General features: G+C 51.9%; 5 protein-coding genes across 15 annotated transcripts in view; 1 reads left to right on the forward strand and 4 right to left on the reverse strand.

Annotated features, from left to right (window-relative positions):
• Positions 1-796: 796 nt before the first annotated feature.
• HNRNPD (heterogeneous nuclear ribonucleoprotein D) lies at positions 797-10,739 on the reverse strand. Of its 5 annotated transcripts, none has more exons than XR_014584379.1 (9): positions 10,449-10,739; positions 6,952-7,120; positions 5,962-6,123; positions 4,641-4,772; positions 3,618-3,717; positions 3,376-3,522; positions 2,331-2,428; positions 1,952-2,022; positions 797-1,113 (listed from the first exon to the last, which is right to left on the reverse strand). XR_014584379.1 is itself a non-coding variant. In XM_083836029.1 (8 exons), exons 1-7 carry the CDS (start codon positions 10,625-10,627, stop codon positions 2,361-2,363), a joined length of 957 nt encoding a protein of 318 aa, XP_083692155.1. In that variant the 5' UTR covers positions 10,628-10,738; the 3' UTR covers positions 797-1,113; positions 2,331-2,360. The 5 variants fall into 5 exon arrangements, 3 of the variants coding, with proteins under 3 accessions (XP_083692155.1, XP_083692157.1, XP_083692156.1); XR_014584380.1 differs by having other exon boundaries at positions 1,916-2,022; XM_083836029.1 differs by lacking the exon at positions 1,952-2,022 and having other exon boundaries at positions 10,449-10,738.
• A 643-nt stretch (positions 10,740-11,382) lies between these two features.
• Positions 11,383-15,697, reverse strand: HNRNPDL (heterogeneous nuclear ribonucleoprotein D like). 3 transcript variants are annotated; one of them, XR_014584381.1, is made up of 9 exons: positions 15,563-15,697; positions 15,144-15,312; positions 14,904-15,065; positions 14,331-14,462; positions 14,101-14,215; positions 13,140-13,307; positions 12,830-12,927; positions 12,345-12,448; positions 11,383-11,652 (listed from the first exon to the last, which is right to left on the reverse strand). XR_014584381.1 is itself a non-coding variant. In XM_083836035.1 (8 exons), exons 1-7 carry the CDS (start codon positions 15,649-15,651, stop codon positions 12,857-12,859), a joined length of 906 nt encoding a protein of 301 aa, XP_083692161.1. In that variant the 5' UTR covers positions 15,652-15,697; the 3' UTR covers positions 11,383-11,652; positions 12,830-12,856. The 3 variants fall into 3 exon arrangements, 2 of the variants coding, with proteins under 2 accessions (XP_083692161.1, XP_083692162.1); XM_083836035.1 differs by lacking the exon at positions 12,345-12,448; XM_083836036.1 differs by having other exon boundaries at positions 11,383-12,448.
• Positions 15,698-15,704: 7 nt separating this feature from the next.
• On the forward strand, positions 15,705-22,268 carry ENOPH1 (enolase-phosphatase 1; the record flags this gene model as incomplete). Its single annotated transcript, XM_083836028.1, has 6 exons — positions 15,705-15,968; positions 17,793-17,894; positions 17,992-18,194; positions 19,473-19,605; positions 19,922-20,045; positions 20,686-22,268. The coding sequence occupies 6 exons, from the start codon at positions 15,705-15,707 to the stop codon at positions 20,823-20,825; spliced, it is 966 nt and encodes a 321-aa protein (XP_083692154.1). The 3' UTR covers positions 20,826-22,268.
• TMEM150C (transmembrane protein 150C) lies at positions 22,256-36,600 on the reverse strand. Of its 5 annotated transcripts, XM_083836040.1 has the most exons (9): positions 35,210-35,272; positions 33,653-33,860; positions 31,459-31,540; positions 30,391-30,444; positions 30,239-30,271; positions 30,072-30,139; positions 27,355-27,482; positions 24,823-25,000; positions 22,256-24,485 (listed from the first exon to the last, which is right to left on the reverse strand). In XM_083836040.1, exons 3-9 carry the CDS (start codon positions 31,536-31,538, stop codon positions 24,277-24,279), a joined length of 750 nt encoding a protein of 249 aa, XP_083692166.1. In that variant the 5' UTR covers positions 31,539-31,540; positions 33,653-33,860; positions 35,210-35,272; the 3' UTR covers positions 22,256-24,276. The 5 variants fall into 5 exon arrangements, with proteins under 5 accessions (XP_083692166.1, XP_083692165.1, XP_083692163.1 ...); XM_083836039.1 differs by lacking the exons at positions 33,653-33,860; positions 35,210-35,272 and adding an exon at positions 35,956-36,600; XM_083836037.1 differs by lacking the exon at positions 33,653-33,860 and having other exon boundaries at positions 31,459-31,543; positions 35,210-35,929.
• A 1,698-nt stretch (positions 36,601-38,298) lies between these two features.
• Positions 38,299-57,404, reverse strand: part of SCD5 (stearoyl-CoA desaturase 5) — a 19,615-nt gene continuing 509 nt past the window's right edge. Inside the window, exons 1-5 of the mRNA XM_083836018.1 lie at positions 57,211-57,404; positions 46,867-46,997; positions 43,252-43,457; positions 40,439-40,671; positions 38,299-39,981 (exon numbers count right to left, since the gene is read on the reverse strand). The exon at positions 57,211-57,404 is cut by the window's right edge and continues 509 nt beyond it. Of these exons, the coding sequence (XP_083692144.1) occupies positions 39,791-39,981; positions 40,439-40,671; positions 43,252-43,457; positions 46,867-46,997; positions 57,211-57,404 (955 nt within the window). The 3' untranslated portion in view covers positions 38,299-39,790. The remainder of the gene's footprint in view (positions 39,982-40,438; positions 40,672-43,251; positions 43,458-46,866; positions 46,998-57,210) is intronic.

A 57,404-nucleotide genomic window follows, 5' to 3' on the forward strand; every position in this document is an offset into this window, starting at 1 on the left:
CACAGGACTGATCCTCTGCTTTCAGGCACTGAAAATGCAGCACTGGGTCTTTGGCCAGGCTTCACAAACACTGCATGGGGCCTTGCTTTTGGAGCCCCCCAAAAAACATCTCCCAGAGCTCATTTTAGGGATCCTGATGCTTTCCTCCTTTGAAAATGTAGTGCTTAGCCTCCATTTTCAAGCAGGAACAAAGATAGGACTTACTTACTTAGGTGTTTTTTTTGAGTCCCCAAACCATGGCACTAGGCCCTGCTTTTCTGCTGTGAAAACGTGGGACTTAAGTCTCCAGTTTTGGCCCCTAAATGTAGCACTTAGGCTCCATTTCAGAGCCCCAGAAATGTAGCACTTTGTCTCCATTTTCAAGCAGGAAAAAGATAGGACTTAGCTACTTTTCTGAGTGCCGAACCATGGCACTTAAGCCTCCATTTTCCATCAGAGACTGGAGGGCTTAGGCAGTCGGGAAGTTTCAGCAATTCCCCCACCCTCTGGCTTGCAGCTCGCTCTCCAGCCCCAAAAGACAGCGCTGGCTCTCCGTTTCCAAGCTCTGAAAACAAACGACTCAGCCTTGTTTCCAGAGACCCAAAAACCACACGACTCAGCCTGCGCTTTCAGGCCCTGAATACGCACGACTCAGCCTCTGCTCAAGATCCAGAAACACACCTTTGGGGGTGGGGGTGCAATTGAGCCCCCAAAACCACCCAAGGAGCTGGTTGCCAAGACCCACAGCACAGCACCCCCGCCACCCCGGGCTCCGCCGCCGATGCCTTCCCCCCCCGGTACCCCCAATCGGAGCAGGTTCGTACAAAAAGATTTATTAAAAAACCGGCCCGACACCACTACAGCAGGACACTGCCACACGGGGCTTCAACACAGGACTCGCGCTACGGTACAGAGGGAGGGGCGTAAAACAAAGCGATCGGTAAGCATCGTGGTTAAGAAATAAGACGGTGTGAAAGCCATTTTGCCTTAACGAGCACTCAATTAAACTTCAGGGGGACCCCACGGCTTACTTCCCATCATGGACTTGATACAAAAATTAGTCTGAACTGCTATTAGCAGGCAGCATGTGCCGCCCCAAATGACTCTTCCCATGAGAAAATACTGCTGCTGCACCTAGGAGAAAGAAAAGAGAGGAACAAGTCATTCTGTGCCAACTGACAGCGGGCAGAACAGCTTTTTCTTTCTTTTTTATTAACAGAAAACTGCTTTTTTAGATACCCCTATGTCCCACTCTACGTAAATATGGTATATCGACATTAATCGTGTAAATATATGCTTTTTAAAATTAAAGCTGAACAGGAGAGTCCATGAGCTGGAAATCCACATGTGCGCCAATGTTTAAGGCAAGCTTTTCATCGTAAGCTGTGAATTTACTGACAAAACGCTTCTAGTCTCAGATGTTGCGAGACATCTCAGATACCTGTAACCACCACCAAAAGCTACTCTGGTGGACGGACCTTTCCGGCCCAAAAGGTTGCGTTTAGGAATTGTGCCGACCCACTATAGAGTATTATTAGCTTATCCGTTAAGAAAATACAACTAGAAGAAAAGGTTACATCGACTACTATAGTAGGATTGTGCTCAGAAGCTAAGGAGAAGTCGACACAACAGGAATTCAGCTCAAGAACTTCTTGCAATTACTGCTACCATGTCTATAAATGGGAAAAGCAAGCATTAAAATAGATTAATAAAATATAAAATTAAGACTGGAAAATCCAGAGACAAGCTGTATCCTTAGAAGAACAAAGTTAAAATTATTCAGTAAGCTGACGTATTTAACCATTACTGGGCCTGTAAAAAATGCATTAAAATTACATTACATATAGTTTTAAAAGCAAAGAAATAAGTGAAGGCAAAGCTTGAAGTATCCATTTTATTTTATAATGCTGATACAGGATGTTGGAAGAGACCATACCAAACGGCAGCATTCGAGAGCGTGAGCATCTCGTACCCTGTCCGCATTGAGCGGGCCTGTGAGAATCGTGAAGTCAGCGCGACACAGGGCCTGCAATGAAGTTCCCGCTGGCGGGTACAAACAAGGTATAATGTCAGAGTTAGTAGGCAATATTGTTTCGCTGCAATTCCTTAATTTGTACCCATTAGCAGTACTTTACCTGTTAACTTTACTGACTTGTTAATTATAGGGCAAAAGGCAAAAGCTTAAGAGCACCTGTGTTACATATCTTCAAAGTCATTACGTTACATTACGGTAAGCACGTCTGGGTGCTGTGAAATTTTAAAGCATTAATCATTACAATAGCTTACGCAATAGATTTGAAAAATTACTATTAAGTACAAAATCAGGTTGCAGGTACATAGTCAGGACATACCTGTTCAGGGTAAGTTGCGAACGGAATAATTTAGTATGGTTTGTAGCTATTTTGATGACCACCTCGCCGAGATACTTTCCCATAACCACTCTGCTGATCTAAACACAACAGAAAGCCGTCAGATGGGAAGCTCCGGGGGCGGCCGTGTTTCAGGAGGAAACATCAACGCCATCAGCTAAGGCAGCTTTCAGAGCCAGCTTCCCGCACCCCGACACCTCAGCAGCATCAAGCTGCTCACAACGGTTTTCATCCTACCCACAGCTCCAGCCTCCCCAGAACATAACGATTTTACACTCACCCCTTCAAAAGCATGTGGGAGAAAACAAACACATTCACAAAAATGCTAGGCTATTCCCAAATTGTGAGTAGTTATTGGCACGCTAAGGCAGAACAAATTTACCAAGGGATCAGGAGGAAAACACCCCCCAAAAAAAAACTCCCCCCACTATTTTGCAGGAGTGTATAATTGTGCAGCTGCTGGTCCATCCCCAAATTCTGATTACGGCCATATCACCTCTGTGCTAACTACAGTCTTCTGAAGACGGGTAACTTAACGATGTACGACGCAGCCACTGCTGGACTCAAATTTGTGTTCTATTCTCGGCCAAGACAGCCCCTTCGTGAGCCTGAACAGTCTGCAGAGCACGTTTGTAAGGAGACAGCTGAGGCAGGTGTGCTCTCTGACCATCTAAAAGTGAGGTGTGCATTAGGAAGCCGACGGGCACCTTCCCCTGCCACCAGGAGAGGCAATACTCCATCTCCCCGGCACCCCGGAAAGGATGAGGCTTTCCAGGCAGTACCACAGCCTGACTGCACAACGGATGTGCACAAGCACCTGACTTGGTGTGACACAAAAGCTGGGGACACAGGGGCACTGGAAACCAGCACACCAAGGACCTCACACATGAGAGGAATGCCGCTAAGCTAGCTGAAAACCTAAACCAATATGCTTTTAAAGACAGTTTGGTGTTTGTTTGTTTTTTGTATTTGTGTCAGCAATTTTCTTTCCAACAGCAGGGCTTTTCACAAGAAGTTCGGTACTTACTGCTATAGTCACCATATCCGTAGTAGTTGTTGTAACCAGTGTAGTCGTATCCTCCGTAACCTCCGTACCCTTGGCTGTTGTAGCCATAGTTCCCATACCCCTGATTCCAGTAGCTGCTGTATCCCTGGTTCCAGTTTTGACTGGGGCCTGCAACACAGCGTGCCAGAACTCAGAACTGCAGGAGACTTGCTTTCGCTCAAGCAAGCCCCTCGACATCTTATACCACGCCAGTGCAAACTTACCGCCGCCTCTTCCTCGAGCTCTTCCGACAAATCCTCCTCTGCTCCCCCACTGCTGCTGCTGCTGGTACTGTTCCTTTGACATGGCTACTTTTATTTCACACTGGAAAAGGAAAGTTGACATCAGATCCGATTCGCAGCAACAATCTTCACCAAGAATTCCTAAGCTTACGGAACGTTAAGCGGAAAATAAAATTTGGTCACCCCGGTGCTCTTCCTGGGAACAAAATGCAGAGCTTACACTCTTCAACTTGAGCATTGCTGAAAGACACTGACATTGTAAAGACTTTTCAAGTTCCCAACCTTCCTGTCAGTAGAACCAATTCAGAAAAACAACACTTGTTTCATTGTATTTCTTTCTGTTTTAACTTTAGAACAGACCTCTGAGGTATTTATTTGGGAAAAGCAAACTCAGCTCTGAGCTACAAAAGTATCATTGCGTTTTGCTCAGTTCCCAAAGCTTCCACTGCATATCCATCCAACGAGGAAGAGGCCGGCTACGATTTGAGTTTGGGTTACAAGGTTTAATTTTAAACACATTTCTGAAAGGAAGGTAACTTCCAACAGGAAAGCCTAGCTTCCCATTTCAGTTCAGTTCCGGAAGCACTCTAAGATAAATTGGCATTTTGCCTAAACAACAGAGTATTTCCAGATTAAACACTCCAGTGACTTGATTAAAGATCCAGTGACTTGGAAAGCGTGGTTAAACCTCCCGGAGCAGATGAGTGAGGCAGCACCCAGGGCACACCGCCAGACAACCTGGGAGCGTCAGAGCCAACAACCACGCTGCTGCCAGCCCTCTCCCCACAGGGCGTGCAGAACAAAACGTCACGGGAAGACCCCTCAGCTCATAGGCTTTCTGTAACCAATTACTAGCACCTCTAGAAATGCTTCATAGGTTTAGCACAACATGAGAGAAATAAAGCTTATAGGTATTTTCAGACTATTCTTCAAAACCAGCCAGAAATGATCATGTAATTCACTCTACTGTCAGTGTTCAGTTTCTCTAGGAAAAAAGTCACCTACTTTACTAAGCCCAACGTTGTGGTATTTCTTTTCCATTATTTTCTTCACTGGTTCCTCCTCCTTGAAAGTAATGAAGCAAAATCCACGCCTCTTGTTAGTTTTGTTGTCCATGGGGAGCTCTATAGACTCAACCTGGTAGAGAACAGTTGTGTTACATTTTATCCTGCCATTTGCACGACTTGAAAACATTTCTAACAGCTCGTATTTGCCAAATAAAATTATTTCAACTAGAATATGACAGTGTGCTTTCATCGCAGGGCTTTACGTTAGTCGATGCAAATCAGCATCACTACATCCATCATCACTGACATTGTGAACACGATCATCATCACTAGAAATTATGTTCCTAACTGCGTAAGTGACTGCTTTCATCTAACTCATTATCACTTGCCTGCTCAGGAGCTCTAACGGATCATGCTGCACAAGGAGTATTTCACTCGTGCTGGATAAGTACTCTCAATCTGATTTACAGTTATGTCAGTTAGGATAGGGTTAAACTAGGTGTTTCCACCCTTGAGCAGACCTAAATCTTCAAGCTTTGTATGAAGAACGTCTACCTTTGCAAAAGACCATAGTTCTGCTCGTTCATCACGCTACTAAAATTGTTGAACAGGACAAATGATACTGTTCAACACCTAACTGCAAACACAAAGTTCTCCTTGCAAGTGGCACGGGAGGATTTGGCCTAAGGAAATAGTTGTTGTAGCCTCTGGTACAGGCTACCAGGCAGGTATTGGAAAACCCAGCTCCCCGACAGCTGAGCTGTCATGACCTGATGCTGGCAACACCTTACAATAAGTAGAGAAGCTGCTGCCAACTCGCATCACCCTTACCAAGCTCCTACAGGGCAGCTTTTAAGCTCCGAGGTGGTATTTTGTGACAGTCCGCCTGCACCACCAAAATGGGGGACAGAGAGAGAGACAGAATATAGAGTTGCAGAGAATTTCAGAAAACTGCCTGAATCCCTGCCACAGCAGATGAGCTGGCCTGCCTGAAGAGCATCTCAGCCAGCTAACCCAGGCAGCATGCTCCGAAACTGTGCCTCCCACGCCTGCCTCGCTCAAGACATTCAGGCATCCCGCAGATCAGGTCCCAAGTCTCTGATGTGCCCCAGCTCCTCCTTCCAATAACCCCGTCCACATTACCAACCCATGCAAATCCCAGCCTCCACGTGATACCCTTATTGTTAAGATTCTGAGAAGCAAAACACGTGGAATTACACTGGCTGTTAAGCTTACCGTAGCTTCAAACGAGACTGAGTCTGGGGGCTGTTTTTAATTACCGAATTTTTGAAGAGCGAGCAATTTATTTTGCCACGTACCTCACCAAAACCTCCAAAGTATTCCCGTATTTTCTCTTCAGGTGTGTCTGGAGATAAGCCCCCAACAAAAATCTTTTTGACGGGTTCTTTTGTTTTCATGGCTTTAGCTCTTTTAGGATCAATGACCTTCCCATTCAGCTTGTGTTCTTTCTGGTCCATGACCTGTGGAAAATTAAAACAAGACCTTATTCACAGTTCAAGCTAAATGTTTCACGGGAGTTTTGAGCAAGGCTCAGCTAATTCATACTTGAGCTTTGGTAATGCTAGCACTTCAGCGGCAATATTTTTATTCCAATGATTATTTGTTCCACAAACCCAAACAGTTCCTTGATTTTGATTACTGTCCACTGACACAGACGGTTCTACTAAAGCCTTTAAGGAATAACCTGCAGCCACTTATCACCCAAGGAAATACGGACATAACATTTCCCAGAAAGCACTGCACAATCCCCTCCTCCCCTCCTCCCACCTCGTAAAGTAAAGAAGGGTTTTATCTGTGCCTTAGATACCACCAAAGATCAACGAAGGTGACAAATCTTCAGGGTGCTACATCAGCAGCACTTTAGAAAGGCTAACGCCTAATTTTTGCTAGAATAACGCCCAAATGCATCAAAGCCACCGACCCCACTGCAGGGGTCACCCTGCAGCTCTGGAACACGAGGACTTGGCGCACTTTTAGCATCACCACTTCCCTGGCGATAGGCAGCAGGTGTATTATACGTGATAGTTTTGAATTGCACAAGGCCAGTGGGTTGCAGCACGTTCCCCTGCAAGTACCCAAAGGCCTATTCTGGGAGCCGCTGCTGCTCCCGGCCGCTGTGGCACGACTAAGTGTGGGAAAAGAACATTTCCATAAGCAGCATCTTAAATAGGTTGCATCCCAAAATCATCTGTAACAGGTTATGTGCAAATAACTATGTGTGCAGTCACCTGAGTGCTGCACCTTTGCGGACTACAATTTAAGGTGCCGTTTGATCACATTAATACTACCTTATCTACGCTCTCCGATTCTTTAAAGAGTACAAAGCCGAAGCCTCTCGATCGCCCAGTGATGGGGTCTAACTTCAGAGTGCAGTCTACAACTTCGCCAAATTTAGAGAAATAGTCCTTCAGGTCTTTCTTTGTAGTGTCCCAGCTAAGGCCGCCAATGAACATTTTCCTGTTGAGACAAGAAGGTTAGCCCGTTAAGACACTTCACCTAAGATCCCATGCCATCAAGCTGTACGAGCTCAGCTGCCTTACGTTAAGGTGTAGCAGGGCTTTATCAGTGACACCCCAGGCGCGCATAGGAGGCCCCGCACTTTTCGACACGTTGCTGAAACGACCCTGGCCAGAACAGATACAGGCCTGCAGGCATGCAACAGCTCTGCGCAGCCGTCCGCTGCAGTTGTTTACGTCACTACCCCAAGAAGCCGCAAGGAGCGATGTAAAGGTGTACTGCTACCTCCCTGCAACCCCGTCGCTACTGACCCACAGGCTTAACCCACACGGGTCTCTGCGAAGCCCCCCACAGCTGTTTGTGAAGCAGAGGCAGGACCGATACATGTCTAAGGCAGCAGGGGTACCCAGGAGCACTGACACACTCGCCTGGAATGCACGCATGCCAGCACGAGTACACCAAAAAACAAATAAAAAAGCGCAGTCGAGTCCGCTTCCCCATAAAGGTGTAAAAAAGCTAAGTATTGGATGCTCAAAGCTAACTTTTCCTCCCCAAAACATGATATAAACAGCTGGCATAATCCAAACCAATCCCCAGAACAACTTCCCTACAGACTGTTTACAGGAGCCGCGCTGCTGGGAAAACGGGTTCGAAAGGTACCTTTAGTCATGACTTTTAATTACACAAGCACGCTGGAAGCTTGGATTCAAATCATGACCGTCTGGAAACAGCAGTGTGGCACAAAAAATTCAGGCACTGCTGCACCGCTGAAGGAAATGCTTGACGACTTGCATCAACTGAAAATCAAGCCAACGAGCGCAGGAATGCAATGCCCTAGTCATCAGGCACGAGGCTTATGCTCTCATTCAGAGAGGATTTGTTTTGAGATGATCTCTTCTAATGCTGATAAAGAAGATTTTGTGACAGGCTCAGAACTGAAAGGTATGATCCACTGAAATGTGTAAAAACGTGTTCTCCAAAGCTCTGCCGATTTATTTCACAATGACACGCACTGTTTTCAGACAACCTGCGCAAGCACCCAAGCGCGCTTCCATCTCCTGCACGTGCCGCACACACACAGGCATCCCTGCTCCGATCGCGCTGCACTTCCACAGGTCCAGCCCTCTCAAACCCAAGCTGTTCATCTGAACTCACCCCAAGCCTCGTTGAACTGGCTGTGCTCTTACGAAATAAACAGGAAGGTTCAGCTTCTGACAAATGTCTCGAACCTCCAGACGCAGCAGGGCTCAGAAGCTTCATCTGTTTCCACATGAAGTTTTTCCATCTATCAACAGGAGCACCAATCCCCCATACCTTTATTCACCTCTCCCATTAGTTCCAGCTCTCTTTTCTCCAAAAAGCACTGGATGCCCTACCTTGGCGACCTCTTACTGTTTTCGGGAGTGACATGAACAAATGGACCATGCTAGTAAAACGGTAGCCTCCGACCAGCAGGGTTCAGTCATCCAAAGAAAGCCTGGTATCATTAGCAGTCATCCTGTTTGTTGTCGTGTGTTTTTTCTAAGCAGCAAAACACAACACACGCCGAGGATGCAGCATCGTATTTCTGACACATAGGAGATACTGACACTGGAGCAGTTCCTGTAGAACGTACACGGGCTTCATGCCGTACAAAACATCCCTTTTACAGCTGTCAGCAGAACAATTAACACAAACTACAAAACCCTGCTTTCTATCACTACGTTCACGACCCAAACCAGGAGTTTGAAATTCCTGCCCTTCTGAAGGATTTCCCCAGCACCATGCAAAAACTGAATGTGTGACTGCAGTCACGGAGCAGCAAAACCTAATTGCTCCAGCTTTCCACTACAGCAAAAGTTTTTCAGCTCCACTGCAAAACTGAGGCCAAAGCAAGGCTACGACACCAACAGGACCACAAATGACAATTACGAGCCGTGCCACCGTACTGTCAAAACCTAGTGAAACACGCGTCCTTTCCAAACCACGGCTTGGCTGGTTGAAGTCACATCAGTGCACGTTTTTCCAAAATAGGTCACCAGAAGGGCACTGGCCAAGCTTTCAAGCTTCGGACATAGCTAAACTGAGCATACACAGAAGCGGTGGCTGGCTGTGGCCTTTCTCCAGCTGCCTGATCGGGATGTTTCCCAGCAGTTGCCAACTTAGGGATATCTGAGTACAAAGATCGTACCTGGGAAAAACTGAGGGTGCACTCAGTTGCTGAAAATCCTGTCTCTAATTCCTAATGTAAAGGAACCACTATCATACCTCCATCCAGCAACTACTGAGGGCACGCTGTCTTCCCTCTGCCTCCAAGAGCTGTCAAAAACAGTTTCCCATACAGTGTTACCAACAAGTGGCAGGTCAAAAACTATTCTCTCATGGGCTGAAAGACTGAACTCAACTACAAGCCGACATACACTACAGTGTACTCAGTGCCCCGCATCACCACACCACGCAGTGACAACTCCTCGGAGGCTGTGCTGACTCAAAAAAAAGCGTACGTCCTCATGCAACCCTTCGATAGGTAAAGGCAGAACAAATACGAAAATGGTGACAGAATTTAAAGTGAGGTACTTAAGGTAGGAAGAAGTGAGGATAGCGTCTAGGCTCCCATGAGCACTGGGAAAGCACTCAAAACACGTTCCTGTTGCGTCTCCGCACTGTCAGCAACACCCTGGTTTATTACAAAAGGGGAGGCTTCTCTGCAAGTCCTGACAGGACACACACAGCTACTGCTCCTTTATTCAGTTTTTTTTTTTATTTTCTGCCTTGAAAAAACACACTTGCTGCCTGAGTTTCACAGCAGCACGACAGGCACCAGCACGGAGCGGCAGCCCGTCCTGGAACTGGATCTATTCTACATGAACTTCACCTGCTGTAGGAAGGCTGCTCTCTGCCCCCTGCCAAGCACCAGACTTTGGGGAGATGAAAAACCGCATTCGTTCTGCGCTTAAACTCGTCACCTACGGCACGGTCCTGCGCAGGGAGTTTCGTGGGCTCGCTGACAAGAGCCCACCTCGTGGCGCGAGCCAGAAGAGCGATACGCGTTACGGCCCCCCAAGCCCACGGTCCCTTCCCCTCTCTTTAGGGCTGCCGGAGGAGAAATGGCAGAGGGTGGCACGAAGCCTGGCGACGCTGCTCCGGCCATCGCTTCTCCGTCACAGAGCGCCGCGGCAGAGCTCGTACCAGCAGCGCCGCGCCTTAACTTCCCGCAGCAGCAGCAGCAGCAGCATCCTCCGAGGGAACGAGGAAATAAACAAACCCCCCAACTTGGCCGGGGCCGAAGCTCCCCGGCTCGGAGCGGGCCGCCCGGGAGGAGCCACGACCGCGGGGCGCCGCCGCTCACCCCTCGTCCTCCTCGTTCTTGCTGGCGTCGATCTTGGCTCCCTCCGACTCGCCCCCGCCGCCGCCAGCCCCGTCGGCGCCCCCCGCGCCGGCCCCCGGCAGCCCCTCGGGCTGTTCCGGCTGCTCCGCCGGGCCGCCCCCGCCGCCGGCCGCGTCCACGGCGAACTGCTGCTCCGACATGGCGCCGCCGCCGCCCCCGGCTCCGCTTCCCCGCCGCGGCGCCGGCCCCGGTGGCGGCCCCGGCCCGAGCCCTCCGCCCGCCGCCCGCTCGTCTTAATGGCGCCGACGCCGAGCCAGCCTAAAATGGCGGGCGGAAGGGGCGCCGCGCCGCCCCACGTGACGCCATGGCGGCGGCAGGGCCCGGCCCGCCTCAGGCAGCTCCCGGGGAGCGGGAGGAGGCCCCGCGCTGCTCCCTCGGAAACTGTGAGGGGAATTAAGAGCGAAGGAAGCTTAGAAAAGCGTTTACACTACGGGTGGAAGGCAGAGGTACGGCTGGAGGCTGGTTTCTAGACGCAAGAGGTCCCTGCGCGGACAGGGAAGCAGTGCCTTCATCTGTCAGTCCCCTTCCTTCAGTCACATATAGAAGTGCAAAGTTGGTTCTGATCTGGAACGACTGGAGCTTCAACTCTTGCCACCTATTTAAGATAAAGCCTCTCCTCCTGTACAGCCTCCTCCACTGCCACAATAGCCCAGAAGCAGACTCCTTCTTTAAAAGATGTGAGATGGGTACTGCTAGGGACCTAGTCCCCTCCTCTAACGCTAATTAAGTCTACAACCCTTACATTTAAGGCATACTCAAAATAGGGGCTGCACACCCACCTTTGTCTTAAGCCACATCTGCTGTCCAGCACTGCTCTTGCCCTTTTACACAAGGAAGAAAATCAGGTTATACATAACTACATGCACCTCACTCCACAGCCAATGTCAGGACTACATTCACTTCGGGAAGCATTTATTAAGAGAATCCTTTAACATGAAATTATACAAATAAAAGTTTGTATAAACACACGTCCACGTTGTGTCATAACATGAATGGCAAAAAGAAAGTAAAAACCATAAAAGAAAACTAGCCGGCCGCTATATACAGTTGGACACAGTTGTGTCGTACACTAAAAGTCTTTACAAAATAGTCATTTCCTCTCACGAAGACCACCCTCTGCTCGCACACAATGCTCTGCAAGATGGCTTTGCTGCAGCATCTCCACCTAAAAAACCAAGACAAAATGCATGTCAGAACTCCGCAAGGTACTACAAGAATCGTTAAAAGGTCCATTTTCATGAACTGCTTTAAGTCTTCTATATATTCCTTTCGTCACTGTTAAAGATCATATGCATATTTCCTAAGGTAACACAACGTTTTGTTACCTGTCAAAAATTTGTCTTCCCAAATCTAGCCACTTGGCCCATTCAGGAAGCTGTTCCAGAACTACGCATATCCCAATTTTATGGTTAATCAGGTTCTGAACCAGGTTTTCCAATGGAAACACCGCCAAGAAGGGGTTTCCCAATCATGTGCTTATCCGCCTCAGCAACAGCTGCGCAAAGGCAAATCAGATCTCATTTTACTTCCAACAGTCCACGTGCATATGATCTTTAATGTCTTTCCAGATTTAAAAGTTCGTTTTGGTTTGCAGATTTCACTATTAGCTATAAAAAGAAAAAAGCAAGCATTAAATCTTAAACAATGCACACTTAAAATGAGGTTCCACAATTGAAATACAACACTAAACAGAAGACCAAATGATTAAGCTGTAAAGGCATTTATGTACTTTAACTCCTGTAAAAAACCATTTAAGTTAAGACACTTAAATCTCCAAAAAGATTAAAAAAGAAGCCAAAGTCTGAAGTTTTCCACTTTAATCTTTACGCTGGTACATGAAGTTGGAAGAGACCATACCACAGGACAGCGTTTTCTGGTGTATGCCTTGCGCTCTGCCTGCAACGTGCGACCCCAGAGATAGACGTGGTCAGGGTGACACACGGCCTGCAATGAAGTTCCCGCTGGCGGGTACAAACAAGGTATAATGTCAGAGTTAGAAGACAACATTCTTGTTTTCCTTAAGTTGTACCCATTTCAGTACTTTACCTGTTAATACTTCTAATAAGTTTAATTATTCCTCTAGACCACCTGGTACACAACACAAAACAGAAAAACTCTTATGTTTTTCTGAAGTACTAAAGAAGATAAAGTCACATTTTTACAAAGTTAAAGATCTATAGACACGGTAGGCAAAGCTGGTTTTAAAAAAAAGTATTTTAAGTTAACAAAAAAGTTTAATTAAAGAAAAAGTCACGCTACGCAAGATTTTACTCTTCATTTGTCTATTGATCTTTAAATTAGATTAGGCATACTTAGAGTGGACCTCGCACTCATGTACACACCTGTTTCCTCAAGGACTAGGTACTGCTTTAGTATGGCTGGTAGTTGTTTTGGTGATTGCCGCCACCACGGGATGCTTTTCCATACGTGCTTTGTTGACCTGTACATGAAAACAAGGGGGGAAATGCTGTGAAAATTAACATCCTACTCAGTCGTCTCTGGTCCTCCCGTACAGGCCACCACCCCAGAAAGGTCTGCTCTTTTTCAAGCCATGCTGCCTTCAGAGCAAGAGCTGTTGCAGAACAGCATATGAGAGGCTCCCATTTCAAGATCCATGCAATTGTTATCTTGAAGGAGATTTAAACTATTTACCACTGTAATCTGTGTATCCCGGCCCATATCCGTAATTGGGATAGTTGTACCCAGAGTAGTCATATCCTCCATAGCCACTGTAGCTTTGATCACTGTAAGCGCTATTGTAGTTTCCATATCCTTGATCATAATAGTTATTAAATCCTTGATTCCAGTTTTGTCCCTGACCTGAAAACAAACGTACAAGTTGTTAAGTTGGCTAACTTCTCACTCCTCTCATAGGGCACTTTTACTTGCAATTTTTCAGTGCCACAACTATTACTTCCAAGAACCCTCTTGCCTACCAACACAAAAAACTTCCTAAGAAAATTGACTGCTTTCAGTTGGCTACCAGAGATGTGTTTTAAGACACAATCACCCATGAAAACATTAGGAGAAAGAGCACCCAAGTCCTGCTCATAAACAATTCAGCAGAAAACAAAGAAAACAAAATGAAGCCAAACCATGTACAACAGCAGCGCCTACCATAAGCCTTCTCTTTTTAGATCATCAATTAAATGAACAAAGTTATAACACACGAGAGACTTTACTGCATTACTTAGGGCTGCTTGACTTTTGAAACCCGACATGCAACAACCTGTAACAATTGCTGGCTTGTCTCCTCTTTTGAAGGGGTAGCAAAGTGACTGCCCCTTTAACCAGCATGATTTTTCACTGAGGAGGAGACCAACAGTGCATCCCTTCACACAAGAGGAGAACTGCACTTTGCATTGAGCTAGGCTGTGGAAAGTAGGTCTACTAAAAAATATCCTACATCTCACTTGCCCTTCGACTGCTTCAATGCAAGCCAAGATTCTTTAGCTTCCAAAAGCTATTACAACCACCAAAATTGAATCTACCACATTTACTAAGAGGTTTCTTTTTAAACACAAGTTCTGCATGCAACCCAAAAACTGTACATAGCTGCAAACACCTTAATCTTCGGTACATGTACACGAATTCCAATATCCAAAATACTCACCCCGTCCACGCCCCCTTCCACCACCTCGTCCACCAGAAGCATTGCTTTTTCCTCCTTTCTGTTGCTGCTGCTGTTGCCTGTACACCTCTTTGGGCTGTGCTACTTTGATCTCACACTGTTAAGACAGAAAGCCTCATGCTCAGAAAGGATATCAAGACCTTTCTGTCAGCTGCTTTCACGGAAGCCAACAGAGTGCTTATTTCACAAGCTTGCAAAGAGAGCATCCCTACCTTGCCTGAACCAATTTGATGGTATCTGCTTTCTAGTAGCTTCTTGACTGGCTCTTCATCCGTGTACGTAATAAAGCAGAAACCCCTCCTTTCGTTCGTCTTGGTGTCCATGGGAAGCTCAATGTTTTCAATCTGAAATTACAAGTACATATCAATTACGGGTCATCTGCAACCAACTTTTTGTGCTACCAGAGCCATTCATCAGTCCAACACCCATGCTAAAAAGAGCTTTCAAAGGTTATCTCACTAGTTTTAGCGGTAATAACTAGTTGCACTTATAATGGTGGGATTACCTGACCACAGTCAGGACCACCTACTATGGACATTCAGCTGCAGGGTCGTAAGGTTGCACCAGGGGAACTAATACAGCTACAGCTATCGCAGCTATTGACAGCTGCAGTTAGCCTACCACGCCAGTCACAGCTATTGATGAACACAGACTTTTCACAACCACAGAGAGGGATGCTTTCTCATTTTAAGGAGAGACCCTGCTCACTCGCCAAAATTCTTCTGTCTTAAGACAGGGACAACGCTCACTTGAAAGCTTTTTCTTAGCACACTGCTACACCGTACCTCACCAAAAGCACCGAAGTACTCCTTTATCTGTTCTTCCGACGTATCTGGGCTCAGCCCACCAACAAACACCTTTTTCGGCGGCTCCTTCCCCTTGAGGGCTTTTGCTCTCTTGGGGTCTATTAGCTTCCCGTCCAGCTTGTGCTCCTTCAGTTCCAGGACCTGGGGGAAGAAGGCTCTCAGGAGGGGGCGGCGGCCGGGCCCCGACCCGCCGGGCGGCGCCGTGCCCACCCCACGCACCTTCTCCACGCTGGCCGCGTCCTTGAAGAGCACGAACCCGAAGCCGCGGGAGCGCCCGGTCACCGGGTCCGTCTTGATGGTGCAGTCCACGACCTCGCCGAAGCGGGACAGGTACTCGGTCAGGTCCTTCTTGCTGGTGTCCCAGCTCAGGCCGCCGATGAACATCTTCCTGCGGGGCCACGGGGGGGGCGGGGTTAACGGGGCATCCCGCGCCCCCATTGGCTGCCGGGGACGTCGCTCCGCCTGAGCGACACCCGCCGCCCCGCCCCGCACTGCCTCGCCCCCTCCCACCCCCGCCCCGCCCCGCAGGCCACGCCCCCCTCCCCACAACACCGCCCCCCCCCCGCCTGAGGCGGGATGGGGGAGGGCCGGGGGGGGGGGAGCGCTGTGCGAGGCGGCCCCCGCCCCCCCGCCCGTACCCGTCGTCCTGCTGGTTCTTGCTGGCGTTGATCTTGGAGCCCTCGGCGAACTCCTCCGGGCCGCCGCTCATCTCGGTGGCGTCCTCCATGGCGGGGGCTGCTGCGAGGGGGAGGCTCGGCGGAGACCCGCTCGGCGCAGAAAATGGCGGCGGAAGAGAGCCGGGCGCCGCCCGCCCCGCCCTTATATAGCCGCGGCGGCAGCCAATCAGCGCCGCCCGCCGCGCGCCGCCGCACAGCGCCCCCCGGCGGCGCCCGCCCGCATCGCGCCCCCCGCGCTCCACCCCCCCCCCTCCGCGCTCCCTCCCCGCCGCCTCCCGCCGCCATGGGCGTGCTGCCGGTGCCGGCCGGGGTGCGCGCCATCCTGCTGGACGTGGAGGGCACCACCACCCCCATCGCCTTCGTGCAGGTGGCGGCGGGGCGGGGGGGGCCTGCTGGGGGCCGGGGGGGGCTGGGGGCTTTTGGGGGTTCGGGGCGGGGTTGGGGGTTCGGGGGGGTTTGGGGGTTTTAAGGGATTTGGGTGGGTTTTAGCGATTTGGGGAGGTTCGGGTGGTCCGGGGGGTTTTGGGGGTTTTAAGTGGTTTTGGTGGGTTTTAGCGATGTGGGGGGGTTGGGGGGTTTTAAGGGATTTGGGTGGGTTTTAGTGATTTGGGTGGTTTGGGGGGTTTGGGGGTTTTTAATTGATTTTGGTGAGTTTTAGTGGTTTGGGGGGGTTGGGGGGGTTTGGTGGTTTTAAGTGATTTTGGTGGGTTTTAGCGATTTGGGGAGGTTTGGGTGGTCTGGGGGGTTTTGGGGGTTTTAAGGGATTTGGGTGGGTTTTAGCGATTTGGGGAGGTTTGGGTGGTCTGGGGGGTTTTGGGGGTTTTAAGGGATTTGGGTGGGTTTTAGCGATTTGGGGAGGTTTGGGTGGTCTGGGGGGTTTTGGGGGTTTTAAGGGATTTTGGTGGGTTTTAGCAATGTGGGGGGGGTTGGGGGGTTTTAATTGATTTGGGTGGGTTTTAGCGATTTGGGGAGGTTCGGGTGATCCGGGGGGCTTTGGGGGTTTTAAGGGATTTGGGTGGGTTTTAGCGATTTGGGGGGGTTTGGGTGGTCTGGGGGGTTTTGGGGGTTTTAAGGGATTTTGGTGGGTTTTAGCGATGTGGGTGGGTTTGGGGGTTTTTAATTGATTTTGGTGAGTTTTAGTGGTTTGGGGGGGTTGGGGGGTTTTAAGTGATTTGGGTGGGTTTTAGCGATTTGGGGAGGTTCGGGTGATCCGGGGGGTTTTGGGGGTTTTAAGGGATTTTGGTTGATTTTAGCGATTTGGGGAGGTTTGGGTGGTCTTGGGGGTTTTAAGTGGTTTTGGTGGGTTTTAGCGATGTGGGGGGGTTTGGGGGTTTTTAATTGATTTTGGTGGGTTTTAGCGATTTGGGTGGTTTGGGGGTTTTTAATTGATTTTGGTGACTTTTAGTGGTTTGGGGGGGTTTGGGGGGTTTGGGGATTTTAAGTGATTTTGGTGGGTTTTAGCAGTTTGAGGGGGTTTGGTTGATTTGGGGGGGCTTGGTGATACGGGTACTTTTTGACAATTTGGAGCGGTTTAGCGGTTGTGGGTTTCAGCAGTTTGGGTGGGTTTTGGTGAGTTGGGGGGGGTCTTAAATGATTTTGGTGGGTTTTAGCAGTTCGGGGGGATGATTTGGGGGATTTTTTGGTGATGTGGGTGCTTTTTGGTAGTCGGGGGGGTTTCAGCGGTTGTGGATTTTAGCGGTTTGGGTAGATTTTGGTGCTCTGGGTGGTTTGGGGGGGTTTAAGTGATTTCGGTGGGTTTTAGTGGTTTGGGTGGGTTTGGGGGGTTTGGGGGGTTTTAAGTCGTTTTGGAGGATTTTAGCAATTTGGGTGGGTTTGGGTGATTTGGGTGGTTTTTAGCGATGTGAGCGCTTTATAGTGATTTGGGGCGTTTTAGTGGTTGTGGTGGGTTTTCGCAGTTTGGAGGGGTTTGGGCGATCTGTGTGGTTTTGGAGGGTTTTAGCGATTCTGGTGCTCACTAGCGATTTGGGTGGTTGTTAGCAACGTGGGTGGGGGTTGGCGATGTGGGTGCTTTCTGGCTGTCCGGGCGTATTTTCGGAGACTTGGCTGTTCTTTGGCTCCGACCTTACCGGGTTTACCGCCCCGGTGCTGCGGGGCGGCGCCGTGCTCGGCCCTGGTCGCGGCCCCGCCGGGCGGCGGGGGGCTGAGGGCGCGGGTTGCCGTGTGCCCGCAGGAGACCTTGTTCCCCTACGTCAGAGACAACCTGAGGGACTACCTGCGCGCCCACTGGGAGGAGGAGGAGTGCCAGCGGGACGTCGGCCTCCTGAGGAAGCAGGTGGGGCCGCCGCACCGCCTCACGCCTCACCGCGCCCTCGGCGAGGCCCCGGGTCCCCCCCAAAACAAACCCGGCCCCCCTCTTTGCCCCCGCGCAGGCCCAGGAGGACGCCGGCCTGGACGGAGCCGTGCCGATCCCCTTGGAGAGCGGAAGCGGGGACGAGGAGCTGGAGCGGGTGATCCAGGCTGTGGTGGACAACGTGCTCTGGCAGATGGCTCTGGACAGAAAGACCACGGCGCTCAAACAGCTGCAGGGACACATGTGGCGGGCAGCCTACACCACGGGGCACGTGAAAGGAGAGTGAGTAACCCCAAAGCGAAAGCTTTGCCGGCGCAGGGTGCCCCGCTCCCGGGTGCCTATGAGCAGCGTTGCTGTGCCAAGGTCCTGCTACCTGCCCCGGGTATGGACCTAAGCGGGATTAGGGCCCTGTGGCAAGTGCTTTTGCTTCCAGTCGTGGCTTGAGCCAGGCCACTGCTGTCGTGGAACCGGCTGCAGGCGTTTCATTTCCAAACCCGGTCAGGCAGTGAAACACAACCCTGTTGGGCTTAATCTGAGCCCTGAGTTGCAGTTATGTTTTGGAACAAGCCCAGAACGAGCCGGGATGGCAGGAGTAGCAACCTCGGCTGCCTGTGGGTGAGGTCCTTCCAGCTGTTTCCCTCCTGCTTTGTCTCTTACCTGGGCATTTTCTGCCTTTCCACATCTTACTGCCTTCAGGCTCTTCTTTACAGTTCAGCCACAACACAAGGGTGCAGAAGTAGGTACCACTGCATTTAAGGCCAATCTCCTTGTTTATGCCCGGAGATGCTTGGTTAAAACTATGCATTTCAAATTCCTAAGGAAGCAAAATAAACCCTTATGTTCATGAAGTGTTTTCTCAAAGCAAGAGTGAGGAAGGATAGCTCAACCAAAAATGTAAACATCCACCAGAGAAAGCAACACAAAACAGAAAAGCGAGTCAAGAGGGACAGCCATCCTGGGGTTTGTTTTATAAACAGGGAGAATTATCTCAAAGTGGCCCAAAATCGTTGGGTTTAGCTTTGCTGCCTGGCAGCATCCAAGGGGTGAGGTTTGCAGGTGCTGTACAGCAGCCTCAAAAGATTTTCATCTGGTACCAGACACACAATAATAAGTAACCATAAAAAAAGTGAACGAGTTGGTTTTTTTATTTTATTTCTTTAATAGATAACACAGCAAGGCAGTGACCATATGGTTGAGAAATTGGAGAGGAAGGGGCCAGCTGGTTGCCACAAGTCTGCACAGCTCTCCGTCCCACACCCCCTTGTGCATCTGCTGGGAGTCCCAACTCCTCAGGCTTTCGGGTGCTCAGGTCTCCTTTTCAGGACAGCGCCTTTGGGCCTCGGCTCAGGAGGCCACGCAGAGCTGTGCAGTGCTGCTGTTTGGGCTTGGATTAAAGCTAGGTTCCTGGAGGATCACTCCTCCGGCATCTCTCTCCATCCGTCTGCCACATCCAACTCAGAGCCCTTTAAAACGAAGTCCCTTTGGAAACGGTGCCTGGCTCAAGGTGTGTCCCCAGGTGCCTCTGGCTTTGTCCTCACCTCCCGCCCCGTTCTGCTTCAGAGTCTTCGAGGACGTGGTGCCAGCCATCCGGAAGTGGAGGGAAGCCGGCATGAAGGTCTACATCTACTCCTCAGGCAGCGTCGAAGCCCAGAAGCTTCTGTTCGGATACTCTACAGAAGGTGATATCCTAGAGGTAGATAACCTTATCGTCTTCCCTGCAGCTTCTCCGCCTGCAGAGCAGTCCCCTCCCAGGACCGCTCTTGCTGTAACGCTTTGTCAGCCAAGTTTCAGATGGAAAAAAATCTGAAACCTGTGCCATACACATCCCCTCTGCCTGGGACAGTCCCTGCTGTGGCAAGTCCCGCAGAAAAAAAAAGCAGGCTGAGCTGTGAGGCTGAATCTGCCGTCACTACAGCAGGAAGGGAAGGAATCACCGCTCAGCAGCGAGGTTTAGCTCTGCTCTTCGCACAGTGTCCAGCAACTGCCTTTGTTTTCCTCTTGTCTTTCAGCTCTTCGATGGCCACTTTGATACCAAAATAGGGCCCAAGGTAGAAAGCGAGAGCTACAGGAGGATCGCCGCGAGCATAGGATGTGCCACTAACAACATCCTCTTCCTGACCGACGTCCCTCGAGGTAGGTGGCCTGCCAGCCCCTCTGGCTCTCACGGGAGGGAGGCGCTGGCTGGACACGCACTGCCAACTTGTCATAGCACCCCAGAAACACTGCAGACCATCCAGCTGGCCACTGCTATGCTCCTTCCTTAAGCGTTCAGGCTCTCAAACAGCAGCAGGATAGCTGGGTGCGACACCGTGCAATGAGAGAAAATAGGTCAGGTAGAAAACCTGCCCTTGCCCCAGGAAGCAAGGAGAGCCTGTTAAAGCGGAGCATTTGCTGAAGCTGTTGGCGTGCCCCATTTACAAATGGGGTCAGTAGTTTTCTTGGCCCTGCTTGGCTTCCCCTGGGAACAGACAGCGTCTGCTCTCCTGCCACGTGGCGTGCCCAGTGCTTGGTGCTGTCTGCCACTCACGTCGCGCACAGCAGCAGGAAAATGTAGATCCTGGCTCCATCCCCTCGCGTTACGCCACAGCTGTAGTCGCCCACAGGAGGTCAGCCAGGAGCCGCTCGGTCTCCAGAGCCCTGCAGTGCCACGTGCAAACGCGGCTCTGTCAGTCTCAGCCTTCAAGATTACTTTTTTAGGGGCTCTTCATGCCTTAAAGACCCTCATGTGGAGAAGGCACTGAGCACATCTCCACGCTCCCACTCTCTGTTTCAGAAGCGAACGCAGCTGAGGAAGCGGACACTCACGTGGCTGTGGTGATCAGACCTGGCAACGCAGGACTGACGGACGATGAGAAATCCTATTACAGCCTCATCTCATCTTTCACTGAACTTTTCCTGCCTTCCTCCACTTAGGGAAAGCAGTGTGTGCAGAAAAGGCTGTGCTCCAGCTGAATTGTCCTCGTGTAACTTTAGGTGATACTGTCCTTAATCAGAATTTACTATCAAACCCACATCATGTATTGGACCCACGACTAGTGCAGGTATGGATGGAAAGTACGGTGTGGGGTTCCTTGTGCAGGACGTTTTGGCTGCCACAGAGAAAGCCAGCCCTTGGTGCCGGCAAGCTCTTTAGACCAGGAGTGACTTGAATCTTGGCTACACCCACAGCAGGTCCTAGGTACAAAACAGCACGCCTTGTGTCTGGGTGCTGCTTAAAACAGCCAGCCTAGAGACCAAAGCAGAGTGAACAGTAAAAATTACATTCCTTAAAAACTAAATTCTAGCCCCACCTCACGCTGCTGCCGGGTGGTGCTGGGCTACAGGATCCCACCAGCTGAGCCCTGACATCAGCTTGGCTGCGTTTCTGAAGCGTCTCCCTTAGTGCTAACTGGTGAGCTCCTCCTCAGTAGCGGCACCACTCAGCATAGCATGGGTCAGCTCTGAGCAGACCTTGGCAAACAACTGCTGTTGAGGGCCACATCCTGCTGTATTTAAAGAGAATCAAACCCCAGCTCTTTTCACCCACCCTACCTAAAGCGTGCCAATTTATAGCAGTGGTCATGGAGCTTTTCCTCACGTAGCCAATAAAGACACATCTTTGCTTTCATTGTGTTTACTATTCCAGTATTTAGCCTTGCTATCTATCATCAGTGAGCCCAGCACCTAAAGGCAATTGTTTGTTTTTAGTTGTGTTTTAACACTGGGTTTTTTCTGCTTTCGCCGTCCCTGGTCCATTTTGTGGTGGCAGACAAGCCTGTCCTGCAGAGGAAGCAGCGTTACCTCCCTGCCCAGCCCGTGATTTCTGCAGGGACTTGGCGAGAGCCACAGCGAGGTTAAACCGTGCCATGGCAGAGGCACTCTGACACCTTGCTGCTGGCACCTGGTGCACGGGCATCACTTGCTGCTTACTCGTGTCCGTGCGGCTGCGCTGGAGATTGCCCTCATGGCTCTGGCAACCAACTGGCCAGAGCAGACCAGCAACATGTGCGTGCCGCCTCCCCGAGCCCTGCTGCGCATCCACAGCTGGCCCTGCTGAGGCTGCGGCGGGGAGAATGAGCGAGAGAAAAGCACGGTGGGAGGGAACCACCTCATCCCAGCACTGCCCTTCTGAAACTCTCGGTGGCAGCTGTGAGGCAGCTAGTCCGACTGCCTCTCTGGGCTGCGTGAGCTTCCTCTTAGAAAGAGCCTGCTAATTAGCACCGTTACAATCAGTGTGCCTGCATGGCTGAATAGTCCCTGGCTTTGTATAGTGTTAATTTGCATCATGATGGTGTAAACGCCTTCTGTTTTGCCTTTGCCCTCATAAAGCTATGCATGGGATAGGGGACAAAAATAAAACTCACTTTCTCCATAAAAGCACTTTATTGAGTGGTCATGTTTCAGTGTATATCGGTTGTCATTTAGTTGTACTGAAATGTGCTTTTAGAAATACTGTAAGAAATGTACAGAGTTATCACCAAAAACCTGAAGTTCAGTTTGGATTGCATATAGGAAAAGGAAAAACAAACCACAAACATCATCTCATGTTTTCTTTGTTAAAATTATTACAAAATATAAAATGATAAACTGAAAGTAGTAATTGATTTAGGAAAAAAAAACCTACAGTGGGCTATTTACAGTAAAACACACTTAAAGCACTGCTCTGTGCTCCCTCTGCATCCAGTGTGTCGGGGGACGACACGCAGCCTCAGCACCTCCCTCCCTGAATGTGGCTTTTGGCCCAAGAAGGATCAAGGAGGGGGCTGGCTGAACTCTCCCTTTATGCTGGTTTAGACAGAAGTTTTTCTTGACCATTTCTCCTTGCCAGATTGGCCCCTGACCTTTGCAGAGTACTGTACGCCCTCGTGCCCTTTCCGTTTCTGTCAGAAATGCCATGGTACGGTAAGAGTTCCCCTTCAAACGCCTCTTGCCACCATTTTCATTTCTGCTGCTTTTCCTGCAGGGGCAATGAGATGCCCCATGTCAGCTCAGACAGGAGAGCCTGAGGAAAATGGAAAATGTCTCCCATCCATCCCCTGCCTGGCCAATCCAGCAGCCTCCCCAGGCTCAGGGGTTTTCAGACACAGGCTTTGGGCTCCTGCTTTCTCTTTGCCCACAGACCATCTTGGCTGTAGGAAGTTTCTCGTTGTTATATTTCCATCAGCCTTTGAATTCAAGCTCCACCTGGAGGGTACAACAAAGCTACTCTTGCTTTTGGTGACTCAGCTCTGAGAAAAGGTCCAGTTAATTCCACGTCCCCAAGGAGGGAGAAGCTCGCGTGGTTGTGCGGGTTCCATCCAGCACCTGCCATCCCCAGGCCGAGGCCCCCAGCCTCCAGGGCAGCACTGCCCCCAAGTCCTCTCAGGAAAACTGGCCACATGGAGAGGTTTGGATCCCACGCAGGGCTGAAGTTTGACTTCTAAGTGCATAAGGACCAAAAAAAAAAAAAAAACAAAAAACAACCAGCCACCCTCTGCCCCATAAAATCCACTTGCAATGATTCCATTTTCACTGCAGGCTTTTCCCCCCCCTCTGCGAACAACCAAAAAAAAAAAAAAAAGCTTTTAAAATATTACACCATATGTAGTGGATACACTAAACACTTAAAAGAGCAGCCTCTTCCGGGTCATCTTTAGAGCACACAGCCATTCCCATCTCACTTCAGCACCTTGTTTCCGTCAGTCCCCACTGTGGTGTCCGCAACACCACACCTTGCACAGCGCTCCCGTGTGCCCCCTCCTCGGGCCTGGGCACCGCAGTCCTCCCTGCTGCCAGGCACGCCTGGTTGCAGCGTGGTGTCTCCCCAACCCTGCTGTGCCTTCCGCTGCTTTCCAGGATGGAAGAAAGGCCCCACCTGCTCGCCGTAAGTGCCGGTCCCTTTGGGTCGGATTCGCAGTCCAGAAGAAACGGCCACTGTGCTTACGCTACCAGGTTACGCCTGTCAGCTCAGCGGCCAAGAAAACAATGCAGTAAGACATGAAAGGTGCAGCCCAGTGACTCAGGAACCAGTGACATCTGAGGACTCTGCGCCCAGAGAGGTTTGTTTCCTTCATCTCCTTTCCAGGAGCCGTGCCTACCTCGGAAGGGCATTGCGAGGACTGGCCGTTGAACATCTTCAGCATCAAGAGCGCGACAGAGTTGCTGACAAAGTCCCTGGTAGCACTAATCAAACACCTCGTGCTCTCTGGCACCGCGGTTCAGAAAGAGCCCTCTTCCAGCAGGCAGCTGCTTTTGTGTGGCTCTTAATGAGACAGCCACTCTCAGAGCCCTTTGGCAATACGATCATGATTGCACGTGGAAAACAAACTCATCAAAACAAGTGTAAATGAGGTCATGTCGAACCATGGGACCGCGCCTGCCTCCCTCCCCCCTGCCAGAGGACAGGCTACACCTGATCTGTCTGGTACTCAGAGGCTTCCGACAGGCTTTCAGAAAAGCTCAGAAAGTTTTCCTGGTACTCAGAGCAAACGATCTCGAATCTGTAGTGCCTGAACTCCACCGCAAACGTGCCGAAGTAGCACAGGAAGCACATCACCAGGCCCCACTGGATCCTGGCAGCGTGCATGTGGATGCCCTGAGCCATCAGGATGAAATCTGGAAGAGGTAAGTCAAGGAAAACATCCTGGGAAAGCTTGTGGGAGCAGAGATATCAGCCAGGATGGGAGAAAGCCAACAGGAAGATAATAAAATGTTGACCATCAGAGCCACCAGGATGACAGTCGACCCAGCCCATCAGACAAGCAGCACATCCCTGTAAAACAGAGGCGGCAAAACGAACAGATCATAGATTCATGCCTTGAAAACCATCTCAGCAGTGTTCCTAGATGCTCTGAGCTCCTAGGGTGGATGTGAGAAGAACCAGCATTCCCTGCTGCAAGGAGAGTCGGACACCACGATACCCGGCTTGCCACAGAGCAGGACCAAAGGATACAGAGCACCACGCAGAGGGTGATGCTGGCTGACAGGGCGACCCGTGGGATCCCCACTTTCCGTCCCTCATTCTTCAGGTTGATCTTGAGGGTGAGGGCAGACTGGATCCAGCATGCCAGAGTCCCAAAACCGAAGGTCAGCGATGTACCCACGTTGTGGATCTCCTCATCGTTTGAAAGCTAGGAGGAAACAGAACAGTGATTGCCTGGACAAAACAGGAATCATCTGCTAGTTACCTTGGGTTGCTGCCGAGGTGGGACAGAGGAGAGCGAGCACCACTGGGGTGTCAGACAGTGATGCTGTACCACTTCTGGCAGAGGTGGGTGGTGTGAGATAACCAAGATGAGTTGACAGCTGTCACAGTCGAGCAGATCTTCTGCCCAAAACCAGGCACAGTGGAAAACCCAGTCACCCGGCGACCGCCCCTGCAGCCCCCTGACAAGAGCCACCTACGCAAAGCTCAGGACCACGTACTTCCCTGACTTGACGTGACGGCCAGGGCAGGCAAGGACAACGCGCTGGGCTCTTGTTCAGCTCCCTGCAGCAGCAGGGAACTGCGGCCCCCCCATGCCAGCTGCACAGGGCAGCACTGCCTGGTGCGGGGGGGCGGCCACAGCCCTGTCACCTCTGTTGTACTCATGTTTGGGACAGTTTCTCCCACCAAAAGGCTGCCTGGGCATTCCCTCTCCCATCCACCCTCGAGCATTAGGGCTAGAAGCAACAGGAGCCCAGCCCCTCTGGAGTGCAAGTGCTTTTCCGTCCCTCAGCTGCCATCTCTCACGGGGCTTAATAACTGTGCAGTGCTGTAAGAGAAAGGGACAGCCATGCTCCATGAGCAGGTTTGCAAAGAGATCCCTCCAGGATGCAAACACATTCAGAAAGCCCACTATGGATAAGGCTTGGGCCCAACATTTTCCCTCTTCCCTCTGAGGCTCTTCCAGAAAAGAAACCATCAGCCCATAATTCCTCCCTGCAGCCTTGATTCCTATTCTCTGATTTAACCAATTCCCATCAAACAATCCCCAATCTACAAAATAACTAACCAGTCACCCTGCCTCCACTGATTCCTCCCCTCTCCTCCCTACCCTGTTTTTTTTTTTCCCCCCTCCAGAAAGGGCAGGTTCAAATGATGGTAGATGCAAAAATAGGATAGAGCTGTTTTTCCCAAGGCAGCCTGCACTGCATGGGACTTGTAGCCTTCATGTCCCTCTAAAACATCCCATCTGTAATTTTCTAGCAATGTGATTTAACGCCACATTCAGCTCTGCAGTCAGGCAGGGAAAAACACAGACTAAAGTCTCATTACCATATGCTTTCATGGTTTGGCACAAGATCTAAGAAAGAATACAGCTAACAAGAAGTGGATTATCAGTCCAAAAATTTATAATCATGACTGACTCAAAATACCCACTTTTCAAGAATGAGCATTTGCTCTGAGGGGGAGAAAAAAGGAACAAGATGTTGAAACTGCTTCCTTGTGCCTAGTCCCCATAATAAAGACATCCTTCTCACACCTAGATGTGGTTCTTACAAAGGCCTCGCAGTTCCTGTCTGGGAATCTCTCATGAAAAAACAAACCTACAAGTTTTTGGCTTGGGATGTGGAGTTAGCAAGAGGTCCAGAATAACCAAGTGAGCTCACGCCTCATTCAAAAACAAACAAACAAAGACAAAAAAGAGAAAACTGTGGATGACACAACGTTCCAGCAATCGCTCCACAACCCAAACAGCTGCTCACCCCCCACAGAACAAGCATTTTTTCCTGTATTAGCAGGAATGCCATCTCCCTTCCTGCAAAGTCAGTTGAGATTCTCTGCAACCCTGACCATTCCCAGTTCCCGGCAGCTGGGGCCCTGCACTTCCATCCCGGTAAGAGGCAGGGTATCAGGACAGCAGCAGGACAGGGACACCCACGCGACCCACTGGCTCTACCGCCTTGATTTTCGCTGCAGCCCTGACAGACACAGCCTGGTGATGACGGTGGATGCGCAACCCCACCAAGCAGGCCGTGGAGCTGACAGCTTGATTGTTTGCAACGATTGTGTTGCGGAATGGGTGGAGAATTACAGGGACCTCAGCCAGGCCCCCGTCACACCAGGGAGAGAGGCAGCGTTTCTCTGCCGCATCTCTCTCGCGGCCAGTCTGAGGACAAGCAGGAGATGGATTTAACCAACACAGTTTTGGGTGAAGGACGTTAAGCTGCCTGCTAGCTCTGTACAGGCAGCTGTGCATCTGCTAGCACAGATGCAGCTGCAAACTTCCAGCTCCGTCCGATTACCCACGACCATCTGCACCAAACCCCAGGGCTCAGGAGATTCAGAAGGCTCCCTGCACTGGCTCTCAGCAGGTCAAGCATGCGTGAAATACATGAAAAATCACATCCCTTCACCTCCACACATCGCTGTAGCCCCTGTAGGGGCAGGCAGAGGTGGCAGAGCGGGTACAAGGAGCATTGGGGTGCAGCCAGGCATGTGTAACTCAAGGACGCGGGCAAATCCTCTCAGCCTGCAGGAGCTCATGACACAGACCCATACCTGAAAGTTGCCGAGTAAGGTCATCCCAAACGAGGCCAAGCACAACGCCACCAGGCCGCTGACGTTCAGCCACGGGTTCAGCACCTTCGGCTTCAGCTGAATGAAGCGCAGGACAGCGACGACAAGCGCTGAGAAAGAAAGAGAGAAGGCAAGGTGGGTCATTCGGTGTAACGTGCTGCAGCAGCTACCTCGCCGGGGCTCGCAGAGCCTTCAGACTCCTTACACCCAGAGGCAGGGCTCACTGAGCTCTCCTGGAGGAGCAACACCAAACCCCGGCCCTGCGAGAGAACCCACCAGCACCACACCGGTATTTCTGCGGGTTTCAGTATCTCTCGTCCTCCCCTGCAATGAGCAGTAGGCGCCACGAACATCACGAAATCTTTCAAGCGTTACCCAAGCTGACCAAAGCAAGTGGCCCAGAATATTGCACGAATTCTCTGCGAAGATGGGAAGAGCAGCCCACTCCAACTCCCAATTCACCAAAGCGCTGTGATATGTCAGGACACATGATATACAGGATACATGATATATCAGGGGATATGATATAACCCCAGGAGATATTCACATTGTATATTCCTGCCCTCCCCAGGGAACACTGCACGGAACAACACGGAAAGCCAGGCAATCTGCCTTCATCCGGGATTCAAAGTAGACCGCTGCAAAGCAAGGTAGTTGAGAAGGGAAATTTGCTGGTTGCTGCCAAACACCTAACTGCTACGATCAAACAGACGGTATGCAGGTCATGTTGCTGTAAATCGTCTCTGTTTGCAAGTTACACCTACACTATCCACAAAAATACAGTATAAACCAAAACCATGGTTTAGGAAAATAAGCACACTGTAAGTGAAAAATACCCAGCTTTATCCCAACTGCACAAGATGTTGGAATTTAGTGTCTCACCATTGGCTCTGAATCCCTGAATGCAAGAGAGCTTCGCTGCCCACAGAAGTAAGTTTTCTGGCTTTCATCCTCAGCTTATTGCCAGGGACAGACACCCTCTGACTACTTGGGCTCACCTGCAGGAGCTTTTTCTGTTACATCTGCAGGACAAGTCCCTTACAAAACAGGTATCACTCCCCCTGAAACTGCATGAGCTTCTCCTAAAACACTGACAGGAATAACAAAACGGAATTAGAAAGTCACCTTCCTGTTTTACCTGCAAAACCATGTCATTCTGATTTTCCAGTAAAGCCAATGCTTCTAGCAGCAAAGGCTTGGACACAGCCCAAGCCAACAGAGGCACAAGCCAGAGGCAGCTATCAGAAGCACCCAGCGCAACAGAGGAACCCAACCTGCTGCAGCCAGCCTGGCTACATCCAGAAAGCAGAGATGCCGTGACAACAGATTTGCAGTCTAGAAGACCGCCTGCTTTCATTTCTTCTCGCAGCTGTGCAATGGAAGCGCACGGTGCAGCTGGGCTCCAAAAAGTTGTGCGTCTTCTGTTTGCCTGCCCTTCTTCACAGCACCTGCAGAAGCCCGAAGCCTGCCCTCGCGCTCAAGCGACTGCCGTCCTCACACCGACCCAGACCACAGGGATCCACAGGCAGCATCCAGCCAGGTCCTGCCCTTCCATAAAGCCCACGGACCGGTGGGACCCGGTGCAGACCCACAGGGGCTGCCTGGACAAAGCGGCCAGCAGAAAGGGGCGGGCCCTTGCCTGGAGGCGGCGGCGAAGGCAGGCACCTATTCACTGGTGTCAAGCAGCCACCTCCACCTAACTGAGACCCTGGCTTGATGTGGAAAACGAGGTCTGACCTTGAAATGAAACCACGCACAGAAACAAATGGTAAGGATGCATACAGTCCTCCCTGAAGCGATATTTGAAAATAAGCAAGTTCATATCAGGGTTCACGACTGAACTCATCTCACTAGGTTTTACATGATATAAGCCTCATTTTCATTACATCAGACTGAAGTTGTTAAGGCGTCTTGTACATGCACAAGACTGGATTCATCCCAAAGCTCAACTCAACCCAATTTCTCAGGTTTCCGGAAGGAAACATTATGCCTTTCACAGGAAGCAGCGGTGGAAAAAGTGAAACTGGCAGCACCAAAAAGTGTCCCATATAGGGAAAAGGTAAATGCAAGTGCTACTAAAGAACAGCAATTCCAAGTTAAAATAATGACTTATTGGCCCATTTAAGTTTGGGATCATTTCTTCAAAATAAGTAAAAGTGTAAGTAATAAACAGTTTTAAGACCCTAATGCAGGTATCTTTTGCCAGCGTTTGTACATTTCAGGTATTCCTTCTATTCGTGATGTTTCACTCTTACATCTGCTGCTGGAAAAAGCCAGTCAACTTGGATTGTTTCAGTAACGGAATTTGGGAAGAGGTGGGGTGGGGAGACTCCGGCCCAGGCAATATTTTGCACAGTCAGTTTCTGCACTTCCCAGTATTCCCGTGCCATTATCTCACATGTGTAGCAAATACCAGAAATCCAACACACAGTGAGAAACAGTCACAACTGATTCAAGGCTGAGACAATTAAAAATATGAGGATAAATCAGAAACCAACAAATCTCACATACATCCAGCCTCATACTGTCTTTCTACAGCTGAAGATAGAACAACCCTGGCTTAATCAGTAGCAATCACAGCTTAAAGGATTTCACATCAGCCTATCCAAGAACAATACATCTCGGATACTACTTACGTTCCAATGACTTCTTACAACCAATTTTGAGAGAGAAAGAAACATTCTCCTTGTGATTCCTACCTAGAAATGCTGCCATGTTCATGACTTGGCTAAACACGCAGCTGGCAGGAGGAGCGTCACCTGCAATACTTTGAAAACACAAAGCATATTGTTGTAACTCCAGGGCGGCAAAGGCGTACAAATAACTGTTAATCAGAGCAGTAATTGGAAGGAAATCACGCACTCACCTTATATAAGGTGGTCTTTTGGAACCAGGCTTCCTACGAGACATAAGTGCACAGGAACCAAGATTCAAGATTTTCTTTCCCATTTAACTTTTATCGTTTAATTATCATGTAGAAACAGCTAACTGAAAGTAAAACCCACAGCCACCTCTTACCTCTCTGGTACATTTAGTGCAATAATTTTGTTATCTTCCACTGCTATAAAGTACCTGTCAAAAAACAAAGGAGATGAAAACCTCATTCTGGCTTCTATTCCCAATATCACTCCAACTACCCAGTGAGTGCCTCAGAGCACACTGGCACTAGGTCAGGCAAAATCAGGAGCTGCCAGAGGCAAACCCTTCTCTCTGCTTAAGCAGGCGGTTTTGCTCTCTACTCTTTTCCCAGCCCAGCTATGTGCCCGTCTTTGTGCTACACCTGCTTTGCATGGCCAGGTAGAGAGTCAGGGTCACTGAACTGAGCTGGATTAAAAATAACCACCCAGGGAAACGTTTTCATTTTTAATCTGAAGCCTTGGATTCATCTGGTTCACTCTGCTTCCCGCACAAAAGCCGTTTTACCAGCAGTAGGGGTCAGACAAGCAGCTTAAGCTGCTCCTGCTGCTGAAAAACAACATCCCCCAATGCGTGGCCGAAGCCATCACCTATGATACAGCCCCCCTCGGGCTGAGCACCACTGCTGATCACACACTGCTCTCGGATTCACGCTGCACTTGTCTGCCTGCGTGCACGGGGAGAGCCCAGCTCAGGGAAACGCACGCCTCGCGCCTTTTGTTAAGAAGGGCCAGCAAGAAAGCAAGGCGTCAGCACGAAGCTGCCGACAGGCTGTCCGTACGGGGCTGCACGCTGCGCATTTGGACTCTGCGCCCCAAAGCGGGGCCCGAGCGCTCCTCCCAGAGCTCTGCTGAGTCATTTACTGAACAGGCGAGGAAGGGGAACGTCTCCGTTTGTGCCTCTTGTTTTTCAGGCGGCTCCCAGCAGCACGTGCCAAAAGGAAGGCAGGGTCAGGAACTTGGCTCGGGGAGCCCAAAACCTCAAGGAAACACATGTGCTCCTCCACAGACTGGCCCCTGCCCCTACCACATGTCTTTCCTGCCCCCCAGTAACTCGAGGACAAAGCAACCCCAAAAGACTCCCCACTGAAACGCAGCCCACACCGCAGCAGCACTTCAGACTGCCCGGGGCTAACTTGCTATCTCAAATAACCAGCAGGAGGTAACTTACACTATCCATAATCCGGCTGACGTAAACAGGGTAAACACAAGAGGCAAAAACATCCACACGCTGCATTTCTTCCCGTCCATACCTGCTAGAAACAAAGTGCAAAGTAAAAACAAAGGAAAGAGGGCAGAGGCACCCAGCTCCCTTGCCCCCCCTCAATGTTGAAAGCAGCAAGAGCACCCAGCTGAAGGCACCACAGGTGCCGAAGCACCCTGACATCAACCTCCTCAGGTTAAGCCTGGAGCGTGGCGGGGAGACTTTCAGACACGCCTATGGAACCGGGGTGGTTTTCCAGGTGTTTTCCTTCGGCAGCTCGCACAAGGTCACTCCAGCAGACACGCAGCCCTAGCTGCCTGCTCCTTCCCGGAGGCAGACGGCAGCGCAGCCTCCTTCCCAGGGTCGTTACCCATTCCACACATGCTGTCTGGGCATGGCCTGCGGCATGGAGGGAGACGGGTGCATGTGCTCTCTCCCCACTGCCACAAAGCACACGGCCAGCTCCCATCCTGGCCACAGCCAAAGCGTTTGGCAGCGCCAGAAGCGGAGCCAAGCCCAAGCACCGGCACCAGAGCTCTGCCAGGAGGAGCCACAAGAAACGGGACCAGGTCCTGATGTGTTGGTGCTGCGCAGGGCAGACAGATGCCGTGCACACCTCCCGGGAGGAAGCACTCGTCCTGCAGGCAAGGTCCCACTGGATGAGGATCTGAGACGACAGGGCTGTTCCTGCAGCACATGCAATCCAGGAACGCCGTGGTGCTGCTGCGCTGCACATACCCGCCTCCGACACCCAGCCCAATACCTCCTCACGCTCCGCCGTCCTCTGCCAGTGTTCCTCCAGGCACCGGCGCTGCCGAGGGACGCAAACCGAAAGTGAACGACACGAGGCTCCCTGCTCCAGCACCTGCTTTTCTTTCCCTAGAGCGGCAGCAGCACATCGGCTGTGCCGGCTTCCCTGCACCCTGCGCGTTGCCTGGTGGGGGCACAGAACTGCACCGGGGGGCTCGCTGCACCCCGAGCCTCGCACAAAACCATCAGCCTCAAGCGAGGCTAAACCACAAACCACGTAAATGACAGGCAAGCTATCGAACGAGGTTCCCCCCAGCCCGGGAGCAGGAAGAATTGCATACAGAGAGCACAAAGCCACGCAAGCATTACGTACGTCAATATAAAAGGCAGGCAGCCCCAGCGCACACAGATCCTGGTCACGGTGCAGCAGACCAGAAGGAATCGTCTGTGCGGGTGGGCTGGATTCCCCCACCCATCTCGTCTCTGCTCCTTGCCCTCCGTGAAGGACGCGCAAGGCTCTTGGCAGGGCGGTTTCCCCCCGGCCCCTGCTGCAGCAGACGCAGCTGTTCTGCGAGCGGTGCCCTTGCCTTTTTCTCCTGCAGCCCATAAATATGCAGCGGCATCCTGAGGCAGGTGGCAGCGTCCCTGCCACAGCCTGGCAGCACTGTTCCCAACTGCTGGTGCCCCGTAGCTGCAGCTGAGCTCCTCGATCCCGTCCTGGCCGCAGGGGAGCAGGCAGGCAGATGTTAGCTCCCATCACAGCCCTCATTTATTCTGTGAGGTAATTACTGCTAACACAGCTCTCCTGCTTTCTACTGCGGCGGTTGGACTACAGCAAGGTAACACAGTTCCTTCAGGTCAGAGACAGCAGGTCTTATTACTCTTCCCCCTTGGGAAGGTACAAAGGATTCACGTACGCCATAAAAGCAAACACCAGAAAGAACACTTATCTTCATTAACGGGTTACCACAGCTCCTCACGTGCCAGCATGCCTCCCTGCCACGGCATCACAGCCTTCGTGAGCTACTTCAGCATTGTCTGTCGCAGGGAGAGGGAGGTGACATAGGGCTTGTCCCTCAGGGCAGGGCAGGGAGGCAGCATGCAGAGATGGGGGCTGCACTCCATGATTGGGGAAGGACGTCGCTGCCATCCAAGCCCTCCAGACAGGCTCCATGTCGAGGCATGGGCACACATACCCTCTGCTGCACCCATGCAGGGAGGACTCACAGGCAGTGGTTGGACCAGACACCTTATAACGCCCTCCATTGTCATGTCCCACGCGTGCCTGGAGAAGTTCAGCCATTCCCGCGTGCCCAGAGGACGGTTTGAACTCAGGACTCTGCACCCGGACACGGCTCATTGGCTCCCCGCTGTGTTATCCGGGTGCAGAAATAATTACACATCACCTCACCTCCTTCCGAAGGCTGGCCCGCACCAACCCCGCCTAGCTCCGTGCTGGTGGCCAACGGAGCCCATTCGCAGCCGCTGCCTTCGGGTTAACCCGCTCGTGTCTCACGTTCCTGTCTCCAGGCGGGGAGACCCCCTTGCGTGCTAAGACCAGCATCTCCACCAGCATCAGGGGTAAGAAGGAGGAATCCAGTCGACAGCCTCCCTTGCAGCTGAGCCAAAATAAAACGCCAAAAGCAGTGGGAAAATAACCCTAAATTCTCCCTGGGAAAAGCAGAAATCATTTCTTTGAAAGTTAGTTGCCCCGTGGGGATGATGCCAAGCCAACCTTCCCCTCCACAGCTCTGTTCTGCCTTGCTGCCGGCACCAGGGGTGCCAAATCTGAGCCATCACTTCAGCCATCTCCGCAGGCCCATATTTTCCCAAATAAACACATTTGGGAGGTGTCTGGGAATTGCACACACCCATTGGCCTTCTGTTTTTTGAAGCTTGCAGAGAAGGAAAGCCTCCAGCAACCAAAAGGCCTTGTGGTGCCACAGACTCCCAGGGCTGAAACAGACGTGCTTTGGGCACCCCTCCTGACACACAGCCTCGTGCTGGCACCACAAACGTGCTTTGGGCACCCCTCCTGACACACAGCCTCGTGCTGGCACCACAAACGTGCTTTGGGCACCCCTCCTGACACACGGCCTCGTGCTGGCACCACAAACGTGCTTTGGGCACCCCTCCTGACACACAGCCTCACACCAGCACCACAGAAACCCCGCCAAGGCGCACTCCTACCGCAGGACAGGGCGCGCAGCTGCAGAGGCTTTGGCACTGGCGGAGGATGTGCTGGAGATTTCTCTCAGCGTAGGCTTCCTCTCCCACCTCCACTCCCATCCTCCCGCCTCAGTGCTCAGCCCTTGGCTCTGCTTTCATTGCCGCTGCCCCGTGGCACCCCCCGAGCAGTTAAGCTCCCATCCCGCTAACACACTCCCGTCAGGTACAGCGGGTGGTGGCGCAGCTCGTCAGGGCTCGCCCAGGGGAGCACCCTCGTGTCACCTGCCAGGCACCGCTGGGGGCCCCTCCTCACGCTGCTTTTGCCCACAGACGTGGACGTGAGGAAGGGCAGGCACGGCCGCCTCGGCAGCGGAGCGGTACGGCTTTATGAAGTTATGAAACACACCGGTGCGTTTCGAGGGCCCGTACGCAAGCGGCACGGTGATGATGATGATGATAAGCTGCAGCAGCGTGCCCGCATGCCCCGGCACCAGGCCACAGAGCATTTTGGAGAACGGCCGCGGAGCCAAAAGCAGGGGGAGGAGGCGGCGGCCGCCCGCCCGCCCCACGCGCCGAGCCAGGCGGCAGCAGCCAGCGCGGCTCGCCCCGCCGCGGCTCTCTGTCGCGACACCGTCGCGATGGGAAGCAGCCCTGGCGGTTTCTCGCCCGTTTCACGAGCTGCGAACCCCATCCAGCGGGGGCCTCGGGGCCGGCCGAGCGCCGGTGCCCGTGGTGGGCGGAGGGGCAGGCACCCGGCACCCCCCGTCCCCTCAGCGCTGCCACCGGCCGCGGTTCCTACCTGAGGAGAGGGCGGCGGCGGCTCCGTTCCCGGCCGAGGCTGGGAGGGAGGCAAGGAAGGAGGCAGGGAAAGAGGTAGGGAGGGAAGGAGTGGGCCGGGCTGGTGCCGTCCCCGCCCCGGCCAGGCGGGGCCCCGCCATGAGGCGCGGCTGGGGACCCGCACCCCTCCGGCGGGCAGCCCCAGCACCCCGGGGGTAAACGCGGGGCTGAACGCACCAGCAGCGGGCCCAGCGAGGGCCCCCCTTGCGACATAAAAGTGCGCTGGGCTGGCTAACACGGGCAGGAGGAGCCTGGCCTTGCACAACCCTCAGCGTGCAGCGGCCGAGGCTGCAACTGCCCCGTGGAGCCGGCACCGAGTGGCAGCGCCCGGCCCGGCGGCTCCGCCACAAAGGGAAGCCCGGCAGCTACCAGAAACCGCCTGAGTCACTTCAGCTCCGCCGCCAGCCCAAGCTGGAAGGGAAACGAGGCGGCAGATGGGCTGTTAAGGCAGCTTCGTTTTCAGTAAACTTCGCGTTCAAGACGTTTTGTTCACAGGAGCGCTTTCTGGAGCAGATGGCGTCCCTCAGAGCGCTGGTGCCGGCAGGCTCGCTGAAGACCTTTCAGAAATTAAAATTCACGGCTTCAACGAAGCCACCAGCGCGACCGGGGCGGTGCGGCACGTGGGTGCCCTGCTGTTGAGCGGCATCCCTCGGCAGCGCAGTGCCTGTCTCCCTTGCCAAACGGTCCCGAAGCCCTCCGCGAGCTCACCTGGCCCTGCCTCCATGGCCTTCTCCTTCCCTGCCTCGATCCCCACCTCCAGACGTGGGTTGTGGAGGGGGGCAGGCAGAGGGGGACCCCCCCAAACCCCTGTGGTTGGGGTTTGGCATCCGCTTGCTGCAGGACTTGTCCCGCCCCAGTCCCTGCTGAGTTTTTCCTGCTGGGCGACTGGGAATGTGCCTGGCAAGTTGCCCAGCCTGGAACAGGGACCAGCTCCAACGCACACAAATGTTCAAAATTACAGCTTTGCTTTGTCATTAATTAATATTTCCTCCTCCCGATGCCTTACAGTGCATGGGCGTTCCCTATCCACAGTCAACCACATCAGTGCTCCCACTGGGGACCAAACTGCACGTCCACCTTCTTCCCACGACAGAGGGAAGATACTTTTCGTGTGAAATAGAGGACTTACACAGGGTGAATGTGTCCTGGCAAATGACCCGCAGCTCAGCAAGAAGCGAAGGGAACCCCTCTAACTGCGGTCCTCTCAGGGGCAATTCAGCCATTGCAAACTTGCTATGGTTTTGGTGGGCTGTTTCTTCAGGGAAAAGGGGTAAACAGAGGGAAGGAAGAAAAGGGAATTGCTCTGCATTTGTTTTCATTCCTGGGAAACGCATGTGTTCTGAAAATAGATGTACCAACTGGTCGTCCTGTCCTGCTCCGTTCTGTGCCGAAGCTGGCGCGGGGCCTGGCAAGAAACGTCGCCCACTCAGCACTGGGGGTGGGAGGAAGGGGCCAGGGATCGCTCAGAGCTGCGACACGGGCTAAATACAGCGCCCGAGCAACTGTTTCTCAGTTTAAGTGATAACCCTTATTTCATTAGCCAGATCATCTCTCATCAAAGCCATCTGTTCCTTCATCCAGCTTTTAAAATATTTTGATAGACTTCATTTCTCCAAATGCCCCGCTGCTAAACATACACCGTCTGAGCATGTGCACCCTCTGCACGGTGGCAACAGGCATGCCTGAGATTTGCCAGAGGGGCCATTGCCTGCAAAATGCCCCCTCTCACATGCAAAATATCCCCAGATCCCAGCCCTCCAAGACAAGGCACTCCCTCTTCCCAAAAGCTCTGGATACCAGCTGGCTTCAGCTCTGGGACTGGGCACTGCTGAGCCAGAGCCACGAACGGAGCTGGGGCACGTGGGTGCAAGTTAGCAAATGGCTCCTTTATCGCTGGGCTCTGCTCCTGCTCCTCTTCGCATTAAAGGAAGATCTTGAGGATCCCTCCTGCCTCCCAGCACTGCATTTTTTGACCAGCTCCACCATGTGAGTCCGTGCAGAAAAACTGGAGTTGAAGGAGCACAAGCTGACACTTCAGGCATTTGATAGAGGACCTTTTCAGTTTCTGAAAGACGTTTCTTTGCATACTTCCAGTTTTTTATTTATTTGTTTATTTATTTTCAAAATCACGGTTAACTTGCAAATGGTTTCAAAGTCTCAGATCCCTGAGTCCCACTGGAACTGGTGTTGCCACTGCACTCTTACACTTCCAAGAAAAACATGTATTACTTTGGTATAATTTCAGGTAGTCAGACTGAAAACAGCCTGTGTCTCTTTGCAGGGCCAGTTACTCTTCTCACAGCACATACTTGACAAGAATCAGCTTAGGGAAGTCCAAGCAATAGCAGCACAAAAGAAAAAAACATCTAAAACATGATAAAGATCAACAGGAAGATGTGTATATAAGCTGCCATGAAGCGCATTCACTGCAGTTCTCCAGCCAGGAAGCTACACAAACAACATGATGGAAGAACTATTAAGGTGAGGCATTTGCCTCTTTCCCACTTTGCTCCTACACTCACACATCATGTCCAAGCCCATCTCTGGCATCAGTCTGAAGGCTTTATGCTGCTCTCCACCAGCCCATCAAGCCCTCGGAGAGGGAAGCAGCGCTCCCCACGCTGCTGTGTTTCCAACCAGCAGGTGAGAAGCCTCCCAGGCCCGTACGTAGGCACAGTAAGGGGCGGCAGGGAGAAGCCTCCCACCACACTGTGTAATTCCAGCAAACGGCCCAACTGCACTGGGATTTTCACATGTGAGAACTTGCCATGGTGTCCTTTCAAGCTTAAGACAGCTTTAAATTTCTGTTCCCCTCCTTATCAGCGTGGCAACTGAGCCAAAAGCAATCCAGTCTCGTGGGGCCCTTCTGTGTGCTAACAGCCCTCTTTCCCCCACGGAGGAATGCACAAACATGGAGGGGGCAGGTACTTTGGAAACGCTGCACCCAGAGAATACCTGGAAATGCCAAGTGAAACACTGCTGTGCTTCTGACGTATGCTGCATGAAGCCCTTCGTTTCTGGAGACATTTCCGAACAAAGCACAGCAGCCCATCTAATCATAACTGTTTATTGTAAATCACTCAAGAGTTTACACAACATTAATGGCAAAGTAACACTGTTAAAACACCTGCTGGATGAAATACAGAATAAAGACAACTCTTTAATATTATATGGCATCATTTGGAAAACAAGAAACAAGAAAAAAAGAATTGATTTTAAATTGCGTGGCTTTGTTTTTTAATTCTACATCTTTCCTGAAAATATCTGGGCCCGAGTCTCACTTAGCTCGAGATCACTGCCTTGCCCGGGGCATGCGGCCGAGTGGCCCCAAAGTGAGCACTCCCTCTGCGAGGGACAAGGCGGTGACCTGCTTTATAAATGAAAATCATGCCCTCTATCTTCGAAAGTGCTCCAGTGCTGAGAGTACAAAGCCTCTCTCCTGCACTGGCTAACATCTAACACAAAGGGCTCTATGTCCCATTCCACATGCTTTTTTTTTTCTTTTTTTTTTTCTTTTTTTTCCTTTTTAATCAAGGCAACTGTTAAATGTTAAATTCAGAAGCTACATAACTGTCTTTATATTTTGCTCAGAAACCAATGGATGTTGCATGCAGCTGAAACATTAGTAGAGACTGACTTCGATCAAGGTCGGTTTTCAAAGACCTGCTAGTCAAAGGCAGAGAAAGAAATTAAGAGGCCTCTTGTGCAAAAGGAGCTAAAATATGCATGCATCAATGGCCATGACTGATTAGAATATAACTCAGGTCTCCGAACATCAAAACCAAAGCTTTATTTGGCTTAAGACATTGTTGAGCTCTGTACCGTTACAAATTACAATGTATATGCGACAACAAAGGAATCATCTCAACATAGCATCAGTTTGTATTTTGGCCTGTATAGAGACTAATCTTCAACACAAAAGCCTGCTCAGCAATAAATGGTTTTTGTATTTAGCAAAGACAGCAGCGCGTTGGTCTGGCTAACAGGGCTAACAAAAAGAAGAAAGCAGATTTTCAAACTAACGTCAAACTGATCTTCGGCCGATTACTCGCCTTGGACATCCTGTTTTCCATGGTGCTGTTACTGGTCCTTGCCGTCAGTTTGTAGCTGACATGGCACATTGGGCCCTGCCCCGGCCTCTCCAAGAATCGTGTCTCAAAAGAATATTTGATTAAGAGTAGAAACAAATTCTCCCCTCACTGCACTTTAAAAAGGTAGTTAGTCCCTCCAACCTGCCACATTTACCATGAACGAGCAAATTGCAATGTATTTCAGACATGAACTACAGTGACTAAAATCAAATCTCTCTCCTGTTTTAACTCTAATATTAAATAATATAGAACATTTTTACACTTAATAGTCTGAAGTTTGGACATAAAACAACTAATAAAGACAAAAAAGCTGCGGCCGAACCTGTGGAATAAATTCGGCTCAACTGAAAAAACTAATTTTAAACCAGAGGAAAAGAACTCCAACCGGCGCGTGCAAGCAGGGGGTGCCCACACGCGCACACCAGCGCTGCCGCAGGGAGAAGCGCTGCTCTTCAAGCACTGCCATCTCCAGTCCTTTCCTTGCGCGCCTGGATCATCTCCTTCGGAGCCTGCTTCCGGTCGGTGACCAACCCCAACCAAAACATGAAGTCAATGAACCAGGTGGTGGGGTTGAACTTCAGGCCCAGCTCGCTGGCGGAGTAGTCGAAGGGGAAGGTGTGGTGGTAGTTGTGGAAACCCTCACCTGGGAAACAGAGAGGGAGTTACAAGACTGTGTGGCCGGCACGCTGATGAATTCAGGACCGTGCTGGGGTGGGACATCCCAAGCCCCGTTTTCAAAGTCCTGACCCCGTGCAGGTTATGCTGCATCCCTGGCTATGGGAGATCTATGGGAAAGACCCCTGACCGCCCCCATTTTAGAGCTTTTGACTTTCCCTCCCTGGCAGGAAGGGGCATTTCCCATCCCAAACACTCGGAGATGAAAAGGAGAACTGCTTCAAGAAGGGATACTGACAACCGAACAAGAAGCAGAGCATTCTTCGGCAGAACAGGGGAAGACTTCCTTGAGGATGTGCAGCCTCCTCCAAGCCCTGGCTCAAAGCAGTGGCCAGCTGCAGGTGCCCACAAACCCCAACCAGGCTGCAGCAGGACGAGAGTTTGCTCTGAGTTTGCAGATCTCTGTGGGGGGCTACAGCACCTACCAATGGCTCCCAGAGTGACAAAGGTGTTCTGCCTGGGGTTGATGTACTTGTCGTACGGGCGGTTGCCGTACATGTGCGCGGCGCTGTTGACCAGCCAGGTGACATTGAGGGAGATGGTGTACCGGAGGATGGAGGCAAGGAAGTAGGCGTTCCACAGACTCTCTCCCCACAGGTACCACGGCACAAAGGTGGGGATCACAAAGCACATCAGCACGACTGAGCTCTTGTAATACCTGCGGGGAAACAAAAGGACACCATTACCTTGGTGGGGACGACAGCAGGGGAACGAGGGGATATCAGGAGGCACAGGTCCGACAGAAACCCCTGGCATAACGTGGGCCAGCCCCATAACCTCTCTGAGCTCCGCACTCCTGGCTGTTTTGCAGAAGAACTTGAACAGAGCCAAGGAGCCCTGGAGAGACTGCTTTGAATGGGACTGCTCCAAGCAAGGCGCCAGTGTCTTCAGAGCATTTATCTGCTGTGGTAATCCTGGCCAGGCCGGAACAGTCTGAACCCAAGACATCCACATCTACTGACTGGTATCTACTGAGGGCAGGCATCCTTCTCGTGCCAAGCCTTGCTAGTGCTCAGCACCACAGGCAACTACCAAGAGCTAGGAGGGACAGCTGCTGCCATTCTTGTCCTCTCTAAAGCAGTGACACGAGTACTCACCCGCACTGAAAAGCGCCAGGAGATGTGTAAGGGAGAAGTGCCAGGTAAGGAACAGCTATGACTATTAGGATGCTATGGAAAGATGGCAGAAAAAGAACTGCTGCTAGTTCAGGACCCACTCCAAAAACAGAGGAAAAAGCTCGACCCACAAGAACATTCTTGCATGTCTAACTGAAATGATGTCTCAGTAGACCGTAGCTGTATCCAGTTCTTTGGAGCTTGAGATGTTTGTTTTTTGTTTGTTGTTTTACAAGAGAAACTATGTTAATGTGTCAGAAGCAGCATTAGGGAAAAAAATTGCTAGTGGTCCCTATTGTTACCTTTCAGCATCGTTCACACTGTGGATGTTTCCAAGCAATACCCAGAAACGCTTACTGGAAGCAACCTGCTATTAGCAAGCCAGCACTCGGCTTTTCACTTCCGAGAGGCTGTCCTGCCACCCTGCCACCCCGCTCTCCCCAGCCTCGGAAGGCAGACGCCTCGGCAGTTCGCAGCTGCAACAGCCTTTGTCAAGGAGGAACACAAAGCCGAGTTCCTCGTCGGCAGCCAGGCCAGTGTGCCACTGGCTCGGCATCAGAAAAGTCACCTCTTCCGCCAAAAGCAGTTGATGTGGCAGGGACCAGGGCTGCTTTTTAGTCTCTGCCTTTGTGCGGCTGTCAGGGCTCTCAGCGAGGAATGTATGTGCCTTCATGGACTGCTGCCCGCAGCTGGGAGGACTAAATGGAAGGCTTTGATGGGGATAAAAAAAGAGAGACTGTGCATGCAATGGAGTGTGCCCCAGCTCTGCCAGCATGAACGCTGCCAACTCTTGCCTGGGCTTCCAGAGGATGAACTGGGTACTGCAGGGGAAGGAGCCACACAGCAGCAGGGAAATTTTCAACACTCTGCTGTTGCAATGACACCAGTTTACAATTCAAAATGCAAAGAGAGCCACAAACCCTGAAGCAGCAGGTAACGCTGGGGCTCAACAGCTGAGGCCCAGTCCCGGAGCAAAAACCTCAAGACCAGCACCTGAAGTCCTGGGGAAGTTCAGCGCTGGCTGCAAACCCGGCACCCGGGCACACCTAAGAGCCTGCAGCTGCCAACAGACCACCCGCTGTTTTTTCTGTGCTGTCAAAAAGACCACTTCGGCCTCATAAAAGGAGGAACCTGAATTTTTCTTCTAAGGGAAAGGAAGCCCTACATTCAAATCCCAAGCCCTGGCATTTGCTGAAACACAACTTCCCTGCACAAAACTTCCACCATCGCTACGCAACGTTTGCAGCACAACCAAGGCAGCAGAGCCTGCTTCTCGTGGGCTGCTGTTGTCTTGGTAAAGGTAACAACACAGCCAAGAGGTGCTGCAGCAAACCGCAAGGGAGCCTTTGCAAACACCTACTGCTGACAGAGCCAACAAATGACAACACAGAGGGCAGTGAATTCCTCCCTCCTGCAGCAACTCGAATGCAGGGAACATTCTGTGCACAGCTTACTCTAATGCAAAGGCGAGACAGATTTCAGGACTCGGCCAGCTGCTTCCCTCACCCAGAAAATGCTCACAAATAGGCGAATGTGGTCTGCAGAGCACCTGTACCAAACGCTTGCTGTCAGGGAGCATCTTCCATTTCCACCTACTATGCAGTTACTCACACAGAGAACATAGCGTGCTGCTCAATTCCCACCTCTCACAGAGCATGTAGCAAGCTGAACCTGGTCTGCGCTAATTCTCAGGGGCAATAACTAATGCTGTGCAGGATGACAGTCCTGTGAGAGGAAGCACTCGGTCTGCGCTGGCCACAGATGGCTTTGCAGAACGAGAGGTGCACTTCTGCATTACAGCAGGTAGCGACTACAGCCTTTACTCCACTGATCAAAGGAGAAGGCCAAGAGCCCAGCAGCCTCTGCTGTGGCTGTTTTCACAGCCAGCCTTGGCTTTCTGGAAAAGGATGAGGACAGGGCACGCTGCTTGCGCAGCGCAGCTGGCCAAGACAGGCCGCAAGCAGGAGGCGCACAGCCACAACTGCAGCCCTGCTGCCTGCCATCAGGGTGGCAGTGATCTCCCGGGGGAGAAAGAGGACAGGCAACAACAAGGAAGAAGCCACCATGAGGCGGTCAGGACCCCTCCACCCTGTGCCACACGATGGCCATGCGCTCCCACTCACTTTCTTTGGAACCTGACAACGGGGTCGTCCAACAGGTCAGTGAAATCCAGTTTTCTCCCCTTCTCGATGACGTCCCGGTGCTTGCGCACAAACAGCCAGCCGATGTGGGAGAAGAAGAAGCCACGGCGGGCATTGTGCGGGTCTGCGTCCGTCTCCGAGTACTTGTGGTGCACGCGGTGGTCTCGGCTCCACTCGTAGATGTCGTTCTGCAGAGAGAGCACAGCGGGGTGAGAGGAGAGAGGCCCCAGCTCCTTGCATGCACGGGAACAGCAACCAGTTTGGAGGGATGAGTCTCTCACAGTAAAACTTCCATTTAAATGACTGCTCTGTCTGCAGGGGTGTGTGCGAGAGTACGAGGCTGAGACGTCAAAGGAAACGTGCCTACTTTTTGGGAAGCCAAGTCTTGCATTTAGAGCTAGGCCAGAATAAAAGCCTCAGACCCACAACACCAGATCAGCATCGGATCCAGATCAGATTTGGAGAGAGGCTTTCTGAAATTATTCAGCTGAAGGGATTTCAGCCTCCCAGTTTGCTCTGCAGGACGCACTGCCTATTGGGCTGAGCCGGATGCTTTTGCAGTGGTGCTCAGCTGCTACCACAGGGAATCGTAAGCGTGCGCAACACTTGGAAAACTCTGGCCATACACTCATCTGTGAATTCAGTTGCATCAAACAAAGAAAAAAAAAGCTATTTAATACCTGGATCTACAACACTGTGAACCTCAACCACAGAATGCTTAGTGGAGTGCCCTTTCCTGTGTTTTCTCCACCTTTGCACAGGCAGGGAGGGACCCAAACAGTGATACCCAAAGAAAGAAGGCTTTGGATTGGAACAGCAGTAGCACCCACAACCACCAACCACAGCAGCTTCACACCCAGAACTGAGGAAACCCTCTGCGGTGTCTGCAAAGAACCGCAGAGCGGCAGCCATGGAGGCAGAGGACGCACTGCAGGACACAGCAAACCCAGGCTAACGACAGCTCTGCACGTTTGTATTTTGTGAGACCCAAGCCCTGTGCTGAAAGCATAATGGAAATCACTGCTCATTCTCTCAGCTGCCAACATTGAGAGAAAGCACCAAGGCCACCCGAGCTGCTGAACAACTCCAGGAACAACTGAAAATAACAACTGACTAGCCCGGCTCAAACGCACCAGAGTTCGATGGCAGCATTGCAAAGGCGCTGTCTGCAAGAGACCACAAGAGCCAGGTGAGGAACAAAAACCCACTGCCCAAGAAAGCGAATTGAGCTGAGCAAAGCAAACTGAAGGAAGCCACCAAGCTCCTCAGTGAGAGCAAGGGAAGATCTTCACCTTGCTGCCATTTTATTTTTTCCCCTGCAGAGAAATGAAAGGGAATGAAAGCCACTGCATTGCTTCAAGTGGCAGATGTATACATCGGGGGGGTATCCAGAGCACTAGGAGATGCTAAGATCAAGGCATTTAAAACCAACTAGGCTTATGTGAGAAGCACACACCTGGGAAAGGTCCTCTTTCTTAACCAGAAATGATATTTCCAATGAGATTATCGATCAGCTTGTTGTAAGAGCACTTGATAAAATTATTTGTGGCACAGCAGGTAACCAGGTCAAAGCAATGATACTGTGAGAAATTAACTTGGCTTCTCACACCACAGCAAACACCTGCAGGGCTGGCAAAAATGTGATTCCCCAGATGAAAGCGCAAGGAAGCTGTGAAACAACCGAATCACATGTAATTAAAACCACAAAGGCTAAGAGCAAATAAAGGCCAGAGGCCAGAACCGTTGGCAATAAATACACAAACAACTGGAGCGCCACGCATGTAACTGCGAGCACATTAATAGCAACCATTTTTCAGGAAGGTGTCGCTCTCGATGAAGTTTCAGGTAAACGCAGGAGTGAAACCCCCTCCGAAGCAGCACGACAGCATCATGCTGTGACAGTGACACGGGCATGAGGTTTCGTTAGCAGGCCCCTTAATAAATCTGCAGACCCAAACGTGATGACACACTTGGGCTGCATCACAAAGTCGATGCGTTCACATGAAATCGCAAACAGCCCCTGCAGCTGTGGACAGGTGCTCTCTTGTTTCACAGGGACAGCCAGGAGGGACGGTGCAACGACACTTAGCTGGGGAGAAACCACCACGTCCCAGCTGAGATGCTGCCCCTGCCCTTCGAGAAGGCAGCCTCCAGGGCTGCTCCAATGCTACCACTTCCTCCCAAAGCCTACAGGAGGGAGACGGACCGGAAAACTGGCTCGCTGCCTGTTTGTGGTTGTGCCAGCAGGCTTGGGCAGGCAATTGGTGTCACGGTAGCTAGAACGGGCTTCAGACTACTTCAGACTGAGAACAGGTGACTCGGCCTTCCACTTTCCTTCTGAAGGGCACAAAGGTAGCTTGAAGCCACCTTGAAGTACTTACTGCCTCGGAACCGTACCATGTCCTCAGCCAAAAGCGATGAGGAGGCCAACAGAGCCAAGAGCCAAATCCAGGGGAGCAGAAGGCAATGCCGCTGCAGCGTTCAGGCTCACTGCAATCCAGCTTGGCACATTCATTGGAATTACTCATGAAAGATAAGATCTGCTGTAAAACAGGAGTACAGTACCAGGGGGTTCTTCAAAACTCCAGACACTTGTTTAGCACACTGAGCAAAGGGTTTGTAAAGCTCTGCAAGGAACAGAGCAGCACAAAGTGGCTGGAATACGGCTCAGAATAAACGGGGGGTGCGAGTCAAATGGGACATATCCCCATATTCAAACAAAAGCGTTGTGCTCTTTGTAAGGTGTAAAGGGACCAATGGGATTAATACCCTGCACCTTAGGAAGAAGATAAATCAAAGATGATAAATGAGCAGTACGGAAGCGGGTAAAGGGACTCCCTTCATCCTCTGTTGAGGTACATGAAATCACCCAAACATATTGGAGGGAAAAAGGTAAAAACGTGGTATGCAGTGCCACAACAGGTTACGGCAGCTGAGCTAGATAGTGTAACGCTAACACAGATGCATAGATCTGTTTTGAACAGCCAAAGGAACAACTACATTCACACCATGGAAATCCTGGTTCTGGGCTACCTCCTACCACCAGCTGAACGTTACAAAAAGATTTTGAAGTCTGATATTGCCTATCAGGAAGTACAAAGCTAGTAACACACTTCTTTGCAAATGTATTTAAATTCTACTGCCAAAAAAAGCGGCATCAAACAGAGATAAATTAAGACTGTGTGAAAGGATGCCCGCTCTCCTTTCTGGGCACGTGAAAAGCTCCAACTGCCTGGCTGGACAAAGAGACCTCATTATGCAGACGTATTTGCATGAGGTCGTCCCTTACACAAGTTTCTACATAGTCCTCTAAAGCAAGGGGCCTGGCCTGGGTAAGAGAAGCTGCTGAGACCCTGATCTGGGCACATTCAACTTGGTCCTTCAATAACTGTTGCTCCTGGACTGTCTGTTAAGTATTGTGTGTGCAGTGCGAGGGGCTCTGCATCCCCTAAGCCAACACCGTGCGTCATCAGCAAACGTCTTTTTGCTGATACATACATATGTATTGCTTTTGATGTCTCTAAGCTGAAGGGATCTCTGCACAGGAGGTAAAGCTGCCAGGAGGCCAAGAATCAGGACAGGCAACCACTATCCCACCTGGAAAGCCATGGAGTTAGCTGCAGCCAGAAAGATCCGCAGGGGCAGCTTGGCTTTGTAGGAACGGTGGCTCCACAAGCGATGCGCACCGGCCGTCACACCCAGGGCTGTCACCAGGAAACAGAAATAGGCTGAAAGACAAAAAGAAAAGGAAAGGTGTGCCAGGGGCCAGCTGTCCTTAGTACTGCGTTCTTTGCTGTAAAGCTGCTCCTTGCCCCTGCTTGTCCACGCCTGCAGGGACGCTCAGGAGATGAGGGGAGGATCTCAGCCCAGCTCTCCCCAGCAGCCCCGGGATGCGGCATTTCCCCTCCCACCCCTTCCCGCTTCTCTGGTGTGATGCTCAGCGGAGTTTGGCAGCACGGAAGCACCATGCCGTGGTGCATTTACACACAGTGTGCCTTCGCCAAGTACAGGGGAGCGAGGGTTCTTCGCTCGTCTCAGAAGAGCAGCGACAGCTCTCCGAAGGGGACACTGCCAGCCTCCTCCAGACAGGTCTTTGCTCAAGTCCCATCTGCCAGCTAACTGAGGAGCATCACCTCCCGCCCCCACAATTGCAAGCCATGTCAGAGTTTCCACAATAAAAACTTTTCCCATCATCAGGAGCTCCAGTCGGTCACATGAACACAGCAGGAAGACCCGCATTCACAGCCTCCCTCAGCTTCTGGAACTGCCTTTCCGTAACCACCAAGTTGGCCAAGGAAACTTGTGTGGAGCATTTTTTCAGACGGCCAACGCAGCAAGGAAGCAGCTCTGTTCCTTCTGTACCACACCGGCTGTGGGCTCGACACTGCCATGGCACATGCATGCTGCAGCGCGCCCCGTGCTGAAAATAATGCCGCCACCAACGATGAAGGCAGCAGCGCTGCATCTCCCCTTCCTGTCCCACAGCTCCAGCTGGCCAAGCTCACCTTGAAGTATTTATACAAATCACAAATGAACTGGACCACTTCAGCGACTCCCAGTTAGGCTGCCCAGCTGCCATGACAGTAGACTCTTACGTCTCCTTCCAAAAGAAGCATTGATTTCTCACACTGTGACCTGAAATGAGTTTGCATGGTGTAAGGTGACATGCTGTTTGCCCAGGGCAGCCTGCCACCTGAAACACATGTGCTGCTTTAACCGAAACGTGTCTAATTCAAACACCTAGGTAGAGTTCCTGGAACAAAAAGGGGAAACCCTGTCTGTGAAAGGGGGGGGGTTACTTGTGTCGATCTGCACAACAGCAGGCAACCCTGACAGGCGGACAGTGGAAAGAAAGGAATCTTCGGTCAGCTTTTTCCAGTACTTAATGTACAACAGCTATCTGTGCAAAATGAAAATTAAAATCTCCACGCATAGGTGGGTGCCTACTGTGTCCCTCTATCCAATCCCAACTCATACTGCTTGTACTTACAGTGTTGGAAGACAAAATACAGTCAGAAGGCACTTGGTAGAAAAAATGGCACCCGTATTTGATGCTGATTGTCACCCCTGCAGACTAAAGAAGTAAACGGACCTTACTGCTGGTGGATCCTTAGAAACAGCTTTACCCAGACTGCCTCACGTTATGTACATGTCCAGGGTTCATCTCCCGCACAGCACACCGGAGCCTTTCTCACAAACTCAACACACAAAAGGAGTTGGAAGGATCCTAGTAAAGATGAAATGTCCCTTAAAACCTGCTTTCGATTCCGTCTCTGAGGAGGTCTTTCCCTTCCCAGCAGGCTGCAGCGTTCGCACTACTCCCAGAAAAGGTTCAGCTGTGCAGGCCAGTGTGGCGCTGAAGTCTGTTGCCAAATCCAGACTCGTGCCTGCTTCCCGAAGGGAGGTACCCAAAGGCACTGAAAAACACACACGCTCCCTGCGTGGTATTTCCACTTTTTGCTTGACAATGCTCAGATCAGTAATGACGCGGACACCACAACTACCTCGCGCTCCGGTTTCCTCTCGCTGCCCTGACACGTGCCCTGTCACGGCAAGGACACCGACTTGTCTTACACAATGCACGGAAACCCATCCTGTCATTTTCTGTATGTGATACTGAGCCGGGTCGGGCTGGTGAAGCAACAATGTGGCAGGAACATCACAAAATAGAGCCTTTCAAATTGCTCAGATGACTGCAATTGTGGGAAGAGATCTGTGACACACCGAATACTGACATCCAGGCAACACAGAAATATTAAGGCTATAGTCCTGAATCATCAGAAGAACATATTGTCTGTGGGTTTTTCGCTTGTTAACCTCATGCTAGTCCTAGGGACTGAAATCCCGTCTTCACCTGTCTCTTCTTTTCAGGGGACTTGGTATTTCAAGAGCACCCTCCTTGTGAATCCCATTTTCTAGCCTACCGTTAACGGAGACAGAGGTATCGCCAAAAAGAATAGCTTGCTGGGCCTTCCGTAGCACAAAGGGAAGCTGGAATGGCTGGGCTTTGTACCCACGCAGCATGCCTCTTCTTTGGCTTTGCAGGGGAGGAATCGCAACAGCAGGAACTTTCCTAAAATAAATCCCAAGGGCTGAAGCGTCCCCAGGAAAAAAAATAACAAAAAACCCACCTCAGGAGTTCAGTGACCAGAGTGGACGCAAATCCTGTTGGACAAACGCACCGAACAGTGAGACCAGATTGCTGTGGTTCTGGCAGGAATTAGGGTGCCTGAGAATGTCACTTGGCCACTAATCCCTGCCAAGGAGTGGCCAGCGCGGTTTATTATCGCCTTTCTCATCCATCATGCAGGAGGTCCGGCAGGAGCGCTTCCAGCCGCGAGCTCGTGTGCCGCAGTGGACACACAACGCTTCGGAAGAGGGGAAGGATAACAAGCAGTGAGTGAGCCGTACGATGGGACAAAGGAGAGAAGCCGAGGAGAGGACAGGAGATGAAGAGGGAGCGGAGGTTCAAGCACTGTGAGCACAGGGAGCCGGCAGGTTGCTAGGCTCCAAGTACGCGGTGCCTCTGCACAGATGCTATTTATGGGAACGCGCCAGAATCAATAGGCAGAAGATTTTTATTCAACATGCTTATTAATGACCTGAAACAAAGGCAAACAGCATATTAATTACAACTGCAGAGGATGCTAAATTCGGAGCAGCAGTGAGAGAGCTAAGAAACACAAAAGGATCCATGCAGAAAAGGCTCGAATAAAGAATCTGCCTGGATAGAAAAAAGCAAAGCGATGAAGCTCTGGGGCCACAAGCACAGACAGGGATCTGCAGTGAGGATGAGATGCTTGGGGAAGCAGACACCTGCAAGGATGATCACCACCAGCACATGAAATATTCTGAGCTTGCCACACGATAGGGCAGTGAGACATCAATGGGATGCAGAACAGCAGGCGCAGGGGTATCATCTCACCGTCAGGGAGAAGCACGGCAAACTACACCAGGCAAATTGTTTAAAAATGGATGGGATGGGAGACCAGCAGTGTACAGCATTTGGGTCAGCTTTCTCAGAACAGCTCATCACTCCCGTGGCCAGATTTCCAGAAAACCCGTGTTACATCAAGCAGCAAACCCCTCTGAAAGTCTGTGCGTCTGAGGGGCCAACCTCTAGGAAGACTGGGGATATTGCCACAGTTTGTGGCACCTCCAGAGGCATCAGAAAACCACCCTCTGCTCTAAGTGGTGGCTTAAATCGGAGCAAATCTCTCCCCCTGAGAATTCCAAGTCTGTTGTGTGTTTAACATCACAATTTGAACTTGTTTTCTTTCCCAAAGCACACTGGAGATGGGACACGTATCTACGGGTAGCGAATCCAGAGGATTACTGAGGGCTTTGGACCTTTACCTGGCTGAAAAAAAGAAACAGCAAATGAACCTAAACAAGAAATCCAAGGGGCACTGGGTGAACTCTGCACGTCTGAACAGACAACGCTGGCTGCTGAAAGGGGTGAAATGGCTGGCCATCCTCCTCAGACACAGATTTCAAGGAGGCACCGCATCAGAGAGCAACCATCCACACGCCGCCAATGTCAAACATAACCCAGTTGCACGGAGCAAATGGCAATCATCTCTGAGGGACACGGCAGCGGATATAAAAATAGTAGTTGGGAGACAAAAATCAATAGCGTGTCCACAGCGGTGCTGCTGTTGATAGAGAAATGGGCTGCAGCATGCAGGACAAGGCTCGGCGACGGCTCCCGTGGGGCAGCAACACTCGTCGGACCGCTGAGCGCTGCCCCGGCCTCCCCGTGCCGCTGCACAACAAAGCCCTCTTGTGACATGATGCCGTTTGGTGGAAATATTCCTTCTGTGGGAAAGCCTTGGGGAAACCTGCATGAGCAAGCCTGGCAAGACGTTTGCATCTCAGCGCGGGCCGTTTTCATCCCGCCCGCTGCGGGGGCCGGAGAGCTGTGTGCGGAGGGGCGCCACAGCCTGACTTGTTAGCGTCAATTGCAACGTGAGGGTTAAAACTAACAGGGGTGGACACGCAACATTTGCGAATTTACACGCTGACATTTACCTCAGCTTATTGAGCCAGAGGAAAATTGCTTGCAAGGGAATTTTAATAATCGACTGCATAAAAGTCAAGGTCTTCCATCAGGCTACGAGAACTGCATGAGAAATACAAACAGCAAGTTGCTCAAGCACAGGGTGAGCGCTGCAAAGCTGACTGATGGCTATAAATATGTAACAGTTCTGTACCTTACGGTTAGGATTTTTTCCCTTTCTAAAAATTACATCACATCTGCATATCCTCCATCCGCCTTCTGTTCCTCACTTGTGGGTGTCTGCTGTTGTTCACGGGCAGGTTTTGGACTAATGCACGACTACTGCCCAAATGAGGGAAAGTACATGGACGCTCCTAGCTCACACCGGGGTTATCCAGCTCCCGCTGCCATCCACTTCAGCAGTCACCCAGAGCCACCACTTAACGGCTCACACAGATAGCGGGGCGAAAACACCCCTGCCTCAACACCAGGGCTCAGTCCACAAACACAACCAGTAAACTCACTTCACGCAGTCTGGTACCACCAGACTTTGTTGCACCACCATTCGATGATGCTAAGCTTTGGGATATTTGTGTTTCAAATGCTGTGTCTGCTGTCAGGGCCAGGCCAACACGCTGTATTATCAGGTCTGGGTTTGAGGATCAGTTCTCCAGACAGCCCTGGAGAACTCTGCCTCTGCAGCTGGGAGACACGAGGAGCAGTAACGCAGCACTTAATCCACGTCACCCTCTGAGGAAGGCTGGTGTCCTGACCTGGGACTGCAATTACTAAGGGGGGAAAGCTTCCCACCGCGGCCCCCGCCAAGAAGCGTTAAGTTGCCGTGGCCCGGGGTCTCCGCGTACAGACAGAGCGAAAAGGCTATCGGCTGTTCGCTGAGCCCTGCCAGCTGTCAAAGGCTGGCATCAAAAGCACCGTGGGCTGGACTCAAACCAGCAGCCGAGAATTAAAAAGCACCAATTCCCCGAGCCGCCTGCTGGGAAGTGCACGCCAGCTCTCAGGGGAGCCACGCATTCGTGTGAAGAGCAAACGTGTGAAATCTCAGGCCAGGAGCGGGTTCATCTAAAATTAGATTTGCACATTCTCTGAGCTGCTCTAAATCGAACCAAGAGAGAAAAAGAGAAGATGAAACGCATCAAAAGGAAGAGGGGAGGCAGTTTGGAGCTGCGAAGCAGGTGAGTTTGGCAGTGGCAGGGTGGAGGAGCTCCAGAAGATGTCTGTCGCGCCCCCTTGGCCCCACCATCGCCAGCCCAAGACACCCAGTTTGCCTCCGTCTGGATGCACATGCCTGCGTACACATTTTCAGGAACGCTCCCCAGAGCCAGCGCTTTTGGCTGAGTATACAAAAGGCTTTATTCCGGTTGGAATAGCAGAAACGTTCACATTGACAACTGCGGCCAAAGTGACATAAATAAAGCCAAGAGAGCAGTGGGAAGTGCGGATGACAGCAAGTATTCCAGAGAACGCTATAATTCCCCTAGGAAGCACACACAGATTCCCTGAACTCACCAGCAACTGAAGATTGCCTTAAGACGCCGAACAGTTTCTATGTATTTTTAGATCAAAAGAGAAGGCTGGGAGATGCTTTGATTTCTGATTTCTCTGAAATTTGTGATGCTTCTGTGTGGCCTCTCTCGGCTCAGCTGGATCCCGCGTCATCACAAAACCATCGGCAGATTTCACTTCTCCCCCAGTGACCTCACTGCTGTCCTCAATCCGCAGGCTGGCAAGGGCTCCGCTGGCCTGCAAGTACTCTAGAAACACTGACGAAGAGCTAGCATTGATTTTCTCTTGTTCCTCAAACATGGAAGGAAAGGAAGTGTGTACTCCAGCCATTAGCAGAGGGCTCCAGAGACTGGCCTTGGGCGTGCAGCTCTGCCCTGAGGAACAGGGGCAGAGGACGCCAGCCTCCCCCTCTGCACCAAAGGCGAAGGACTCCACGGCTCCTGCGAGCAGCTGGCAGCGATGCCTGCTTATGGCAGCAGCACGGCCGACGGCAGCAGGGAGCTGACGGCCTGCAGACACCACCATGACTACGTGCTTCAGTTCAGGACTAGGGGAGCATTTTCCACACCAACAGCACGGTGAGCTCTGGAAAGAAGTTACAACCTGATGGCGCTGGCCACTACCGAAATCCAATAAAATGCAAAAACCCTTCATACACCCTCCATCCCCTAGAATAATAAGGTGTTTCTGGCGTTTTCGTAAGGCGTGCTGCCATTTCCAGTTGGCGCTGTGATCCAGCAGGTGTCTGTTTCCCATTTCCAGCACTCTGGAAGTCTTTCTGACCAAGCAACTGCAGGCTGGGAAGATTCAGCGGTTCATCTCCTGCTATGGCCTGTCCCAAAACTCAAGCTCAGCCCTTTGCATTTACAGTCACTGCCCTACCGCCAGCCCCTCCTCCTCTTGGAAAAACACAGTTCTCCTCCACAAAGAGAGGGCTCAGAGCCCTGCCAGGCAGCCACAGCAGCCCACATCAGGTTTCTGCCTTGTTCAGACTGTTCTGACAGTCCCTGCAGGACAAGAAATTGCTTGGCTTCAATTACAACATCAGTGCTAATTACAAGTGCAACCGTAATTGCAGGGAGGGAAGGCGCAGCGGCAGCGATGAGGATGCATACTAAGTTCTGCTGGGTGAGCCCAGTGGAGTGAGCAGTGCTTCTCCCTCCATGAAAGCAACCGCAGGAAGCCCAGACAAGCCGGTCTGCGTGGCTGGTGCCGCTCTGCCTGGTGGCACGTCAGGCTCTGCCCACGAGCAGCTCCATCGCTCGCTGCCCTGCATATTCTGCCCAGCTGCAAGAACGTGTTTGGAGTGCCTGAAACGCTCCTGCTGAGAGCAAAACGACGGAGGGCCCACGCAGCATGCACACAGGCACAAGATGCTTTCTCCAGTCCTTTACCACGTTCACGGTGCGTATGTGACACGCAGCACAAAAAGCAGAGGAAAACAAAAAGGAATCAACAGTGCAAGGGGGTGAGATCCAGACAGGAAACAAATAAACGCACTTAAAGCTGAATCTGGGGAAGTTCACAGGTAAGACTGTAAGCAATCACCTCCAGCAACAGCCAGAGCAGGCGAGGAGCGCATGTTGGGGAAGGGAAAACATCTGAGCGGCAGGAACATGTCCTGCAGCAGCGCACCTCGGAGCAGGGCGGTCTCTGCTGAGACGAAGGCGAGGAAAGGTTGTTTCACCCAGTAAATCCCTCCTACCAAGGCAGCCTTGGATACCTCCTCACAGAATTTTAAGAGAAAAGCAGTCACTACACATTTGCTGACCCAAAATCTTGCCTGCAAGAAATTGCCCGAGTATAACCACCGCAGAACCCCCAGGGTGCTCCTGGCGGAGCGGCAGCAGGAGAGACAGCACAAGTTTAAATCAAGCGCCTCCAATCCACGCCTGAAACGCAGGCGGCACCTCCATGTCCTGCTTCCAGAGAGGTCTCGGAGGTACAGAGTGCAGCTCCCCTGGAGCCAGCATTTCTATGTACAACCACCCGTGTGGAGCTCCTAGCGCATCGGGAGCCTCCCTCAGTGAGCACGCCGCGCACAGGAGCGCTACCGACCAAAACCGTTTCACACCCGACGAGCCAGCAGATGGCACTCAAGAACACACACGGCTTCTGAACCTTGCAAGACCGATAAAACTCGCATCTGCAGCGCACAGCAGCAACATGTGCCTCCTGGCGCGGGTCGCCTACCAGCAGGGCTGAGGAGGAGGAGGCGATGATGGCAGAGCCCTGCAGGCACCACGCTGACCCCCGGGGCCTACTGCCTTTCAGCCCCCGTGTGATGGGATGTCCTGAACGGCACGAAAAGCAGTGGCAAACCTCCCCTCCCGCGTGGGCACGAGGCCATAACTTTCCCTGTTGCAGGATGTCAAAGGGACTTTTTGTGCTGTTTAACTAACCCAGGCACTGGCTGGGCATTTGGCGGGGAGCGCCGGCTGGTCACTTAACGGCCCGTTCCAGGCTTATGGAAGGGATGCGACCTGCCACACGCGCTGTGGACCCCTCCGCACAAGTTCATGTCCATAAACAGACGCGATAGTGCCCAGCAAGTGCTGCTGAAACCACACCGACGGCTGAACACACCCCTGGGGGCCCCAGGAACTGCAGCAAAGGACAGGAAGGGGCTGGCAGAGCAGGGGTCGTATCCAAGGTGCAGCACTAGTTCCAAGGAGGCAGCAGGAAACCCAAAAGCTGGCATTTTAAGCGGTGTAAGCATGCATCCCTTGAGAAACAACCCAATTCCCAGTGCTCTCCAGGCAGCCTGGCGGTATTACACAGAGCTAGTGGGGATCCCGTCCGCAGCCCCAGCTGCGCGTGGGGTTCGATGAGCTGTAACGCCTGCCTCCACGTGCTTGTGCAGGAAGCAACGGGAACAGAGGAGCACAGATAATCCTGAGCAAACACCCAGCCAAGCCTTCTCTTGCCAGCTTTTTTTCCGTTGTCTGTTACGTATGGCTGGACGAGTGTCAATAAATTACCAGTGGAAATGGGTCCTGCTGAGCACGCACTTTGGCTAGGACAGCTGTTTTTGAGGTGGCACAGCGGTGCTGGTGCATCAGGGATGACCAAGTGGGTTCGCTAAGGGAAAAGCGTGCCCTGCGTTGTGCAGGCAGCACCCAGCCCAGCCCAGCCGAGTGCTTCCTGAGCTACAGACGTCCCTGAGGAGGATAAATAAGAAACCAGGCAGGCGCTGGTGAGCCACCGACTGCTGCCCGCATCCTGCCACGCACCAATGAGGCCAAGTTCATTAACCTGAGCAACAACAACGCTGCTGTTGTCTACCCCTGCCTCCAGCGCGATGCCACACACTTTAGCTGTAGATATTCTGCAGGAGGTGCTGTATTTTACTTCGCCCACCACTCCGGATGGCTGGACTCAGCATGCTTGCTCTCTGCTGAAGAGCCCCTGTGAAACTGCCCAGCCAGCTCCTGCAAAAACTTTTCAGTCTGCTGTTGGGTGGCTGTTAAAAATAACAGCATCGAGAAACAGGAGAGAGAAAGGGATTAAGTTGCAAAGTCGTCGAGATCTGTTTATTATTTAGCATCTCTGCAAAGTCAACCAGAAAAAAAAATACCTTGAAGGATGGAGGGCTGAAGCTGGTCATTCAACCCTTCGGCTCCTGCCTTTAGGAGCTTCATAATTAAGACTGAGCAGAATCAGAGAAGATTTCAACGCATTTTCTCAGAAAGGCCACAAGGGTAAGAGAAAGCCCACCTGCCACACACTGGGGGACCAAAAAGGTTTGAAAGCAGGGTGCAGGTGACGCGCCCAAGCCACGCAGCTTGGCCGGGCTCTGCCGGTCCCCCTGCCACAGCCAAGGCCAGCCGTGACGGGGAGGGGGACGGAAGGCAGGGGGGGACACGATGGCCCTAAAACCCTCCTCAGAGTGTGTGCGCCTGAGGGTTCGGGGCTGGTGTGAAGCGGGGGGCTACTCCGGAAGGCAGCTCCCCTCCGCAGACCCACGAACGGTTCCCCGGCTGAAAACTTGTGCGCGGCTGGTAACTGACGGCCGCCTTCACCTCCGGGCGCAACAGACCCGCTCCGCCAGTTCCTCGGGCTTCACCGCGGGGAGCGCAGAACGGCAGGAGCCGGACCCACGGGAAAAAAAAAAAATAAAAAAATAAAAAAATCGGGAATCCTTCAAGCAGGCAGCGCGTCCCCGATCCCCGCGGCTGTCGGCTTCTGCCGGTGGTCGCCTCCCGCCGCCCGCTGCTCGCAGAGCCCCTCCGCCCGGGTCGGCGCCGACTCCCCCGGCCCCTCACGCCTCCCACCTCCGCCGAGGCCGGCGCTGCCGCCCCCCCCCAGCCGAGCCGCGCCGGCTTTCGGCCGACAAAGGCGGAACAAAAGCGGCCGGGGGGGGCCCTTCGCGCAGCCCCCGGCCCCCGGCGCCCCCCGCCCCCGGCAGCCGGACTCACCCCAGAGCAGGGTGAGGAGCTGCGCCCTCGGCACCAGGCTGAGCGCGTAGACGGCGCCCAGGTGCAGCAGCCCCATGAGCACCACGTTGCGCCACACGATGGCCTGCCCGCCGCCCGCCGCCATCTCGCCGCCGCGCTCCCAGCGACACGGGGGGGGCGGCGGCGGCGGCGGCGGAGACCGCGCAGCGCGGCCG

This window comes from Anser anser (genome assembly GCF_964211835.1).
Source record: "Anser anser genome assembly, chromosome: 4".
In the NCBI taxonomy this organism is placed as follows: Eukaryota; Metazoa; Chordata; class Aves; order Anseriformes; family Anatidae; genus Anser; species Anser anser.

Excerpts from the sequence above, each read along its gene's own strand:
- HNRNPD (XM_083836029.1), bottom strand. The coding sequence starts at position 10,627 with ATGTCGGAGCAGCAGTTCGCCGTGGACGCGGCCGGCGGCGGGGGCGGC. Across the intron at positions 3,718-4,640 it reads ACAACGTTGGGCTTAGTAAA|TGTGAAATAAAAGTAGCCAT; the intron begins GTAGGTGACTTT and ends TTCCTTTTCCAG. Across the intron at positions 3,523-3,617 it reads AGCTCGAGGAAGAGGCGGCG|GCCCCAGTCAAAACTGGAAC; the intron begins GTAAGTTTGCAC and ends GCTGTGTTGCAG.
- HNRNPDL (XM_083836035.1), bottom strand. The coding sequence starts at position 15,651 with ATGGAGGACGCCACCGAGATGAGCGGCGGCCCGGAGGAGTTCGCCGAG. Across the intron at positions 14,463-14,903 it reads ACTTCGGTGCTTTTGGTGAG|ATTGAAAACATTGAGCTTCC; the intron begins GTACGGTGTAGC and ends TTGTAATTTCAG. Across the intron at positions 14,216-14,330 it reads ATCAAATTGGTTCAGGCAAG|TGTGAGATCAAAGTAGCACA; the intron begins GTAGGGATGCTC and ends CTGTCTTAACAG.
- TMEM150C (XM_083836037.1), bottom strand. The coding sequence starts at position 35,348 with ATGGCGGGGCCCCGCCTGGCCGGGGCGGGGACGGCACCAGCCCGGCCC. Across the intron at positions 30,140-30,238 it reads AAAAGACCACCTTATATAAG|TATTGCAGGTGACGCTCCTC; the intron begins GTGAGTGCGTGA and ends GTGTTTTCAAAG. Across the intron at positions 25,001-27,354 it reads CCTTACTCGGCAACTTTCAG|CTTTCAAACGATGAGGAGAT; the intron begins GTATGGGTCTGT and ends GTTTCCTCCTAG.